Below are 72,089 nucleotides of genomic sequence, written 5' to 3'. Positions count from 1 at the left end.
TGGCTGACAGTAACTTTTACTTTGATATGAATACCTAAAGGAACCACACATCTAACAGAGTATTTGTGCATATGTAAATATGTGCATTAGTACCCCAATCCTTACCACAAACTCAAAGGCAGATATGATGAAAAAAAAAAAAAACAAGGAATTTAAGCTGCCTACATGAAGTTATAACCTAAAACTCGGATAGACTCGAAACTAAGATTCACAGAGGCTACTACTCAAGGCCCCACAGTGAGAAGTGATGGAAAAGAGTTCAAAACCAACAATGTAGGACTTTTCACACCACAGGTTTTCAGCATCCATGCTGGAACCCACCCCTAGCTCACCCTGCCCCCACACGCATACCCTAGAAAACTAAGAATTTACAATACCGAGACTAACGAAGCTCTCCTTATCTCCGTATAGACACACAAACACTTGATGGTAACTCGGGTCACATGCAGAAGGCAGCAGCTCCAGGCCCCTTTGACCCCACCTGCCTGCCGGAGAGCGGAAAGGTCAATATTTTGGCTCACCTGAAATCCATCCTGTTTGGAAAGTTCTGCCTGAGAGGAATGTTGCTGGTGTGTAAGAAAGAAGCAAATTGAGACCCTGCACCACTCCGAGGCTCCCCTTTGCCTTTGCCCTCCCACTCCTGCTGTGTTCATTCCCTTGCTGTGGGCGTCAGTGTCCTCCAGAGTCAGAAGGAATGTGTCAAATAGACTCCCAGGACTAAAAACAAACGACTGTGGCCCATCACCTGTAAGATTCCAGTTTCAACTTTCTTGCTTATGGTCCCACATAAACAGAACAATGACCATTAAGACGGAAGCATGGAGAGGTCCAGGGCGCATTAATGACACTTTTGGCCTAAATGACAGCAGAAACTACTTTTCTTTGCCCAGTGAACACTAATCCTTGTCTTGCAGCTCCCGAATGTGCAGCACAGGGTACTGGCCCTGGGTGCCTCTCCCTGGCCAAATGCTGTGAGCTGGGCCTTTTGTTTTTTGTCAGATCACATATCAAGGTCAGGTGTACCCTGCCAGAAGGGCACACTGTGTGATTGGCAGCCACGATTTTCCCGTTTTTTTTTTTTTTTTTTTTTTTTTTTGTGTGTGTGTGTGTGTGTTTCTCTAGTTCTGCCTGGCAACCAAACCAGGAACGGCTCTGCTTTAGGTAAAGGTAAGCAGTCCTAGGGCACTACAGTGGTTTCTGGATGGACACATTCCTAACAGTTCTTTTGTCCATGAGGAAGAAGACAAGATGTCCAGGCGCCTGCAAGCCTTTTCCTTCCTGCTACCTCGTCCCCTCAGTAGCTGGGCAGTGATAGATGGTCCTAATGCCAGACACGATGCATATGTGTTGTCAAGCCTGGATTAGTTTGTTATTGCTCCTTTAAGTAGGTTAAGCTTTATTAAGCAGGAGAGATTAAGATTACGACTAGACAGTGAACGAAAGAAATGATGGGCTTAATGAGGCTCATGTAGATACCTCAAACAGAAAGATAATAAGTTTTATTGGTATGAAGAAAAGGAAAAGATGACATTTAGGGATGCATAGACCACAGCTTCATCCACTAAAACTTAGTGGAAATGGGCAAGCGCGACACTAATATGCCTTTACCCTCACTTAGGAATCTCTCTCTCTCTCTCTCTCTCTCTCTCTCTCTCTCTCTCTCTGTTTCATCCATTGCTTATTGGTTCTTCAAATTCTTGGGGGTTACAAATTTCAAGATAGTAAAGGCACACTTTCCTTCCAAGACCAGATGGTATGATTGCAGGCCGACATTCTGCTCACAGGTAGGTAGCTGCGAACCAGGACCTAGAAAGAAACAAAAGGCATGGGGACGGCATGGGAAGCCCCAGAGTCACGAGAGCCTTGTTTGAGTCTTCACACTCACTTTTCTTCCCATTTGTCTTCTCCCAGTCTTCACTGGGGCTCTCAGCAGCAGCTCTCACTGCCATACTCCTGAAGAAATCAAGGCACCCCCGGCCAGGCTCACTCCTGGCTGTTGCTCCTGCTCCTCCATCCTTCACACAGCTGCCGCCAGATTGACAGCTCCCAAACCCCAAGCCATTCATGTCATTCCTCTGCTTAAATTCCTTCTCAAGCCACAGAAACTCCACCTTAAGGGGTATCCTCTGTAATAACAGCCACATGTTTTCAAGTCAGGGGTATTCAAATCATCATTGCTTATTGACTGGCAACACACCGAATGTCTATTATTAATGGGACTGGTTAAATAAACCATGGTTCAGCCACGTAATTAGAAAACACGGAACTGTGGGAAAGAATGAGATAGATCTAAGTGAGCTCAATATGCTGATTGGAAAGAGCCTCAGATAGGATGGAGAATTTATACAGCATTCTCTCTCCTGTATGGACAACACAGGACAGAGAGGGGGATGCTTATACAAAGAATGTCTGTGGCTTGGTACAGGAAGTCAGGGCTTGTGATTGCTTCCAGGAGAGAAGACATAAAACCGAAGATCTGAGATGGCTTCCTATCACATGTTCTATATTTTTGAGACCATATGCTAATATTACTTTGGTAATAAGAAACACTGATTAAAAACAAAACAACCCTTTATGTAATGAAGCAATTATCACCATCCAGTGAATGCATTACCTCCTTGCCCCAACTTTCTTTTGATGTCTTCTCCTCTGACTAGGTGCCATTAGCTGACACAAGGCAACAGGAGTGAAATGTGTACGAACACAGGAACACACACACACACACACACACACACACACACACACACACACACACACACACACCTATATGCTGCAGATTGGAGCAGCAGCACATGTTACATAGTTCTCTGAGACTTCCATGGAAGAAAACACATAACTCTTGTGATGATGCTAACTTAACAAGGAACTCTCAACAAACTTAGTTGCTATTGTTATTTTATCAGAAGGCATTTATGCTCTACAAAATAGAAACAAAGAAGGAAAGGAAGAGAAGGAAAGACCCTTTCTCCAATCTCTGCAGCCCACTTACACTATAAGGCTGAACCCACATATCACCCTCCAAGCTCTAAACATTTTGTTTATGCCTATGCGTTGTACTTTTCATATTCTATCATAATTAGCAATATACCAGTCGGCTTCTACCCATCTCTTGCGGGTTGTATGGAGAAAGGACTGACACAAACATCGTTTTCTAGGGTCTCATCTAGTTTTGCACTGATACAGAATTTAGTGTAATAAGAAGAAGAAAAGAAGATTTAGCATGCGTGAAGCAACAGCAGCCAGAGTCCTCTTTGCAGTGAATCTGCTAATGGTTTCCCCACTGTGTGACAAGAGAGGAGCCTTCTGGGAAATGGGGATTAGCATTCTTGCCAAGTCTGCCCCCAAGGTGATCTAAGCGCTTCACACCATTTTGGTTGTCAAGTCTCACTGTTCGCAGCTCATCCTTCTTGGCAGAACACTGGGCCAGCTTTTAGTACTTAGCAGTATAGATTGTGAGCTAATGCTTGGCCGGTGTCTAATTTAAAAGATTGACTGTGCATTAAAAGCCCTAGAAGACTTTTTAAAAGGAGACTCGAGTAAACCATTACAAGAGAAATATCTTGGATTATTATTGTTTTGGATTTGAGTCTCTAATGTCAACGCAACTGTATATTCAGTTGTCCTCAGTGTTCGTGTGGGAAATACCATATTATTCAGAGAGAGAAAACAACTCTGGGGTTTAATTATATGAAAGGAAAAGGTTATTTGGACAGATCTCCCCACAGAAAATGTATCAGCAGTCACCTGGAAACACTTACAAGACTAAGTTTCTTAAGCACCACCCAAGGCCTCCTAACTTAAAATCTCAGGCAGCAAGGAGCCGGTCTACTGTTTCACCAAGTACCCCGTGATTCTTAACCCAACTACACCTTTGTGCTGCTTCTTTAAATTAACAGTCAGGTATTTCAGCTTTGATCAAAAAGAACAACACACTCAAAGGTTTCATAAAATGACAAATTTCATCAAGTGACCAGACGCCTCGCACGAGCTTTTCCATCTGCAGTCATGTTAGGTGTCTTAGACCGTGCTGGGCTTGCAGAGAAATCAAGGGCAGAATGTGGTTTGGACAACAACAGAGAGAAGAAAAGTGGTTGATGAGTGATTGATTCTCTTTCTTCTTAGGTTGCACACGGAGTTTGTCCTGTCTAATTAAAGCAACACTTCCCTAGGCTCCAGGCTTGATTGGGAAAACTAGGCTGCTAGCTTGTCTTGGGGCCCAAATACCATTGAACCAAACAATGAGAACTGAATTAAAATCACATTGTACCCTTGGCATACACTTGCCCTGCACCTTCAAACGCCTCTTTGCTTTGGAGAAGAACTATCTGCCTTTCTAGTCCCTCTTTTCACAAAGCACCTGGCTCAGGGGTGATGCACAAAAGCCGCACGCTCCTCTCACCTGTCCCTCTTCATCCAAGCAGGCAAGGTAACTCAGTCCTGCTTGGGAATCACCATGCTTTTTGAAGGGCTCTACACAGTAAGCGCCGTTGTCCTGCAAGCTACAGTCTACAGAGAGAAGAGCAATTGTCCCATGGTAGTATCTCGGTTTGGGCCCACTTCCCCTTTCATGGGTAAATGACCTTAACTACACAAACCATTTCTCTTCACACATCCAGTTTGCTTATCTACAAAACTGGAATAAGAGTTTCCACTTGAGCCTTTTACAAATACGTATTTTTTTAAAAATCATTTGGATTGTACATAGTAGTTAATAATGTATTATTAGTCTAACTGTGACCGGGTATTTATTGATTTCTACTATATAGTATAAATGCACTCTGTTGCTAAAGAAATACTATAGAGTATTTCTTCTACTTACATACTATAAGAGAGTAATGTAGATCTATGCTACTGTCTATGGCCCTTCTCAACAAGATGAAAACTGAAACATACAAATGGCAGTGATATCATTTAGATTTTGCAGATTGCATCACAGTCAGTATGTAATCAATTGCTAGAGTCTAACTATTACTAAGAAATTTAAGAAGAACAATAAAGGAAGAAATCATGCAGAGACCAGAGAAGCAATTTGCTAAGAAATCGTTGAATATTACCGGGACACTTGAGAAAGACTGCCTCTATTCATTCAACAGATGTCTGATTGTCAACTAAAACCATTCACTCTTTGGGGCTCTTGGGGTAGCCACAAGCAAGACAGAAAATATTCCTCTTCTTAGGGAGCCTATGCTTTTTGGCAGGGGGAAAAGAGGATAAATTCATATTGAAACATATCTCAGTTAGTTTGGGATGAGTCCTATGGAGAAAAGAAAATCAGGGTAAGATATTAGAGAGATGGTTATTTTAAAAATTGTGAGTCAAGAAAGGCCTTGCTCAATACCCAGTGTTCACCAGAGTCCCAGATGAGTTCAGAGTGTGAAGCAGAAAGAGAACAGAGGGACATCTCCGGGGCCACAAACGGAAGGCCAGTTGTTGGTCTTCAAGATGCTGAGAATATCAGCAGCTGGAGCTCTGTGAGAATGAGAGGCCGGTGCAGGAAATGGGCAGGTGGTTGGCACTTTGGGTAGGTCACACTAGACTCTGGCCAGCCAAAGAGATGTTTTCCTATAAGCTGTGTTGTCCGCTGACTGCAGGATTTGGCACAAAAATGTCAAATGACTCCCTTTGCAATGATCACATATGGATAAAAGATTGAAACCAAACAGAGGGGAAGAAAAAAAAAAAGCATAAGAACTAGAAAACTAATGCATTAGTTAAAGAGAGGTGACAATGACCTGAGGTGTCAAAGACCAGAAAGATAAGTTTGAATGCATTCATTTAGAGAGAGAAAGACAGACAGACAGAGACAGGGAGACAGAGAGAGACTCTCACAGGGAGAAATGATGAATCTAAGGAGATAATAGATGGTACAAAGATGGTAAAGAGGATAAAGAAATGAATAACAATAGATGAAAATGAGAAAATTGAGACAAAGATTGGGAGTGTGAAGAATAGACTCAGGAGCCCAAACAGTACAATGTGCGTCTCAAGACTACCGTGCGCTCTCTTCACGCCTATGCAGGCAATTTTCCCTTCCCAGGGTGGTTTTCTCATTCACAAAATGAGAACAACGTCTATATGATAGTGAGACTCACATCAGGAAACAAGCCAGGATGGTTCCCAACACAATGCAGGTACTTCCAAAACATGTTTTCTTGCCCTGTGCCCCTCAAGTGAACTTAAACATTCTTTCCTACTGCAACTTTTAACAGGAAGAAATGTCTAAATTCCATTATTTAAAAACATGTATGACTTAGTCACGGAGGCTTTTTCTCCAGTGGATCAAAGCATTAACATTTTGGCTTTGCTAATTATTGTACTGTCCAATAAGTCAAAGAGAGTTCTAAGAACGGACCTCGAGTTATGGCCAAAAGGGAGGAGCTGTGTGTTGCGGTCTGATTACCTTCAGGGAAATCCACGTGCCAAACTCTGTTGACCAGATGGCCCAGACTTGGGTCCAGCGTAACTGTGAGGTGTCAGGAGGCCTTCTGTGGGGTGATTTTGATTGTCTGGGACACTGTATAGGGGGAGGCAGGCTTTAAGGTAATCAAAGCATAAACTGTATAGAGCTTTATGGATTAAGGTCACAGCCCCCTCAATGAACGCATAATGCCCTAAACATGATTCTCATTTGCTGATCCAAAAGGAGAAAAGGAGCAACAGAAGGGAGACGACTGTTACTTCCATTGTGCTGCGCTAAGTGACTCTGGGACTCACTGCGATTTCCCATTAGGGCCCCCCTTTCACTATTGCTTCCCATACGCACCATGGAGGGAAATTGAAGTTTTCCAAAAATCAGAATGACTCCATTAAGTGGCTGCTGGTGAAATGTTGGGTGGGAATCTCTGGGTATGGTTATGGGCTGTGGCTCAAGGCTGGGCTTTTATAGTGCTGGAAGCACTTTAGGAAAGATCAGACACACTGGGTACTGATACACGCCATTTAGTTCTCAGGGAACAGTACATCAGAGCACAAGGAAAGCTTCTAAGAGGAGCTTCTTACGAGAGAGAAGGGTGCATTTCCTCTTTCCTTGAGTCTGGAAACATAAGTTTAAGTCCTAGATGGTGCTCAACTGTGTTCTCAAAGCCATGACTTTAACCAACATACTTTCTATACGTCATTAGGGATGGATGTACAACAAAAGTCTCTGAATGCCAGAGTTTGCTATAGGTCTTCAACCCAGAAACTGAAGGACAAATGGCAAGAAGCGTGCGTCCTGTCTTGTCCGACCTCTTCACTCTTATGCCTTGCATTACCACGTCTCATTGCCCAGATGAATCAGGTATCTTGATAACTTTGCTCCGCTCACCATTACGCTCTATGTCTCTTTTTATGTGTTCTTTTCTAGAACACATATGAATTATGTTACTATTTTCTCATAGGTGATAAGTTTTACATCTCTTAACAGATGCATGGTGTATTAAAACCTAACCCTGAGATTAACCTTTCTTTTGTTCTGTAGAGCCCCAGTCTTACCAGTACAGTTTCTTTATTCAAACACTTCTGGAAATACTAAGGGTAGAATAAAATTCAGATTTTCAGGTATGAAACAAATTCATAAAAATAAAATCTTCCTCTGTGCTAACATTTCAACCATCTTTGTATTGTTTTAATATTTCTGCCAAGGCCATCTATGGACTACTAGAATTTCATGCATCAAACAAATGTTTCTGAATGTTATGCTTACACATAACAGGATAATAGTATTTTTCCTTAAGAACCTTAACATATAATATAGACTAATTAAGTTGGGTTTTTAGGAGAAAAGCTGCCAAGTGAGAAGCCATAAAGTTAGGAAACATACATTCACCTTGCAAAAAAAGAATCTTTTTATTTCTTTGAATTCTCATTTGAATATGATGACTTAGTTGTAAGAATGTAGATCTGAGGAAACATGGTTGACTTGAGGAATGGAACCCTGGGCAGCATCCAGGAGAGATACTCTTGGCATTCCCCTTTGAGAGACAGAGTTGGTACTAACCAAAAGACAGGAATGACAAAGAGACTAGAGCCTTCTGGCAAAGAAGAAGCCAACATCTCAGCATCCAAAGACACAAAGACTGGCCCTGAGTGACTCTGACTAAGCCTCTCAAAGGGAGAGAGGCCATGTGATATGGCCACAATGACAAACACCGTGACAGCAAAAGGGCCTGAGTCCTCACAGTGGGAATTACACCTCATAAAGAGTCTCACTGAAGTCTCCTAGAGGAGTGCAATGACAAAGTACCGAGAAGGCTGGGGAAAAGGACAAAGGTCAACCAGAGCAAGGTCTGGAAGCATCACTGTTTTCAGTGCCAAAATGGATGCAGAGGAGTTGTTCAGTCACTGGACTTTTCCCTCTCACTGACCACTGGTGTTGGCACCCACGACTTGAGGTTCATAGAAATGGAACTTCAGAACATCTTATCGACTTCCACAAACACGTTAATGAGATTAAAATACCAAAGAGTACTGGTATCACATTCAAATAATAGCAGATTTTGCTCATTCGTCTACGTACCCAGAATTGACCAAGTATAATATGTCGAGAGTCCCACTCAGTTTATCATAAAGATAAAAATGTTAAATTTGAAAGTGTTATACATACATGTACATGATGTCGTACATACTTGTGCACAGCAGCGTTTTTAAAAGATGGCTGCGGTGGTGTGCTTATGTACAACATTGAGACTTTCATATTAAAAGCCTAGGTGACTTGCTTTTTTAATGTTCACAGAGAATACAGAGGCGCTTAATGAGACTATTGACTTCACAGGAAAGGAAGGGCTTTTACCTCTTTGCAAACATGCATCCCATTATTGTTGCTAGTCTCCGAGACTATATTAATCTTAGGCTTCTGTCGAATCCGACTTTTTGAAACTCAGGACAAAAAGACAATGTATTGAGGGTGAGAGCAACAATGACGTCAGTAACACAGACACACGAAACTTATAATCTGTAAAAAAAAAAACAAAACAAAACAAAAAAACATTTTAAAAAACCCGAAGAAGGCTAAGATGTCTATGCTGCAATTGTTCAAAGTCCCATATGGGCTGCAACAAAACTCCCACAAGTGAAAGGAAAGATTCATTCAGTTTCTTTTGTGTGTAGAAAACGGTCTTTCCTAGAACTCAGAGAACAGTCAAGTCAACTGGGTCATGATCATCTATTTAAAAAGCTGACCCTTATTTATAACCCACTGTCAATGTTACAAGGTAAAATATGGTGGGAGTGGGGGGCACACACTTCTTTTTTTTTTTTTTTTTTTTTCCGAGACAGGGTTTCTCTGGGTAGCTTTGGAGCCTATCCTGGCACTCGCTCTGGAGACCAGGCTGGCCTCGAACTCAGAGAGATCCACATGCCTCTGCCTCCTGAGTGCTGGGATTAAAGGTGTACACCACCAACGCCCGGCTGTTTTGTTTTGTTTTGGTTGGCACACACCTCTAATCCTAGTACTTAGGAGATGGGTCCGGGAGGATTGGGAATTCAAAGCCAGCATAGCCTACCTAGCAAGTTTGAGGCCCAGCTGAGCTACCTGAGACCCTGTCTCAATAAGCCAAACCCAAACCAACAAACACACATACAAAGAAACAGTATGTAGTTTTAAATCATTTTCCTTGAGAAAGAGAGCCTTATTTTTTTTTTACCAATTGTATAATTTGAAGATTTATAGTCACACCCTCAAAGCACATTACTAATTGCATTAACAAAAGTTCAATGTAAAAAACACCACAACTCTGCTGCTGTCAGCTTACAAAAAAAAAAAAAGAAATTCCCTAGTGGACCAAAACTGAATTCTTAGCAGTTATCCAGAACATTGTTAGCGCTGGGAGTTCATACAAAGAGACTTAACTGACTATTATACCCAATGTACTAAAGACAGTTTAGGAATTAAAGAGTGTGGCCATGGAAAACCCATATTAATATTTAACTTCTACATGCAAAGAACTTGGTTAGTAACCATCTAGTCTACTAAAAAAAAATCTGCAAACACAAAATGATAGACACCGCTACAAAGCAATCCTGACAAGGCCACCAGCTTGCTATTGTGAAATATTGCCAGAAACACCTCTTGGTCACAGGGCCTTTCCATAGGATTGGGGGATGCTTGGCTGTAATCCAACAATTAGAGCTCTCAAGAAATGTCCACAAATTAGGTCTTGGACCTCAGTAAAGCTTTCGTTTTCAGGATTCATATACTTTCCCTCCCTCCCTACCCACTGGTTAAGTATGCATGACCAAGAGTCTCAAGCCTTATACAGAGGCTGGCCTACAAGGGGTTTACCACCTTCTCATCAGGATTTGGAAGTAAAAAAAAAAAAAGCGACTCTCTTATTAAGGTTAAGACAACAACTGTTGCCAGCGCATAACGTCCCAAGACATAGATATAAAGACTTCTTTTCTGATAAGATGCATATGTATGTCGATTGACGGGAAAGTGAGAACCAGTGAAATATGGACCCGAGGGTGAGGGGGAGCAAGTTTGATGCTCAGTTATATTCACTTTTACCTTCACGTAAAAGGAAAGTATGTCCTGAAGTGAAGGCAGGAGGCTAGCCAGAGAAGCATGATTGGAGAAATCACCCGACATTATCAAAAGACAGGAGTGTGTGTGTACGCGTGTAAGTGCATACATGCCCATGGCTGGATTGTGTGTGCGTGTGTGCAAGCTCGTGTGTGCATGTCAGTTATACATGTCCATGCGTGTGGAGCCCAGAGAAGAACATCAGATGTACTGCTGCTGACTGTCAACGTCATAGAACCGGAAATTTCCTTGGAGACAAATTTCGAAACACAACTGTGGAAGTTATTTCCTTTAGTTTCTAGGTATCTGGAGGCAGGATTATCTTGATCAGTTAGGTCAGCGGAGGTGGAAGGACCCACCTTTATGGCTGGCAACACGATTCTTTGGGCGTGGAGGTGGAAGGACCCACCTTTATGGCTGGCAACACGATTCTTTGGGCGTGGGTCCTGGACTGTATAAAAAGGGGAAAACTTGCTCTTCGACAGTGTTCATCACTCCGTGCTTCCTCGCGTGACTAGCTCCCTCAAGCTGCTGACTACAGACAGCCTCACTAGGATGGACCATACTCCCGGGGGCTGTGAATCAAAACCAAACCTTCTCCCCTTAAGCGCAGGTCAGGATAGTTCACGACAGCAACAGTTATCAGGTTATTAAAATTACTTTTAAAATAATTAAGACATGCTCTATCAGTTTCTCCCCTATCTCCTTGAAACAGGGTCTCCCTGAACCTGGAGCCAGGCTGGGGGCCAGGAAGCCCCGGCAAACCTTCTTTATCCAGCGTCCCTCCCTCCCTAGAGCACTGTGGTTACAGGTGTACACAAGGTCATACTACGAGTGCCAGCATCTAGACTCGGGTACTCAAGTTTGCAAGAAGCACTTTTTTTCTGGTTTTTCGAGACAGGGTTTCTCTGTGTAGCTTTGGAGCCTATCGTGGCACTCACCCTGGAGACCAGGCTGGCCTCGAACTCACAGAGATCCACCTGCCTCTGCCTCCCGAGTGCTGGGATTAAAGGAGTGTGCCACCAACGCCCGCTTCGGCAACACATATACTAAAATTGGAACAGAGAGCATTAGCATGGCCCCTGCGCAAGAAGCCCCTTTACCCAGAGTCATTTCTCTCAGCTGACTGCTATCGTTTATTAGATACACTATCATCTATTTTGCATGAAACTTAAACAAGCACTAATAAAACTAAAAAGCATTTACTATCCAGTGAAGTGATGAGTACAAAACCGTATCAAGGAAAAATATTCTGAAGATATTATTAAGTACTCCTTATACATATTAATTGTTTAATTAGACCTAAAATTAATTACCAATGTCAAAACTAGTTTTGTTTTAGGATTTAAATTATAGCTTTTTTGTTACAGGAAAATAATTTCTAGCGTCTACTCATTTTGGTAGTTTTCTATTGAAATATTTGAATTATCTATTACAGTCTATATGACTGTATATCCCATGTTGGCTCTCTACAAATCTGCTCACTCCACGTCTCGTCTCTCAAGAACACTGCCCAATAACCCTCCTCTATACAACCCCCAGTCTGTTGGAGTCAAGTTGCAGGGCACTGAGTAGCAGCGACCAATGCAGAAAGAGTTCCCTCCTCCAGTGGATTTATAGTCTAGCAGGAATGAAATACTTCAAATGTAATTACAGCAGTGTGGAGAAAGAACAGGGGATACAAAGGGCTAGAGAGAGTTCAGCCAGGAAAGGTAATCTGGCTGGGGGCAGCTAGTCAGTTCCTTTTGGAAGCTAAAAGCAGAGCCACCTGTAAGACCAGCTTTCTGATATTAGAATAAATCACGAAGTCCAAGCCTGTTGCCTCTAGGGCAGATTATTCATGCTTCGTAGACACTCATTTTGAGCCATATATGGTTTTATAAAGACTTAGGTTCAAGGTAACTTCTTTTGTTTTGTTTTGTTTGTTTTTTGAGACAGGGTTTCTCTGTAGCTTTGGAGCCTATCCTGGCACTCGCTCTGGAGACCAGGCTGGCCTCGAACTCACAGAGATCCGCCTGCCTCTGCCTCCTGAGTGCTGGGATTAAAGGCATGCTCCACCAACACCCCGCAGTAACTTTTTTTTTTTTAATCGGGAAATTTCATTTAAAAAGGAAGATTTCAGGCTTTGGGGGAAATGAATAAATTTGGAACCCCAAATGAATATCATCCGCAAGATGAGTAGTTAGTCAGAGCTTCTCCAGTTTATGGCGCGCCCTAGCACTCCCAATCTCCCTCCCACCCTGCACTGAGACTGAGTGGCCAGTCATGTGTCTTCCGGCATGCCTGGTGCTGCTTACCTAACAATGCATTCATTACCCAATCACAACAACAAAACAAAAGGCCTAATGTCCATTTATAAGTGGACATTCAGCTCGCTTCACTCATTGAGACAACTGGAGGCGTTTGAGTCCTTGTGCCCACCATAATGGCATTTTCAGGAAAAGCCATGGTCTCTCGGTTTCCCAATTGAAGGGCATTCTTACAGGAGAGCTACAGTTCAGAACCTGAATGGCATTTCACACACTCCACAGTGCTTCCAAACTCCTTTCTTAATGCATTTAACCTGGCTGACCTTTCAGAAGTAGAAGCTTCTAGCTGGAACTGTCAACCCTTAGCCTGATTCTGTCCCTGGAACAGGATCCCCAAATACTCTCTGCTGGCCTTTGGGGAACGTATGCTGGAGAGGGAACACTAACTGTTTTGGATGCAAGGCATGAAGTAATAAGGAGACCAATAAATGCGTGAAGAACTGTTTACAGGTACATTAACGTCACAGAAAGAAGAATGCTATCTGCAATCCTAGCGCCAGGCTGTTCAGGATCTCACCATCCTCACCCATTTCTCAGCCTCAGTGGTACACTATTGCAGTTGGTAGCAGCCAAGTTTATGAGGTGACAGCCACCATCAGTGATGACGTAGGGACAGAACTGGAACCTCGGATAGCCTACATGACTAAGTCCAAATAAGCTCCATCGAGTCTTTGCAGACTGAAAACATACAGCCCCCTTCTTTGTTTTTTTTCAAAGGCTTGATTTCTGCATCCTCTCGGGAAACAGCAACAGGCAGCCCCCTCCCTGTCTCTCATTAGTCTAGAAAGTGCTTCGCTAGATAATAGCAATTTCTTCTGACTAGCTCTGGTAGCAGCCTTTAAAGCCACTTCATCTTTTTCGGGACATACTTCTTACCTGTCACTTCTGGTTTGTGTTCAGGCAGAACTCAGTCGGCATTCTGGCTCCACTTATCCGTTCTTAGCCAAATGACTTAAACTATCTGAGTTTTTAAAGTCAGTTTCATAAGGCTGTGAGGGTCAAAATTTATCAGCTATAGTATTTAGCATCCTTCTGATCTAGGCCTTTACCTCATTCCCAGCATCCTTGAGTGGTTAGATTTTTTTTTTTTTAAATTAAACATAGAGTGGTTCTTCTCCTTGCTGCATACATTCTGGAAGCATTCAAATGGAACGTTAAACTTTTTGATCCTAACTTGCCCTTCCTCAGCTGGCATTTTATTTCCTTGACAGCAGTTTTAAATAAAAGCAACAAGCAGCGGAATGTCTGGGGCAGATTTCAGACACAGGAGATAAAGTCGTGTGTCTAAACTTGCACTGTATCAGCCGATATCTCACCCTGATCTCCACAGACCACATTCCTCTGGTTTATCCTCACTCCATCGCTTCCATTTCCCCACTGATAAGGGAACAAGCTCTATTCCAGCCAGATCCTGGATCATGGAATGAATTCCTTCCCCCTTTCCAGTGGGTGTCGTTTGTCACCTGGAATAAGGGCTTCAATTGTGAGAAGAAAGCCTTTAATATTGATAGACAACTCCTGGCTATCCACACCAATTTTTTTCCTTGTGCCTGAGCCTATAGCCCAGGTAGCCAGGTGTCAGAGGTAACATTCCTCTGGGAGGAATCAATACCTTCCCTGGTGACCTTTTGTCGGTATCTTGTGACTTTCATTATTTATCTCTGTATACGGAGGAAGGTGAGATTTTTAAGCTTACGGGAGGGGGTGAAAGCCAGTCTGATGCCATTTGGTGTCCAAAAAGTAGACTGAGCACCGACCTTGTTAGTTTTAATTCCCGTCATCCCCAACCCAGAGGACCCTCTGCTGGGGCTAGATGGGTTTCTAGACCCGACTCACACTTTCAGTGGTTTTTTAAAAATATGAGTGATAAAGCTAATATCCAAGTTACACCTCTCTTTTCTCTGCCTTCCCAGCCATACACATTGCAAAACAATCCAGCATGGTTAATACCTTCAGAGCTGACTCTGTGATTTACCACCCACTGGTTCTATGTTATCACGGCCTCATCATTTTTATACATGCATATCATCCACTAACCACCTAATTTAGTTTTGCCTGCCTTTGAATTTTGTAGGAATAGAATGATTTAAGCTTTTCCTTTGGGGACTGCTTACTTATCTCCATATTCTGTTTGTGACATTCGCCAACATTAATAGAAAGGCAAAATTAGTGAGTGTGCTCCGCTGTCTAGTAATCCGTTGCACTACTTTACTATACTGCTAGTGTTTATTCTACAATTGGAAGACATTTGTTTCTCCATAGTCACTTTGCTGCACTTATCCTGGCCTGTGAGACAGCCTATTCTGTTCTTTTCGAATACTCACCTGTAATGTGAGCTTTCTAGCCTGGCTGGTCCCGCTGCCCTTCTCTGCCCCAAAGAAACACACAGATGCTATATATTAGTTACAAAGCTGTTGGCCACTGGCTAAGGCTTCTTATTGGCTAGCTCTGTCTAAATTATTAATCCATTTCTAATAATCTAAGTATTTCCACGTGGTCTCTTACCAGAGAAAGGGTCTGGACCTGTCACTCCGCTTGCTCCCTACATGGTGACTGACTCTGCCTACCTTTCCCAGAATCCTCCACCTCTCTTAGTTCCACCTATCTTTCTTCCCTATTGGCCAACAGTGCTTTATTCATCAACCAATAAGAGAAACATATATACAGAAGGACATCCCCCATCAGTCACCATTATCCTTCTCAATTCTTGCCATTCTTTGAAATACTAATGTTTATCTTAATTAATCAATGAGGTGCTTTAAATAATTAGGGTTAGGAATTTCAAACCAATACGACCCAGTAAGTATAATATATAACAGGAATTTAAACCCAATACTACCCAGTATAATATTAAGTATAGCTCACAGATCTTTTCTTGGATCAACAATGTTGGACCCAAGATAGTTTTCAATTAGCCTTGCTAATGTATGGTTGGCGATAATAGTATTAATTCCTGACATTGCACACTGCTTTGGGATTCTAGAAGTATGAATGCATTTACTCCCACAGCAACACCATGAAATAGACAATTCTATATTTACCTTAATTTTACAGATTAGACAACTGTGGCCACTGGAATTATGGAATATGCCCAAACTCACCTACCTTGTGTATATTAAAGCAGAACAGATTTAAAGAAAAATAACTTAAATATAGAGTCAGCCTCATTATTCAAAGTGGCATCTGGCTATCCTTTCTGGTTACATCACTGCAAAGTCATCTGTAAACTAAAAAGTGTGGAGTGACCCTGGAAAAGCTCCCCTGGGAATCAGCCAGGGAGGAACTTTAACGTTACTAAGGAAAAAGAAAAGCTGCGCTGTAGGTAGAACTCAGTAGAGCTCTTAGCTAGCATACACGAGACCCTACATTTTTATACCTGGTGCTATCCTTACAAAGGAAAACCACGTTTTTATTTTTTTATTATTTTATTTATCTATTTATTTTTGTTTTAACAAACTTTGTATGTCACTGCCTTCAGTGTACAACTCAATGAATTAACCAAAGAGCAGAGTTGTCTTAACGCTGGTATAAACAAAGTGGGAGATGGTCCTATCAGCCCCTCAGAGCTGTGCTGGGTTACCACTTTGGGTACCACATCCCACACACAACCTGGTTTCTAGTCTTCTGTCCTCAAATCTTTATGTTCTGTTTTTTTCCAGAATACAAAGTATTCTGGAATCAATTGTACATTTTGAGCCTGACTTCTTTCATTTACTAAAAAGAATCAGAAGTTAATTCATAATACCTATCAGTCATTCGCTAGTTTTTATTAGTGAATGACACTCCACTGTGAGGCCACTCTGGTTTTTTTATTCCAGGTGTGTGGCACTTGGATTATGTGCAGTTCTTTGCCACTAGGAAAAAAGCTATGACATAGTCTCATGCAGATTTGTTTTGGGATTCTTCATTTCTTTTTTAGAAGGGTAGTAGGTGGGTCTTTCTGTTCTGTCCAAACACTAAGAAAAACAACTTAAGTCATTTACTTAAGGCCATGGTTTCAGGGGAAATGGTGGAATATGGTTCAATATGTTGAAATCACGGCTTCTAGCCGTGTACAGTTTTGTCGGTTGTGGTGGCACACACCAGTAGGATTTGCTGAAGGAGGCAGAGGTAGGAGGATCATGAATTCGAGGCCAGATTGGGCTACACATTTGCTGGGCTGTGGTGGCTCAAACCTTTAAGCCCAGCACTCAGGAGGCAGAGGCAGGCGGATCTCTGTGAGTTTGAGACCAACCTGGTCTACAAGGGCGAGTTCCAGGACAGCCTCCAAAGTACCAGAGAAACCCTGCCTCGAACACCTCCCCCCACAAAAAAAAATAGTTGAAGTCACGTAGTCATAAAAGAAAGAGTAAGAAGGAAGGAGGAAAGAAAAACAGGAAAGAAGCAAGGATTGCTTTCTTCTTGTAAGTCTAGAAGTTTAAACCAGCCATGGTGTATATCACAGTGAATCTCATTCCTTGGGGTTGTGGGGGTGTGTATGTGGGCAAAAAGGTCACATCCTCATGGCCATCCCCTCAGGTACATAGTGAGTTCAAGGCCAGCTGTGGCTACATGAAATCTAGTCTCAAAAAGTCCTAAGACAAAACCAACATATGTTTTTATTTCTTAGTTAATGCCTACATATGGTATGGGATGTGGGGTTGCAATGCAACCATATGCTAAACTTTATATGTAACTGCTAAATTGTTTCCCAACCAACATTAAGCTCCCTCACCAGCCACAAATAAGAGTTCCAGCTGCACCACTGTTTTCTTTGCTTTCTTTTCTATTAAATTTCCTTTAATTAAATGCTTTATAGGAGTTGTCTTTGTCATGGTGTTTTTGCACGGCAAGAGGACACTAAGACAAAAGCCAACACCACAAATTGTCCACTGACCTCCCCGTGTGCAACATCACATTCACATAATAATAATAGCAATAATAAGAACAGTTACTATTATTATTATTATAAATTTTGAGTGGGGTCTGTGCCTTATTTTGACATTTGGGTTAATTATGGTCTGAATCTAAGGTCTTTGTCAAAGGCGACACTCCCAATATTTTCTTGAAGGCTAAAGCTTTTGTTTTGTTTACTAACAGTGTTATTTGCACAGTGAAAATATTTAATATTGATGAATTTTAACCTGCAAATCTGCTCATTTAACAGGAGTGTGTGTGTGTGTGTGTGTGTGTGTGTGTGTGTGTAGTCTAAGCAATTCTGCGCTAACTTTTGGACACAAGGTTTTTCTCATGTTCCAAAACTTTTACACTATGTATCTCCTTGATACATAGTGTAGATGGAGTACCAGACATCTGTGTAGCCATGGAGATAAGCCCAGTCAACCCTGGGGACCAACGAGATGACAGATTTTACAGACAAATCACCTTCATATAGGTTTTTCAGAAGATACGACTTACAGCACACAAAATTCCTCAGTATCAGCTGGAGGCAGCAAACTTGAAATAAGATTTAGGTTTGAATAAGTCTCTTATGGTTTGTTTAACTCAAAAACATCTCTTCATCTACAATATCATATTTCTGTGCTAATAAAATTATTTTGTTCAAACTTTGGCTGTTTGGGAAACTCATAGCTATTTTAATTGAGTAAAATAGTACATTTTTCACATTGTCCAAACACAACTTTATAAATCTCTATTTACATTTGAAATAGTTAACAGATATTTCTCAATCACATACTAAATGGTCTATTAATTCCTTAAATGAAGAAAGTTACTGTGGTTCATAAAACTTTGGGTATTACTGAAGATATCAATCTTTTTTCCAGATGTCCTTTAATATTGATGATGGAATCATATACTCACACTCTCTTGAGAATAACAAAATAGGGCTCAATAAATGATTCAAGTATCTACACTATTAAAATTCATTTGCCCGTTGACCTAAAGTACTCTAAATGCCAAGATAAATGAACTGGAAAATGCCCAATGTTCATCCTCTTTACAGAGGTTCCAAGACTTATGATGAAGTTATTTCTGTAAGTCTAGGACAGACATCAGATCTTTCTATAATATTGAATGCTATGCCATCACTGTACTGAATTTTAAAAGATTAATTTGTATTTTAAGCTATGGCTGTAATTATCCAACTTGACTTAATGAAGATGATGATATATAAAATGTTCAGATATGATTGTTAAACTACCTTTTGCCTCCATGTTTTTCACAAACAGAAAATTACCACAATCTCATCTAAAATCAGATTCATTGTCTTATCATCTTACGGCCTTTTAAAAATCTGCAAAGCAACCATATACTACCCTTTTAAGACCCTTCCTCTAACGTACTCCCTAGAATTAAGGAACCCAACCTGGGTTCTCTCTCTGCCTAATGTTGGCACAAACAGATCATACGGAGGTATTTTCTCAGTTGAAGTTCCCTCCTTTTAGATGGCACTAGCTTGTGTCAAGCTGACATAAAACTAGCCACCACAATCAGAAACGTGACAGAAGTGCCTCATTCTGGTAGACACATAAGAGTTCCAGTTAAGGAAATATTAGCTAGTTTACTTTATTTGATTTAAAATGGGGTTTCTCTGTAGCTTGGGAGCCTGTCCTGGAACTCGCTCTGAGATAAGGCTGGCCTTGAACTCACAGAGATCTGCCTGCCTCTGCTTCCTGACCACTGGAATTAAAGGCGTGCACTACCGCCACCCAGCTTAGCCAGTTTAGTCTACACAAGCCATAAATAAGGATCACATCAGACTCCCATTTCTAAAAGGAAATCTGTAACTAACAGTGAGAACAAGGAAAACAATGAGGATGCTTTGCTTTGGGCTCTGAAGGCGGTCCTTAAGGAAGAACGAAGTCCTACTTTGTGTGTATGGATCAAGATGGTAGGGTCGCCTCTTATCCCTCTAGAACCACAAGCCAGAAATAGCCTCTCCTTCTTTAAATTGCCTTGGCCATGGTGTTTTATCACACCAATAAAAAACAACTAAGAGAGAAGTTGGTACCAGAAAGTGTGACAGACCTAACCCTGTGAGGTTTTTGAAGAATGTAGGTGGCTTTGGAACTTTGGACTAGTGAAGCAGCCCCAGACAATTAAAATGCATTAATATGATTGCCATTTGCTTAAGTCAATCATATCTAAAGTGACCTAACTTCCTTAAATACTCCCCTCAACAAGGCTTAAAAGAAGCCCCCACGTACTACTCAGGGTTGTAGCCACCTTGCCTTTATGTAGGAGGTCAGCCATAGCATCCAAGAATAAAAAATAGACTTTTGGCTTTTGCATTGGATTTAGTATCTTGGTGGTCTCTGGGGGTCCTGACTCTGGGCACAATACAATATATGGCCTCCATGAGTGACAGAATCAACAGTGATGAGAAATTCAGATTTCTGTGGGGATGGGATGAAAGGTAAACTAAAAAGATTTTCTTTGGCTTAACCATTCAGGACTGTTAAGTAAAACAAAATCAACATGTAAAGGTTATACTAAATAATTTTACATTACTGAATGGTAAACATAACTAACTACACTTGGAAGACTATGTAACATTTCTAATCTTTCCTTCTACCTATCTCAAATTTCTAGGAAAGATAAAAATGTGAGATTAAAAAAACCTTTTTTTTGTAACAAAGGCAAAATTTTAACTTTAATAACTTTAGAAAAGCCCACAGTTGCCTCAAATTAATACACAATTTAAAACCAGGGAATGACTTTACTGATTCCTTAAGTTCACATAGGAACCACTCACTTTGAAGTGTATCTTACTATGCCATGCTCCTTCCAGGAGATGGAGACTGGCTGGTGCCATTGCCATGTCCACTCTTTCTTCCTGTTGATACACACCTGAATTAAGGCTATAGCCTATTGCCAAGTTTTGCAGACCCAAAAGCTCATCTGTGGATGGAGCCATTTAAACTTACTTTAAAGACTCATCACAATGGGGTTGCATATTTTTAGAAATGATTTTTCATTTAATACAAAGAAAAATGTTGGCCATTCCCTTGTGTTTATAATAACATTCCAATTTAATCTTCAGTTTAAAAATTCTTTAATTATTACACAACAGCACATTCTGGGTTGCACAACACTCATATTTCTGATACAAAAATATAGTTTTCTACCAGTCTGGGCAGGGGGTCAAGAATCATGAATTCACATTCTTATAGTAATGAATATATGTGTTTGTGGGGGTGGAGTAGGGTGACTTTATTTTATTGTATTTTTTCAGAGCGGGTCTTCTGTAGCAAAGGTTGAACTAGAACTTGCTATAATGTAGCCCAGGCTGCCTTGAATTCCCACTCCCCCGATGATACACAGCAATTAATCACACCACTCCAGTAATGATAAAGGGTTAGAGCTACTGTTCTTAAGTTTTAGCCTGTCATTGATGGGAACCAGTAAACAGGACAGGAAGGAAAAAAAACTAACACAAAACATTGGATTTTTACCACCTTATTACTCAAATATTTTTCTGGTAACAGTAACAGAACTGGTAAGGAACGTGACATTGTATAGGCATTTGAATCTGTTGCAAAAGCTTATTCTTCCTAGTCAGAATATCTTTATTTGCAGATGATACAATAGTATACTTAAGTGACCCTAAAAATTCCATGGGGAATTTGTAGCTGGATACAAAATTAACTCACAAAAATAAGGAGCCTTTCTATATACTGATGACAAATGGACTGAGAAAGAAATCAGGGAAACAATACTTCTCATGATAGCCTCAAATAACAATAAATATGTTGAGGTAACCCAAAACAAGCAAGTTGAAGAGTTGTACCATAAAAACTTCAAGTCTTTGAAGAAAGAAATTGAAGAAGATATCAGAAGATAGAAATATCTCCCATGCTCATGGATCAGTAAGATCAACAAAGTAAAAATGGCCAGATTCAATACAATCCCCTTCAAAATCCAACACAATTCTCTCCAGATCTTGAAAAAACAATTGTAACCTTCATATGGAAATACACAAAATCCAGGAGAGCTAAAACAATTCTGAATAATAAAGAGCTGAGACAAGTATCACTATCCCCAACGTTACGTTGTACTTTAAAAGCTATAGCAATTAAAAAAAAAAAGCGTCATAGTGACAGAAATACAGACAGCACAATCAAGGGACTTGAACTGAAAAATCAGGCATGAACCTACCTATGAATATCTGTGATGGACAACCTTCTGTGTATATGTTTATCTTATTGGTTGTTGAATAAAGAACTGTTGGCCAATAGGAGAGCTAGTTAGGTGGGACTAGGAGTAGAGGAGAATTCTGGGAAATGTAGGAAAGAAGTCTGGTGATCCAGATAGGAAGTGACATAGCGGGCAGATTCAGAATATAAGCAAGGACAAGGAGGAAGTCGTTCTCTTTCTCTTCCTCATCCTCCTGCTCTCTTCTCTACGGAGCTGTCATGTGATCCTGGGAAGAGGGCACCAGCGGAAGGCGTCCTTGGTAAGTCTTATAAAATATATAGATTTATGATAAGAATGAGCTAGCACATAAGAAATCCTAGTCAATTGGCCAGCATCACTGTAAACTAATATAAGACTCTGTGTTATTCTGGGTGCCCACGTGGCAGTGGGGCTCGGGCGGATGGAGTAAAGATTTATCGTAACATATCTGACTTTTGATAAAGAAGCCAGAAATACACACTTGAAAAACGACAGCATCTTCAACAAATGGTGTTTGTCAAGCTGGGTAGCTGCGAGTAGAAAAACACAAATAGATCCATACTTAACATCCTGCACAAAACTTACCTCCATATGGGTCAAACATCTCAACATAAAACCAGCTACACCGAACCTAATATAAAAGAAAGTGGGAAATAGCCTTGAACTCATTGGCACAGGAAGAAACTTCCTAAACAGAATACTTGGAAACACAGGCACCAAGAACAATGTTTTTGCATAGCAAAGGACACTGTCATTTGGACAAAGTGGCAGCCTACAGGAGTTCTTTATACCAACTTAACTAATAGAGGCCTAATGCCCAAAATATATAAAGAACTCAAAAACTAGATATCAAGAAAACAAGTAACCAATGAAGAATGGGCTACGGGTCTAAACAGAGAAACAAATGGTTGAGAAACACTTAATGAAATGCTCAATATCCTTAGCCACCAGGAACACAGAAATCAAAACTACTTTGAAGTTTTATCTCTGTGAGATTGGCTAAGATAATAAAACAAGTGACAGCGCACGCTGGTGAGGGTGTGGAATAAGAGGAACACTCACACACTGCTGGTGGGAGTGCAAACTTTTACATCCACTATGGAAATCAGTGTGGCAGTTCTTTAGGAAGAGGGAAATTGATCTACCTCAAGATCCAGCTATACTGCACGTAGGCATATAGCCAAAGGATGGTTCATCTTACCACAGAGACACTTACTCAACCATGTTCATTTCTGCTCTATAGCCAGGAACTAGAAGCAACCTATGTCTCGCAACCAAAGAATAAAGAAAATGTGGTACACTTATACGATGAAATATTCATCTGCTGTTAAAAACAATGAATCGTGGAAATTTGTAGGTAAATGGATGGAACTAGGAAAATATCAACCTGAGTGAGTTACTCCAGACTCAGACAGACAAACGTGGTATGTGTTTCCCCCCTCTATAGGTGGTGGGACCTGGCTGAGTGAAGCTGACAAATGAAACAGACTAAAGTATCATGCAATAGTCAACTTTATTCAGAGCATCAGATAGTTTATACTCTAAAGGTGAAGAGGCGTCACACTGAGTGAAGTGTACAGCCACGAGGCAAGCTGAAAGTGGCAGGTAAGCCACATGAGGCAGAAATGTTTTTCCATAGAGGAACAGAAACAAGTAACAATAGCCACTTGTAACCAATAATCTGAAGTCAACACACTATCCTATAGACCAGGGAGGAACATGAAAACACATTCCTGGAACTCTCTGTTTTGAAGACAATGAGGATATAAAAGTCTTATCTTATTTTCTTGGAATATTTTCACAAGCATTCAGAAGTCCCCTCACATGACTGCATTCTGGGACTGTGTTCTAACTGTCATGTGATTCACTTACACGTGAATATAAGCTATTAAATCAATGATGAATTCGCCACAATCCATAGAACCACAGAGCTTAGGGATCGAGCAACTAGGTGGACAGATAGATCTCCCTAGGAAAGGCAAATAGATGAGTTAGGAATGGGTGGGGAGGTTGGAATTAGAGGCCCAAGTGGGACACAGAAAGAAAGGGGGGAACAAGAGAGAGAATAGGGAAGAGACAGTTAAAATTAAGGTTGATTTGAGGAACACAGTATGGAAACTAAATACAGTAGCACCTTCCTAAAATAAATACTTATTGAAGGCAATCTAATTGAAATCACCAACTGATAGGGGGGAAAAGGTCATCTCTTTTCACCAATTGAACCTTCCAGTCTCAGGAGTGGGTTGCATCTAATTGAGTTTGACAGCCAAAGGAGTCCCATGGAAAACCCCAATCAACCCAGGCTGCTGCTAACACCATAGATTGCTCTCCACAAAAATGATAGCAAGGGCCTATTGCTGAAGACAACACCTACACAACTAATGAATGTGGAGTTGAGCTGGTGCCTACATAGAGCCTTCACCCCTATGCTCTATTGTCTTTTGTACAGGATGGTACTCAGCATGCTACCAAGAGAGAAATGTATACACAAACAGTTGGATCAACAACGGTGTCCTGCATAGAAAACGGGAGCAACCAATCAACATCTGAGTTAAGGCCCCCCTTCATGACATGAAACCCACATGCAACCTGCTTGGGGGACGAGAACCTGAGAATAGACAGCCCAGGGACCTAGAGTGAAACTAAATACTACTTTTCTGCTAAAGGTATGCAGCAATAAAATGGCTAATGGCTTTCTGCTCTCTCATAGATCTCTGCCTCGCTCAACCATTATCAGTGAAGCTTCCCCTGTAGGACATGAAAACAAATAGAGCCACAGCCAGACATTATGCAAAATGAGAGACCTTGGAACACTCAGCACTAACTGGGATGTTTCCAACAAATCCCTCCCCTCAAGGTGCAGGGAGCCCCATGGCAGAGGTGCAAAGAGAGTAAGAGCCAGAGGGGAGAGAGGACACCAGGAAAGCAAGGCCCTCTAAACACACATCATCAAAGCTCAAGTTAACTCAGAGACGGAGGCAGCACGCACAGAGCCTACAAGTGTGGGCATCAGGCTCTTTGCATATGTTATGGCTTCCAGTTTAGTGTTTCCAAGAGGGTTCTGAGTGTGGGAATGAGTGAGTCTGTTTATTGTGCCTTCTCATGGATGGGCTCTTTTCCTTCTCTTTGCTTGTTTTTTTTTTTTCTTAAAGTTTTTATTTATTTATCATGTATACAACCTTCTGCTTCCATGTATATCTGCACACCAGAAGAGAGCACCAGATCTCGTAACGGATGGTTGTGAGCCACCATGTGGTTGCTAGGAATTGAACTCAGGACCTCTGGAAGAGTAGCCAGTGCTCTTAACCTCTGAGCCATCTCTCCAGCCCCTCTCTTTGCTTGTTTTGTCCAATTTCAATGTGTTAGTTTTTACTTTATCTTGTTTTCTTTTATTGTGATCCCTTAGGAGCCTGTTTATCTTCTAAATGAAGAGACAGAGAGGGAGGGGACTCAGATAGGATAGGGAAGAACTGGGAGTAGAGGGACCACAGGAAACGATGTTAGAACCTATGATGTAAGAAAAAAATCTATTTTCAATGAAAGGAAAAAGTTTATCTTTCTGAATTCTAAGTTCCTATTATTCACTACTAGTAACAATCAACGTGCATAACAGTAGTCTTCAAAGAACTGCGGCCAGCTGGGCGTTGGTGGTGCACGCCTTTAATCCCAGCTCTCAGGAGGGAGAGGCAGGTGGATCACTGTGAGTTCAAGGCCAGCCTAGTCTCCAGAGTGACTGCCAGGATAGGCTCCAAAGCTACAGAGAAACCCTGTCTCGAAAAACCAAAAAAAAAAAAAGGACTGCGGCCAGTAAGTGATGAACATTTTCTTAGGTGATATCATCTACCTAGGCAGGAGGCATATGGTTGTACAGAACTACAGATTTCTCATTCAACATTATTCACACTCTACGCCCCTGATGTGTTAAGTGACTCACTAACAGAGAGGGACTTGTTTTCCTTATGTTAAAATGAGTTCCAATACTGGAGATGGTAGGATGGTCCACAGGTCTGCCACAAGTATAACCTGAGTTTGATCCTTGGGACTACATGGAACAAAAAGACTACAACTCCCACAAGTCGTCCTATGACCACATTCTTGTACACCTGCACACTCATCCACATAAAAAATGTAAATAAATAATTCCAATACTGCCAGGCATGGTGACTCATGTCTGTGACCCCAGCATTTACGATGATGAGGCAAAAGGACTGACCACCAACCATCCAAGGTCAGCCTGGATACAGAATTCCAGGGCAGCACAGGCTTTGCAGTAAGGCACTGCCTTTAAATGGAAAAAAACAAAACAAAACAAAACAAAAAAACCTAAACCAAACCAAAAAAAACATCCCTCTGAAAGTCCCAATATGGAGGTGCTGCTCTAATTAGAAGGGCATGGACACACCTGCCATTCTAGTTACTAGAGTGGCTGTGGTCAGAAGATTACAAGTTTATGGCCAATCTGAGTTACAAGGCCAGTCAGAGGCACATGGGCAACCTAGCATGCATCAGGCAATGGTTTCAATCTTGAGCATTCTAAGGACACCCCCCTCCCAATAAACACACACATACCTCTACTATTCCACCCACCCACCCACCCACCCACCCATCCATCCACCTACCCTTCCATCCACCCGCACAAGTGACACCAATGTGCTGACCTCTAAAAACACAGATAAAGACTGGTTATTAAATGGCTTGTGCTTTCTGCTTTCTTGTTTTAAAAGTAGTGATTTCAAGCTGATTTATCTGGACTCTTTTCAGGTCTCCAACAACAAGCACTTAGGAATAGCTGGCAAAGATGCAAAGTGCAAGCCCGTGGTGGAGAACGAAAAAGGCCCGACTGGTTTATGCAGTTACTTGGTAGGGCAACTGAACAAAGCCACAGCTAAGCAGGTAGCTGCTGCTTTTCTGTGGATCACTTATCACTGAAGCCAAAGGAGGACCTGCATGTTTCAGGAGACTAAACCACAGAACAGCAGTTTTTCTGTCAGATGACTGCTTCTATGTTCCCCAACAACACCTGCTTATGGTGAATAAGAAAACACCCACCAAGTGTCTATGAGTCAACAGGGCAATTGATGTAGAAGTGACACTTAAAAATGTCCCCAATAAATGCACCTCGTTATTTTATTCCTGCAGAACTTCCAGTTTGTAAATCCTGTTGTGATCCTATTATTCCTTATGTCATTTTACCCAATGGCCACATCTATGGCCTTCAATCTCTTCTAGCACTAATCCACATCTCAGAAGTCTACCTTTAGGGAGACACACACACACACACACAGAGAGCTTATTTACCTGGAATGATACCGAAAAGTGGCCAAGCTGCTGTCTGTTCAAAATGTCATCTTCAAAGAATATTACCTCCATCTCTTCATTACAAAAAGATAATGAATCAATCCTGGCATTCCCCCCCTCCCCCCCTCCCCCCAACTCATGAGAATAAATGGAAGGCAGTACAAGAGTCAGTTTTAGAACCAAAATAGGAAATGCATTAATGCTCTTTTGTGCAGATTCTAACAACCAAACAGTTTAACAAATTCAGAAGATGACAAATAGGCAGAACAGAAGAGTGTTTGTGCTCCTTCTCCAGGAAGTTAGTTTTCTGGGGGATCCTTGATCTCACAATTCAAAATGCATCAGAGTAAATTATGCTTAGGAAACAGTTTGACGGTAAGATGTTCTTAAAAGTAATTTTGGTCTCACTGGAAGCTTTAAACAGTTCATTCGGACAGTCTGGCCCTGGCCCCGACTACTTGCTTACTGCTGGTCTTTCCAGGTCAGCTTTACGACTGGCCTGTACTGGTGACTCGATGTGGCTCTCAATGGCTCCCTGTTACTTCCTCTGAGTTTCTTCTCTCAGATCCTTCTGGATATTATTCTTTAACAATTTCAATGATGCCAGACATTAGTGATTCCCAGTAAAAAAGGTACAATGCAAACCAATCAGTGTTATTCTGGAACACCAACCAACAGGAACCAAGAGGGTTACTCCCCAGGGGCCTGTCTCTTCAAAGCAAGCAGGGAAGATCTCGCAAGGTGGCAGCACCCTTTCTGTTCACACATCTACCAGCTGGGAAGCACTACATTGAGCATGCTTGGGGATCAGTAGGAGGCCAAGAAAAACCAGGTATATCCACATACCATCAATCTGGAACCTCAGTAGCTGTGTACACCACCTAGCTCTTTCACTGACACTGGAAGGCTAAGAAACTAACTTTGAAGACCTTCCCACTGTAATTTCCACCATTACCAAGAAAAAGACTAAAAAAGTTAAAAATTTTTATAAAGTATAATGCCAAAAAAAAAACCAAGTCTTCACCCCTGTCCCCCACCCCAACGAAAACAAAACTACAATAAAAAAAACAATAAAACCCACAATAACATCTAAATGATGCCTTCAAATTACTTAGAAGCAGGGCTCTAAGGATATATATTTGACTTTGTAGGCTGGGGGCTGGAGTTTGTACCTTGCATATGCTCAGCAAGCACCTACTTGTCTAGAGCCCTAAGTCTTTTGAAAACCTAGAGGTTCTTTGGCACAGTTCAGGGCTGGCCCTGAGCTTCCTCTGAAGGTCATGCACCTCGAATCTTACTGCTTCAGCCTTCTGAGTATCTGAGATTAAAGCCCAACTATTTACTTACTTATGGGGATGCTTACTTCAGGAACTCAAAGACACAGCCATAGCACTGGATCACACAACAACAACAGGCTAAGTTTTCTGATTAGTACGCTTAGTTTTTAGCTTTAGACCTTCAAATCAACATTTTCCCCCCTTAGAGCCTTCTGAACATTATTCTTTGATTCAACAATTTACTGAAGCTGAATATACACCAGATATTAGGGATTCACAGGGAAAAAAAAAAAAGGGTTACCACTGAAACAAATCAGTGCTATCCTGGAACAAAACACTAGAAACAGCTTGACTGCAGGTACAATAATACATCAGACAGCCTGCAACAGTTTTGCCAGCAGGAAATCGTCCTTGACGTCAGAATTGAGGTCCAGAGAAAAGGTCAAATGCAAATTAGAAGTACAAGCATGGGTAGTGAGGCTGTAGAGGGTCAAAACTCATTCCCAGAGGCGCAGCACAACAACAGAGCAATGCTTCTGTTAGGCAAGTTAGTACCAATTCGCAGGGTCTCAGTTTAGGGACACAATGACTAGTATGTACTTAGGACACAAACAGAGGTAAGCAGGACAATTTAAAACGCTTTTCTTAATCAACGGCCATCAAACTATCGAGGCTTATGGCTGGCATAAAATGGCGCTTTGGGGACTACCCAGTCTTTGGTCTAGAAAAATAAACTGGGGAGTTACCCAAGCTACAATATTCACAGAAGTAACTGGTTATAGCTTGGACAAGGAAGGGAGCAGCGTATATTCAGCACACAACATACAAAGTTTAAACAGCACAGTGTCACATTCCATTTTTGTGAAGTTTTTAGAGACATAGACCAGATCAGAACTATTGAGATGACCTAATGTTAGTTCTGTACCTTAAGTAGGAGATACACAAATCTGCACATATTAAAAAGAATCACTTATGTATATTGTGCCCATAACAATACCCTGCTTTGTACTGTCCTACAGTACCCTGGGAAACTGGGTTTACACCCAGACCTCTCTGTACTGCTTTAGGCACTTCCTGGGAATATACACTTGTTTGAAATAAGGTTAACAAAGCACACTTTCACACAAGGAAATTCAAGCAAGATAAAAATCAATCACAGCCAATTTTATTCAAATTGTCCAAAATTTATAGCAAATGTCAATTGTTTCTAAAAATGTATGGCACCCTTTATATATAATGGTTACTGTGTCTTTAATTACTTTCTTTTTCTTCTTTTCTTTATAATTCTTTAGTAGAAGCCAGAATCTTGGGTTGCCCAGTTGGGAGCCTGAAATACACACACAGAGAAACCAACAAGATGAAATTAAATCTGAAAATGCTAACAGAGAAGGAAATAGTACAAATATGTTATCACTGGTGTAACTTTTGGCCATTGATGAAGCCCAACAACAATCAGTCACCAACATGGGAACAAAGTCAACAAATTCATTCTATGTCAACAGGACAAAGCAAACAAGAAAGAAAGAGATTATCACATAAAACACTTCCCAGGCTCCGTTCTACTGGACGTGGCTGGAAAATGCAATTGTAAGCTCACTCTAATTTAACCTAGCCATCCGGTCTCAGTTCAGCAGAATCCCTCAACACTCTGTTACCAACATTTTCTACCCTCAGTTGTATGCACTCAGAGTGTAAGAATTAAAGACACTCACAAGGCCACCCACTTTCCTTGAACTTAGTCTATAATTTCAGAAAAAAGATAAAACTGATGTGAAGTCAGCACAGAAAGCAGTATTCTCAACAGATCTATGGCTTCAGCATTGGAAAGAGAGCACATGCAAGCTATCACCTACAGGATCAAGATGATGTGCTGAGGGCCCCGGGAGGCAAGTTAACCAAATCACAGAAGAAGAGTAAAGAAAAACCCACTTAATCAGGAACATTGGTTTTTTTCCGTTTCTTTATCTAATGAGTTTAATACAGCTAAGACAAAATTTGTTTCAGTTTAGTAATTTCTTCAAGAAAATGTTCGTAAGCATAAAAGGAAATACAAAATGAGAGCTAACCAATACTGCTATGTTCCCAAAGTTCATGTAACAGTTGATGCATTATGCTAAATGCCAAAGAGAATGTAAAATGTTTGCTTCTTACCTCTGACCTACTGTTCTGATTAAGCTTCTTTTCGATATTCATGGCCAACATTTGGCTTCTAAAAGAAAGACTTTTTGTCTTTTCAATCACTTGCTGATAGGGTGAGACTGCATTGTTGCCCATAACCACATGACCCTAAAATGAAAGAGAAATTATTCTAGGAAAGTCAATGATGGGCACAAAGTGTCATGAAATCATGAGCACAGCACAATATCCCAAGCCTGCTGCACACTGCTATTCAGTGTACGGAGATGCTAACATTTACCCAGCAAGGAAACACAGGAGGCGGTGCCACCTTCAAAGATTGGTCACCCAACTATTTTTGGTGTGGCACATGACACCAGAAACAAGGTGGCACAGAACCATGTCAGAGCTACAGCCCTGGGCCTGGCACAGTTCTAGGCCTCCATCCTGGCTTTACTTTTGTATTTTGAGAAAGTATTATGTTAATTTGCCCAGGATGGCCTTGAACTTGCAATCTTCCTGCCTCAAAGCCCAAAGTAGGGGCGATTACAGGCCTGCTTCACCAGGCTCAGCCTAACACAGCTTCCTAGACAAGTGGTGTGTTGTTGGGCAAGCCTGTAATCCCAGCCTCATGCAGACAGTGATTCCAGGGCAGCCTCAGCTTCACAGTGAGACCCTGGTCTCAAACAAGGTATACAGAATAAAATTTCTAATTAAAACCTCCCAGGGTAATGAAAGCAGCCAGCAACTGTTACACAGCAGTACCGTAGCTACTGTAATACTCACTAGTTTCGAGTCAATCTTGGCGTCCAACCTTGCATTCCTAATCAAATTCACAATCCATCTTTCAGCTTCTTCTGGAGTCATATTCAGTTTATCTGCTAACATACTAATGAGAGACATCAAAGCTTAGATTTGTACAGTGTTTGACACACTGTGTACAGACTTCAGATACTTCTTACATACTTGACCATGAACTAAATACACCACTCCTGGATAGGCCTGTATATTATATATTCCCGTCCTAACTGGACTGCAAAGATCCTTGACAAAAAGGACCACATCCCCCATTAGAAAACTTGTGTTTTTTTACAACATGTTATACTTGCATGCTCTTAAACAGCTATCAAAGGAAGGGTTTTCTGAAACTGAATGATGAGATAAAGCACACCCACTGCAAGCAGCCAATGCTTGAGACTATTTGACGTTTGTGAGAAAACTCTGGGGGATTCCATTCTGCAAACAGCAGACACCACTGACAACAGGAGACACGATCAAACACCTCCAGCTGACAAAAACTACACGCACTTGTGATGACAGGGACATCCTGTGCTTGCACGCATGAGTATGCACACACTGTTAACTGCTCTTTGTCTTCACCTGGAAATACACTGTTCAGTATTTAATATAATCACTGATTTGCTGTAGAGAACTAAGTATTTTCAACAAGACTGGAAGGCAACTATGTTCCCCACTACACCACCAGCATAGCACTCCTCAAAACAATTGGTCCCGGAAGTATTACGGACAGAAACTCAGGATCTCAGGTGGAGATAAGGCTTCCACCCAAATGTAACCAATTCAATTAATCAAAATTCCTTTTAGGAAAGTGTATACAATCTATCACACCCTGTTTCATACGCTTAAATACAATGAATTAACAAAATTTTGTTCAAAATGTAAAAAATAAGTTAGTCTATCAATTAGCTGTCTACAACAAGAAAAGGTTTGATAAGTTCAATACATCTGAGCTATAATTCTACCCCGGTTTTTACTTTTTGAGCCAGGTCTTTTTCAGTTCAGCCACGGTTCTCTCTCTCTTCCAGCCCTAGGTCACAGCTTTACCCATTACAAGGCACTGTTTTCCAAAAGGGGGACACTCCCAAAATTTTTCTTTCCTGTGTCTCCAGTTAACCCGTTCTGTTTCCACTCATGTCAATTTCACCCCCTTTGTACTGAGTAACCAAGTATTTGAAGCTGTTACTTAAATAAAGAGCATGTCTTTAAAACACATGCAATTTCACTCAGCATAATGAGTCAATTTGCTTAAAACTGGATTGGCAGACAGTCAATCTTCTCTACACCCTTCTACTTTTTATTTTTGGGAGCAGAATTTTGGTGTTTAGCTCTGGCTGATCTCAAACTTTCAGTAAGCCCCCTGCACTGCCCACCCCACCCAAGGGCTGAGATTACTGGCACATGTCACAACATCTGCCCATAGTCTGCCGTTTAAAAGCAGAGAACCTAGTTTTCTGTCAGTAATTGTCTAGTTGACATTACTAAAATTTAAATTATAATAAAAACTATTTATAGTCTATGAAGTAAAATAAACTAAAACAGCTAATAACCATGGTTATTGGACTACTCTGTGTCACCTCTATCTAAATGGAAGTCCCTCAATTACTTTTTAAATTATAGCATCCAATCAAAAGTGCCTTACCTACTCCTCTCATCGTGAAAAGCACTATTCTCCAGCAGCCGTACTGAATGTGCCTCGCACACTCCCAACTCTAGGGTCTTTGCACAGGCTATCCCTTCACCACCCGTCCCTCTCTGAAGTTACTTGTCCCTTACATGGTTCTCAAACAGAAAAGGTTCTGGGAAATCTTCCAAAGGACATGGGCTTTGTGAGACACCTAGCTTAGTGTGCACCCGGGACGGAGTGCCATGCAGATCACAAAGGAGCCAACTAATACCTAACTGTCTGATTCCTCTTCTAGCCGTGTTTGATGCAGGCTCCATTACTAGGTTTCTAGTTATTACCCTAATAATCTGTATCTTGAGCCCTTAATCTACTTTACGTAGTTGTTTAGCCTTAAGACCCAACAAGCAGTTTATTTCCCAGCTCTTTTCAAAGCTCTCCATACAAAAAGCATAAGCATTGGAACTTAATCACCAAGTCACGGCCTCCTCCAATTTAACTACAATCTAAGTTTTCAGCTTCCCCTTATTCTCCCTCTTGAATACCATACGGCAGCTTTAGCAAACCGACTCTCTCCCTTCCCTCTCTCATTCAATCAACTATGAACTGGCTTTGACGCTTGTGACAAAGATCAACTCTGAACATTTAAGCTGAGGAGCTAGGGAGTAGGTAGTTAACCAATCCCCAAACACATCAACTACAATAATAATAATAATAATAATAATAATAATAATAATAATAATAATAACAACAACAACAATAACAACAATAATAATAATACCACCACCACCACCACCACCACCACCACCAAAACCCTAGTGATCCAACAGGATTTAACAACCTTAAACCAATTCCGGCCTGGACAGTTGACCTATGGAAACACCTGATTTCAGATTTTAAAAGACTGAAAATTACACTCTACACAGCAACTCTGAACTTTCTTTCAATTCACATTCTACCACGACTTAACTGGGTCTTTATTGATTCCACATTGATTATCCATCAAGTCATCAATACTGGGTCTTGAGTATGGCCTCATTTTCTTCTCTGGTCATTCTACTCATCTTAGCACTGATTTGGAGTCCAGCATTTCACTCGTGATATTAATACAACTCTTTCCCCCCCAAATTTTAGTTGACCAGCTCATTTTCCTTCAAATATTGTTGACTAAAGGGTTAAGATATGGGAACTTGTCTCTGGTCTGGTTTTCACTGAAGACTATAGCCAATACATCCAAAGAAAAGGCCTGTATAACTGTAAGAGTATGCTATGAGAACTAACTGAAGAAATCTGCTAAGAAACTATGGTTAACGGTCAGGGTAGGAAAACACAGACAGCTCAGAAACATTAACTGATGAATGTGACAACTGAAATATAGAACCTTATATTAAAGCCAACACTGAAAGAGTGGAATGGCCTTTGAAACTACCCATGGCAACAACTATTTCTCTCTACTATCAAAAAATGTGATTTGAAGTATAAATTCTTATGAGGTAATACAAACTTAAAGGGAAGGTTAAGATCTAATTTTACGTAATAAATGAAGTACACTGACTTCACAATGCTAAAATGCAAGGATAGTTGAAAATACCCAAATTAATCGCCCAAGGGAACCGTATCAGTGTATGAGCCAACATGTTTATCACATGATTTCACAATATTACTTCCATTCTCGTTTTTATCTACTGTTGGAAACTAGTCCAAGAATTATTTTACAAAAGCCTTAAATTTCAGACACACACACACACACACACACATCTAATGAACTATTAAACTGTACTAAATTAAACTCCACCATACTATTTTTTCATAATTTGTTAACTAGGTTTGTAAGATAATGCAAGTCTGCAGGAATACATACAATCTTAACATGCACTTACTTCTTAAAGACATGACTTCCATATGGACTTAGATCCATTTACTTACGAAGTATATTAATAGTGAGTGTTTTGAATCACAAGTATAGTTATTCAATAAACAATGAACTGGATAAAGTTATTGTATTCTGAAACTGAAATATGTCCTTTCGAAGGCAAACGAGGCTAGAGACACATACTTTCCCTATCCCAAGAGGGAGGGAGGGAAGGAAGTTATGAATGAAGCATGGAAGGAAGGAGAGACGGACGGACATGAACATATATTAGAGGTAGAAACAGGCCAGCATGAACCAGAGCATTCAATACTGTGGCATTCAGCAGAAAGGCTAGTTTCAGGCACAAAGAGTTTAGGGCTGACTGAAGCTTCATCTGAATCACTTCTCTAGACCTTCCCAGAGACTGTATGTGCTCATGGATTCTTCCTAGTCACTCTACCTTGTTCTTCAAGTGTCTATTGTGACAGCTGAGGTGACAATGGCTCCACAGGCTCACATACTTGGATGTTTGGTTCCTAGAAGGTAGACTCTTTAGGAAGGACTAGGAGGTCTTGCTGGCCTTGTCACAAGGAGTGGGCTTTGAGGTTTCAAAAGTCCCACACCAGTCCCAGCCTGGCTCTCTGCCTCCTGCCTATAGACAAGATGGAAGCTTCCAGCTACTGCTCAAGCACGATGCCCGCATGCCTGCCTGCACCACACTCCCCATCAGGATGGCCATGGACTCACCCTCTGAAGCTGTATGTAAGCAAGTCCCAACTAAATGCTTTCTTTTATAAATTTTCATAGTTATGGTGTGTCTACACAGCAATAGAAAAGCAAAAGTAAGGACACCTATCAACATACATACTTCTGAACCTGCCTGTGCACTTGGTATCTGCTTCCTCCTCCATACTCAAGTTCTCTGAGGAAAGTCACTCTCAACCCCTAGGGTCCAGCTAACACTTGCGATCTTTGAAAAGCTATATTGTTAGTTATGCTTTGACCCAGAAGGTGTTAGTTACATTTTCATTCAGAAGGTTTGGGTGAAGCAAGAAAAATCAATTCAACTGAAGCTGCTTTATACCTTCTTCTTGAGATGACTTCGATATGTAAGGGTTTTAAAATACCTCTAGATCAGAGAACACATTGCAAATTGTGTTCTGCGCATTGTTTAAAGACAAAGGCTAGTTCTGTTGATCATTTTCATGGATTCTGTCACTGGAGTCTGAATTAAGCGATCTAATGCATCTGTAAAATCCTAATATAAATACTTTACATTACTTTCAGCTGCTGCTATTCTGATCCAGTAAAATAGCTTTAAAAACATGAAAAGGTTCACTAAATTCAATATACTAAAGACAGTGGTCACCAGGTGTTGGTGGTGCATGCCTTTAATCCCAGCACTCGGGAGGCAGAGGCAGGCGGATCTCTGTGAGTTCGAGGCCAGCCTGGTCTCCAGATCGGGCGCCAGGATAGGCTCCAAAGCTACACAGAGAAACCCTGTCTCGAAAAACCAAAAAAAAAAAAAAAAAAAAAAAAAAAAGACACTGGTCTATCACTTAATTACTCAAAGGAGATGTATTTTGCATGGCTAAAAAATGATTCTGGCCTATCACCTCTAAAGAGATGTGACGGGATCTGAGTATTTGAGTTCTGACTATGATGTGAGACAGCCGACCCTCAAGGCAGAGCTGACAGCCCTGCCATCCATCTCATCTGCGTGTGGTGAACACAACTAAGGATTGTGCGATACATAATTAAAAACTGACATGGATCTCATGTTTACTCTTCAGCTCAACTAGTATTCTAAACAATTTATATAAAGATTATTTCTAAGAATATAAACTGTTCACAACAAACAATTCATAGTGAGAACGGTACAGTGTAGGCTTTCCAGCCTAAGCCGGATAACACAGGGTGATCTAGGCAGCAGCTGGATGATAGAAAACCATAAGGCTTCCAGTTAAGTACAAGGGGCGCACAGAGTAAAATTTCTAGCAGTCTTGGGGTTCCAAAGAAACGCCAGGAAAAATGTGTAACAAAACAGCATACACACGAGTGACAGAAGGCCAAACTGCTCCCGTGCAGACCTCTGAAAGCCCTGGTTCTACAACTAAAAATGCATGTCACGCTGCAAGTGCCCCAGGACGAACAATGAAGACATAAAACACATCCTCCACCACTACAGGAACGTCTACGTTCTTTGACACTCATCTACTGTAAAGACAAAACTTTTCTACAGCTGAGCAGTATTAGATTAACAGATTTTTCTAAGAGTTCTTGCAGCTCAAAACATTTAATATCTGAAAACATCATACCAACCTGAATATGCCTGAACTCATCTACTGTTTTGAAGAAAAATAATTCACATCTACATATTCCTTAAATTGCTCATTTTTTTGTACTTTTAATCTGCTAAGGCTGGCACAAAAAAAGTTTAAACAACCTCAAGTAAATGCAACACGAGGACTAGAGGACCCCAGGCCTTTGGAATGCCTCTAGAAATTTAGTTTAAGATTCTTTACAGTCTAGCAGAAAAGAAAAGTGATCCAAGAAAAAGTACAATGTGTATCAGACAAATGGGAAAACTCTGTGCACAGGTCAGTCAGTGGTCAGGGCTTGCCTAACAATTACAAGGTCCTAGTTGGATCCCAGCAGTAGAAAAAAGCAAGCCAAGCAACCCACATAAAACCATAAACATTCAGAGACAGTCCTAGTCTGTTATTACCACCAGGCTACACATGAACACAGTAAACTCAATTCTAAGAAACAAAATAATAAACTCAAATAGCAATTTGTAAATGTAAAGAGCTAGAATTATTACAAATTCCTTGTCCATGATACCTCAGAAGCAAAATACAAAGAAGCCTTATGACATAAAATGTTCGGAATACATACATTCACTACAAAGATTTGTACTAAATTTGCTATAAACAAAGGAGCAGTTAAAGCAGTTCTAGTCAAACATACGTGCAAACAAAACAAATCAATCCCAAACACAAGACAACAAACACAGCCTATGAGGGAATGGAGAAAACTATGAATGGATACCAAAATACTAAGCATTTCTGTCTCACAGAGAAGCCCAAACTACAAATCTTCAAAACAATATAGTTCAGGTATCTACTGTCAGTCAGTCCGTAAGTGATGGGCCTGCCTTTTTAATCATACATCAATTGTATACTAAGACTAGGAAGAAAACCAATTTTAAAAAGCATGTCTGCAAACTACAACAAAGTCCTAATCCCAGTAAGAAAGGCCCAGTGATCACACTATACTACCAACTCTACACAACCACTTCAAGGACATCCCACTAAAATTAGGCAAGTATGGATAGATCTCCTACCAAAAACAAATGGCATTAAGAAACAAAATTTGGTTTACACAAAATTCCTCAGAGGCAAACATTAAAAGTACTAAGTTCTTATGTTTTATATTTGACTTCATCTCTGGCCAAAGTGCACTCATAATTTTAAAAGCCTAATATATGAAATTAGTTTCTAATAGGTCATGTTCATTTCACAATTTTCCCAATTATTTTCTCACACAACAGAGAAACTTTCAACTAAAATTCACCACAAGCTTTCCATGTTTCAACATTTTAGGATGTCACAGGAGCTTACTATATGAGAATTCAAATATGTAATTAAATAAACAAACTTAATTAACAGAAATTATTACCAAATGTAGTGGTCTTACAACAAAATTTCCCATTTACTAAGGGCTAACTCATCTGACCTACTGCTGAAAACCATCTTAAATATCCCCTCATCTCGGTACACTAGTCACTCTTTAAAAAGGTAACTCAAAGTTTACACCTTCAACTTGTCACTTGCAGAAATCATATTCTACCACACAAAGACTAAAGAGTTCTCAAAATTCAAACATTAAAAATTTCACGTTAGTAGCAAATTTTCTTTTTCTTCTAAAAGCAAAGATAAATAAAAATGGAATGAACTGAAATTTTGTTACATGTAACATTATAATAAATGGCGATTTCCAGAGACTATAAAGGTAGATAATATATATCCAATCTGAGTATTCTTACTTAATGCTGATACACTGGTGGATACGACAAAAAGTTTCAAATATGAAGAGACGGGCATTTTCAATGAAGTCCTCAAGACAAGCCACCAAGAAGAAGTCATTCACAAGCACCTATATACATAAAATATATTTAAAAATTAATGACACTGACAACTCTTTTTAAAAACTTGACTCACTTTGCCTACTTTACTGCTCTATTCACTATAATCTATCTAAAAAATCCTATAGCATAGCACTTTCCAGAATATTGCTCATGTTCAAGTCCTTAATTATTTAAACAAGTAGTTAAAGAATGATGGAAGAAAACCTCCAAGAAGCCTTAGTGGCTCCTTGATGATTTGAAATAACAGAGCAACTTCCTGTCATGCTTTGTTTTGTCCAACATGCTCTAGCTACTTAAAGGAAGGAACGGACTAAGGACATGAACTTTCTGCAACGCAAGACAAATAGAACAGTGCAAGGCATGGCTCCTATTTCAAAGACAGTAAGTAATAACTAAAAGTGATTATTTCAACAGCAATGTGTAACTTTCACATAGTTCTAAGCATACAAATTATCAAGCTAGATTTTAGTTTTCTATGTTGACTAATACTCAGAAACTACCACAATATATATTTACATTTTTCCTTAGAGAAACAAGATCCTAGTTAAATTGGATACTTTTCCCCAAAATTTGATTTTAAAAGATGAAACTAGATGAGCATGGTGTTGAACACCTACAAGCCCAGCACTCAACAAACTAAGGGACAAAGATCAAGGGCCTAAGGCCAGCTTAAGATAGATAGCAAACTGTGTATTCACCCAATCTCACTCAACCCTAAAATATGTTGTGAATATGAACTAATCACTTAAGTAACTAGATGTGGCAAAGTCCTGGAGATGGCTCAGCGGGTGAGGCACGGCATGTACGCCTAAGAGCCATGTTAGAACCCTGGAACCAGGCAATGCGGAAATGACAAAACAGACCCCACCCACCAAGTTGTCTTCTGTCTTCCCCATGCCTGCCCACAACATTACAAAGGGAAAGCTCTCAGAAAATGAAACAAAACACACACAAAACAGCAGCAGGGTGATGGTGCAGGCCTTTAATGCCAACACTTGGGAGGCAGAGGCAGGTGGATGGATCTCTGAGTCCCCTGACAGTTTGGTCTATGTATCAAGTTCCAGACTGTCTCTGAAATAACTTTATTGTCAACCAAAAACAATAGAAAAGATTAAGTATAAAATTCATAACTACAATGGTTGAGTATTTTAGGAAGTGTTCAATACAATCACTTAAAAATTCTAAAAGTAACTCCAAACATAAGAGTTAAAGCTGTGATACATATGGACTCGTGAACCAGATGAGAAAAACAAAGATTCACAGAGACCAAGATGCATTCAAAACAGCTGCTGCTTTAACTTTCCTAAGCAAAGGAGGCAATGCTAACTACACGACGTCCTTCTACCAATAATCTGCCATTTAGCTTCCTCCTATTTCAGCTACTTCATTATCACGTCTAGAAACTGAAGAATGTAAGCTGCTTAGTAAAATTCATACTTACGGATTCACATTCCCTCAGCTTTTTCTGAGCCCCATCAAAGTCAAAGTTAACATACAAGCATTCAACAAATTCTGTAATTGGGTCTTTGTATGTGTAAGACTCCTGCAAAATCAAGTCAAATGTCCAGTTAGGTCTCGCTGAGCACTGTTAAGCACACTGCCTATAAAGCACACCCATCTCCTAGTCCTCTTATCATGAATTCACAGCCAATAATCCAATGTCATCTTCTCAAAGTACCTGTAACACAGTAAATTTGTAGTATTGTCCAAATCAAAGTCTCTAAACTCTCACCTTAGAATTATTCCAACAGTTTTCAAATCTAATAGTCTCCTTTAGTCAATGAACAATGGAGAATTTTTCCAGCTATGAAGATATAATAACTCTGCTGTAACAATCACTGCTTTGTATCAATGCATTTTTAAGTTAAAGAGATTCCTTGGGCTGTGTGTGTTTGTTTTTCTGAGCAGTTCAATTTGAAATCAACCAGCAGTGGCTCTGTCCACCTGATGGACGGCTGCTCTATAGTCTATAAAAAGGTCCCCACTGTGCTGTGCAGTGACAACTCTCCCAGCCACCCCTGTGAGCTCCAGCAAGCTGAGTCTTAAGAAGGCACAATCACTCACTCATGTCACATATGTCATGTAAATACTGGGAATGTACAAAGTAAAGGCTCAGGGCTCGGCTCTCTTCTAACTTCCCTTCCACGCCACATGCTTTCACCTAAGACCCCAGAGTCTGACTTTAGAAGAGTACACTTGACGTTTTAGTGCTTCACGGTGCTGAGTTTTACCTGTTGAATAACTTTCACCAGATCTTTCAGAACTTGCCGGCGTTTCCGCACATCTTTGTTTGTTATGACAGCAGTGGTCAAATAGCGAAGAATATGTGGACACATTGTCTGGATTGCGTTAAGGTACCTAAGGTCCAAATACAACAGTTACTTGATAGTCACTAAACTCCCACAACTTTCAATGTATATAATTCAGTGTGAATTAAAGGAAACATCTGACTACATTGTTTAGCCAAATATTACAAACATTTAAGAATAACTATTACAAGGGAATAGACACGTATAAAATAAGCAGAATCCACTTAACAGGATGGGAATCTCATCACTATTGCCAAATGCCAGTGAGCTGGAAGCCTCACTGAAGAATCTAAGTATGTTGCTACTATTGCGGAACAGATACACTATTAGATACATTATCACTTTACTCCAATAGCTGGAAATAGTGATGACTTTCCCTCTGCATGGAACAAAAGAGTGAAACTTTGTATGTGCAAGTGGAGGAAACTGGGCTCTTACACAAATTAAATAATTTTGCTGATTCTAAGAGTAAAACAATGAGGACATTATTACATCCATTATGGCTTGGATTCCATCTGCAGCAGTGGCAATCATGGAAACCAGGAATAAATTGAGGTCTCAGTTTATGGGGTCTCAGCTCTGATTTACCAAATCCTGCTACTATTGACTGAAGACAACCCTCTAACTCACTGCATTTCTCCTGAACAATTTGCTTATACAGATCCAATGTGTGGTACCCGAATACTTTCCTCAGGCACGTATGATGCTGAGTTCAGAATTATCTGTCTGTAAGTTATTTCTCAAAGGTATACATTCAAGTTCTAAAGAATCGATCCAGGCCCCCTCTACATAGCTGACTCCATAGAAATTGTTCTAACTTCTCAGAAGATGAACTTCCAGGCAGCTTTTTAATATTTTAACTTCCATGCTCTCCTAGACTATGGCATGTGCACATACACACATACATCACTGCATTACAGATTCCTATCAACTCCTTCGGGACTTTAGAATTTAGTAACACCTGCCCTCTCCTAAATGCCCCAGATTAAGATGAGGTGAAACAACAGCACCCTAAGGAACCCAGCTTCTAGGCCGAGAACCCTATGTAGCAGCTGAGAACTGCATCTTCACAAGCCCGGCCCGGGGTCCAGCGGCCTGGTGCGATGCCCATGTCAAACAATAGTTTGTGCGACATTCTGTCTTGTATCAGGTTTGAAGTGGATCTCTTCAGTTAAGCATTTGTGGAAGATGCTAAAAATTTATCTAAAATTTATCAGATGAGGCTACACTGGTTTTCTTTTAATTTCTGTCACTACACAGTGTTTTCACATCCTGGTCAGCCACAACCTTGCGATAATGTGAATACAGGTATTCACAGAAACTGACAAGAAGAGTTGTGAAGAACCAGGAGTACACAGGTACTTACTTAAAGAGAAGTCAAATTTCTAGAACAGTTTACTGACAAAACACAAGATAGAGCATTTGAGAGTTCATGTTTTAAAAGTACAAATAATAAGACAAGTGGAATTCCTTCACTGGGGATAAGACTGGGTTCAAATTCAGAAGTGCTTATGAAAACTGACTGCAAATGAGCTGGGCATGACAGTGCACACCACTGGGCAGTGGGATGCACAGAACCAGGTGTTCAAGCTGCCCTTAGGCAATAAACAAGTTCTAGGGCAGGGTAAGCTCAACGAGACCATCTTGAAAAAAAAAAAAAAGAAAATTTTTTTTTTAATTTATCACACATTTAAAAATGTTTACTGGTTTATGCTGGCCTATGGTAAGATTTTCAAATATTTAATATTTAGTCATTTGGGGGAGAGTTTGCAATGTCAGGGTTCAAATGCAGGGTCTTACAAAAGCTATGCAAAGCCGTAGCTCTACCACTAAGCTACAACCCCAATTCTTCTGTGTAGTGTCTAAGAATACCTTTTCATTTCAGACACTTTAACCACTGGTATCAATTGACAAGCATATGGGAGCACTTTATTGCTGACATAATCAATTAAACTGTCTTGATTCCACTTCTTTGCATGCGACTACATTATCGATTCATCACTTCCAATTGAGTGGAGTGGAATGAAGTTAGAAATACGGGACTTTAGAATTTAGAAATATGTGCCTGCAATGAGGTCTGTGACGGTCTAGAACGGCAATGTGAGTCTGAAGGGGACTTGTGACTCTACATGAAAGCACTCTTTGACTTTGAAATCCCAGACTGAAAATGGGACTGCAGAAGTGAATCTCCACGTCATGCAGTGTGAGACGACAGGAGCCCAAGGGCAGCTATAGCTCAAGTGATACCAAGTGCCCAGAACCATCTCCTCAGCAGCCACTCTAGTTCCAAACAAGGTCACTTGTTCTGGGGTTTGTGTCTTTGGCTGCTAAAACAAAACAAACAAACAAAAAACAAAACAAAAAAAAACAACCCAATCCCTGCTGGTAAATGATTTTTCTAACTTGGCTAACGAAGCAACTAACTAATCAGAAAATTCATCCATGTACTTATATCCATACATGTATCCTTACATCTGGAAGAGTAAATTTGTGGTCTGCATCTGTGACTTGAAGGATAATCAAGTTTTAGGCAAACTTGCGGCCCATAGAGAATCTCAGTAACATAGTGAAAACTTTAAAAAGGCAAATAAAAAATAAAATGAAAACCAAACTTCTGGCCAACAAAAGAATGGTACAGTTCACAAATTCACAAAGCAATGCGTGCATTTCTTATTGACTCAAGATAAGCCAAAAGCTGGACAGGGCAAGTTGATACAAAAAGAACTCTTCCGGGGTGTAACACCCACCCCTCCTTCCTTCCTTTCCAGGAATTAGCAGAGGTCTTTCCTTATTCCTAACCCTTGAATATACAGTCACCCCTCAGTATCAACAGGGGATTGGTTCCAAAATGTCATTACATGTCAAAATCTATGGATGCCAAAGTCCCTTATAAAATTATGGAGTACAGTCTGCATATACTCCTGCATAATTTAAATGATCTCTAATTACTTATAATACATAACATACAAATTTTCTGTTTGTAATTACTGCTGTATTATTTGAGGATACTTACAAGAATAAAGTATCTGTATATATTTGGTAAAGATGTATTTTTTTTTTCTCAGTTGGCTACATACATGTAACCCACAGAACTAGAGGTAAGAACTAGAAGTAGAGCAAGGTAACAGAGGCCCCCGTAACAATGCAAATTCTGATTTAATCCTTTAGATGAGCCCTGAGTCTACATGGTATCTATACTGTTGGTTTAGAGATCATACTTTAACAAGAATTCCCAAGGAAGGGCCTAGAACACATGTTATCAAACAAGAGTTACTTGTGAGCTTTTCAATTAACAAGCATGTGTGCATACACACACCACAATCAAAACACTGGCAAGTGACAAATTGAAATATCAGGACATTTCAGACAATCAAAACCTACAATTAAACAGTGATGTAACTTACTGTGGTTGGTAAAGGAAGAGATCAATAATATTATCACGGCCTTTTGGATGGTTGAAAAACACAAACAGAGACCAATGAATGAGCCATGTTCGCTGCTGAAGAGACTGGAGCGGAGAACTCACAGACTGAAGGAGTAAGAAATGCACACACAGGAAATATTACTATGTGAAGAACATAACCAATCTCTAGACCTAGACTGTATTCTAAGGCCTGTCCTAGCCAGGCATGATGGTCAAGGTCTGACTCATCTTTCCTCACCATCTTTGATGTTTCCCAAATTATTACCCTGTTAGAATCATTTCAGAAGACACTGTAAAAACAAGGACAGGAGGAACCAGTCCTTAAATAGTGGATAGGAGGGTGACATTAACTGTGGGTAAACTGTCACCTTCAGCAACAGCTTTCTACAGCAGGAAGGACCCACAAGAGCAGTGTCGTTTTCACTGGCATAGAAAACAGGTGAACAGCTGTAGCAGAACTGAAGGGCTAAATCCTTCGAACAGTCAAACCACGTGTGTCAGTTTCCAAGGTTAAATGAGTCCAGCTAATCAACTGTGATTTTTCAGTCCAATCAAAACAAAACAAAAGAAAAAACCCAAAGAAGGATTTTTCTCCTTAAGAGTACAGTGTTGTCCCATGTCAGAAAACATGACAAGTACATAGAAATTTCACAGAATCAATCCAGAACACGTGACTCACATTGTTGTCTATGGTCTCTTTTAACCGAGTCAGGTCTTCCATGGCTGCATCCCAATTCTGCATCAAGATTTCAGAGGCCAGTTTTCCCCAGAGTGAGCTTAGTGCATTTCTATCTGTTGCTGGAACCTATTGAACAATCAGTTATAGTCTCAATACTGTGCAGCAAGAACCAACTCACATTTTATATATAACACATCCATCCGCCCCACCTAAAGACATATCTAAGCACACACCTCTATCTCAAACCACTTATTTCCAAGGCCTTATTGAAGCACAACAGTAAACTGCTATTATTATCAGGTCTTTGTTGAAAAGTAAGGGGTGATTTTAAGCCAGAAAACAGGAACATTACTTTACCGTAACCTAATTCAGATAATACATATGCAATCAAATTTCAGACACCTGCGATTACTTTACAAACTATATCAGACTCAAAGGAAGCCAATACCAGTAAACAGAAGGTATGAGAAATCACAATATGATAAACACATACTAAAAACATTTCCAAAGAAAGCTATTCCAGCACTAGGAAGGCTGAGGCTGGAGGATCACATGTTTGAGGCCAGCCTAGACCACGACTCAAGAAAGCAAATAATAGCCAGGGGTGTTGGCGCACGCCTTTAATCCCAGGACTCGGCAAACAGAGGCAGGCAGATCTCTGTGAGTTCGAGGCCAGCCTGGTCTACAGAGCGAGTTCTAGGTCAGGGTCCATAGCTACTGAGAAATTCTGTGTCGAAAAAACAAAAACAAAACAAAAGCAAATAATTCAAAATATGACAGAAAAGAAAGTGTAAAATGCATGCCTACTGGTTTATAAGTTACTGAGGCTGCAAATAAGCACCAAACTACTGATAAAAACTGCTAACACAATATTCCCTTACAACACAGCAATGGGAACCCATAAAGTGAGTACGAACTTATCCGGTAAAACAGCAACAGCAAGGGAGGCTCCTGAGGAGAAATAACATATTCCTGCACCCCAAGAGGAAACTCTGAATTCACATTTCTCCACAGCTTTTACACAACAGAAATAACGGGTACCATGAATTAAATACAACTATCTAGTGTCATCAGAAAGCCTGCCATGTGCTCAGCTCTGCCGCAGCTACCACAAACAGCAGAGCCCCGGGTGCTTCAGTCTCCACAGCCACAACACAGGGACGAAAGAGAAGCCCTCTCAGGTGCTTCGAAGCTTAAACACGACAACGATACAATCTACGAACTCAGGAAGCATGAGGTTATCAAAGTGGAAAATTTATAGCACTCTGACGTAATTTTATTATCATTTTCAGTAGTTTTCTCAAATATTCTGGAAAACATTCAGTAAGCTCTCAGAGCAGTCAACAGAAACAACATATGTAAATTAAATTTTGAAACATGATCAAGAAGCCACTTGTTCCAATTTTTATCATGAAGCAAACCTGCAGTACGATCCATATGTAAATATGCACACTTGTTAATGAATAAAAACTGGAAGTAACCCCCGCGTTTATGAAGAGAGTAAAGCTGAACAGGGTGAAGGACGGGCACAGGGTAGAATACTACTGAGCAGGAAGAATTCTGATAGCTACTGTAACGTGATCTCAAAACCTTGCTGAAAAAGAGCAGCCAGACACAAACATACATATTTGATCATTCCACATGGAAGTTTAAAAGAAACAAAGCCATTCTGAGGGCACACAAAGCAGATTAATACTGTTCAGGCCTAGGAACTGAGTATATTACAATCAAGACACAGACATAGGCTTTGGGTTAGAAACGGCTCCGTGGTCAAGGGCACTTGTTCTAATGGAGGCCCCAGGCTCCAGTCCCAAGACCCACCTTGTGGCTCTCAGCCACCTGTAACTTTAGCTCCTTGAGATCTGATGCCCCCGTTTTTTGTTTTGTTTTTTGTTCTGAGGGCACCAGGCATTCACAAGATGCACAGATATTTAGACAAACACTCACACATGGAATTTTTTTTGAAAATTCAAAAATATCTTTTATGTTAACTGATGACAAGGGAAATACATGTCAAATTCATTGGAATTTAAAAACCAACTTATATAAAGTTCTGTAAAATTGCTTCAATTATACGATGATGAAAACATTTCACCAAGGAGCTAGCGATAGTTCAGTGAGTAGGCTCCAGCTGTGCATGTCAGGATTCTAGCACCCACTGCCCAGAACCACAGTGCCAGCAGCAGGGAGAGGAGATATGCTGGGGTCTGTCAGTCTCGTTCTAGGTAGAGCTAGAGACTGTCACAAAGGGAAAACGCAAGGAGTGATAGGGGACAGACAACATTACTTTAGCTTTCAAATGTATGTACCAAACCCAAGTGCATACACCCACCCTAGCCCAGCCCACACCTGACCCACCCTCCATCAACTGACAGGACAGCAGGCACAGCAGAGCCAGAGCTGTGAGTCACCACGCCCCAAGCTGCCTGGGCATCATGGAAAGCACTTTTAAATGGACGGATATGCCACTGACTGTTAATGTCAACACGGTTTCAATTCTAACTAGGAGGAGAAAAAAACAAAACCAAAAAACTACAAAACAGTAAGAAATGGTTCTAGTATTTTAAATCATTCTTACTTTCAGTAGTTGCTTAATGGTCATATTTTAGAGGTAAACAAAAGGCACCGAAGTGAAGACAAGCCTTTACTAAGAATTCACTAAAACTTTCAAAACAAAAACATTAAAAAATTTTTACTAACTCTCCTGATCTCATTTTAATTAACACACTTTTGAAGCATAATGCAAAGAAGTTTCACATGCAAAGGGTGCATTAAGCATATTCTAAAAGCCACCAAGTCTTTTTAGAATAAATCTGGGGTCACACAGCTTTACTTTAAAAACATTGACCTACAATAGGTCATTTGGAGAGTCAAATTCTAATCTCAGCCCATAGCCACAATAGCTCTTTCAGAGCTTATGTTTCCTTAACCATATTCAAGAGGAACCACCAGAAAAGAAATCTACAAATAAAAAAGCCTAATGCAAAAGAAATAACTAAATTAAAACGTGTCACACCAAATCCAAAGCAAGGCTTCTTTATTTTCACTACTTAACTTTTAAATAAATCTAAGATTTTTAATGACAGTACGTAAATCAACAAAATATAATTAACATCTATTCTTCCTTTGCACTAGGTAACAATATGCCGAGAAAACAGCTTCTACCCAGTTCGACTCTTTTATGGTATGAAATGAAACAAGAAAATTCTACATAAATTCTAAGAAACGCAATTTCCATTTGCTGCTCTTTATTATTTGAATTCCAACATAAGATTTCTCAGGAATAATGCAAAGGCATATATGTTTTTAAAGACAGAGTAATGTGTCATAACTTGTAAAGCATTAAATCTCCCAGTTATAAAGTATACACCTATTAATTATAGAAATTTTGAGGCTAATTACTAAGCCACGCTCCATAAACATGACACTCATAGGACTGAAATGTGTGTGTGGTGGGATAAAAGCTTTTTGTGTAACTTCAGCAAGTTTTGTTACCCCCAAAAGGTTCCTGTGCACCGCGCTGGCTCAACTCCATGTCATTACAGTTGGCTCTTCATAGCAAGCCGCTTTCAAGCGTGGATATACTAGAAGAGTTTCAATATCTGGATTTCCAGCGGTTACCTTAAGTTTCCATGTCTTAGGAAAATGGCACGTTCACTCACTGACCAGCAACAATAAATTTACTGTGCTGGAACTCTAACATGACACTAAATCTTCATTCTCAAAATTCACTCCCAGAAGCAACAAATGATATGAATAACCGGCTCTTTTCATGTACCTGTAACCATACCAGGCTTCTGGTTTTACAATCCTAGCTTAAGCTGTTTATATTCTCAGAGTAATCAACTTTTGCTCTCTTAAATCCCTGGTAACACTCAAGGTAAGAGCGATGGAATTTTTTGATAAGTCACTTCAAGTTTAACATCAATGATTACCTTCAGTGCACTTGCAAGCTAATCACAGCTTCTCCGTAAATGAACTCATTGACACAATGAGAGAAAGAAGCATAACGCTTTAAATCAAGCTGGAAAGAAAGTGAAAATGTGTTTCCTTGAAGGAAGGATGGTGGGTAGGCGGCTCATCAACATTTCCCTGCACAATTTAGTGTAGGAGGCATTGGATAAATAACAATGATCTTCCTCCTTTGAACCACCCCAAACAGGAAACCTGAATTTCAATGAAGGCACCACAGACCACATGGTCCAAGTGTGTTCTCTGTGATATACGAAGCTAAAACAAAAGAAAGCCACAGAAAATAAAGCAATCTAAGATTGGAAGACAGAAGTGCCTGTCTTAAGCAGGACTCTCTCTAATTTCCAGTGTAACTTGAGAAACCACAGGCTTTGGTACTTGCCCATTAATCCATAGTGAGTAACAAATTATAACTTCCTTGATAAATGGTTAGATAAGAGGAGCATTTGGATTCCTTTAGAAAGCACCTGTTACTGCAATGAGTTTTATTATTAGGCTTCACACAAGGATCCCTCTGCAAAAGCACCCAATCTAGGAAGTGACCCAGCAAACTACAAGGCCACTTAGCAACACTGTCCAAGCTTTTCCACACCTCCTCCAAGTAATGAAGCAATCACTAACCTTTACTTTCTATCAGTGGAAATACCAGTAAATAAAAATTAGGTCAATATTAAAGTATAAAATTAAAAAAACACAAGATTATAGTTGTTCAGAACAAGGAAGAGATAGGTACATTTATTAAACCTGTGTCATTCACTCTGCTTATTGTACCATAATAAATCCACTACAGGACGGAATTCTGCTAATACTAAAATTCACACAACTCTAAGTTAACAGTTTCCTATTATTAGACTTCAAGGTCAAATGAAAGCTCCCCGCACACTTGCTTTGAAACCACATCTATTATTATTGCATGCTCACTCATGGGTGCAGGCTGCCGTAGAATCAGTGTGGGGGTCAGAGGACAACTCTGTAGAGTGGTTCTCTCTATCCACCTGACAGATTCTGGGGCTCACACTCGGGTCTCCAGGTTTGTACTCCAAGAATGCCTGCCTGCCTTCCAATCCATCTCGGCAGCCTGCCCTCCCTCCAACCTCCAAATCCGAGGCACTAATAAGCTTTTCTCTTTGGTTTTTGTTGTGAAGGATCTTTTCATTTTCTTTCATTCTTTTGTTTTTAACTTAAACTGTGTTTCTCCTCTGCCAATGACTATCTTAAAATGTAACAGGCAGATTGATTTTTTTTTTCTTTTTTTCTTTTGAGGAACCAGGAAAAGTTCTGGAAGCAAAGGGTAAAGGGGAAAGAAAAACTTAAGAGGTACTTACCAAAACCCTGAAGAAATAAAGATACTCTGCGGCTCCAGAGTAATTCCCACACTCATACTGGAATTTTGCGTATCTGTACAGTGTATCTAAATACTCTTGCCTAAACTGGGGGGAGAAAAAGGTTCCATAGTTAAGTTTTAAAATTCCATTCATTTAACTCTTTTAGATGAACAATCGCTACCAATAAACCCTAGTCAGAGATTGTATGTATGTATGTATGTATGTATGTATGTATGTATGTATGTATGTATGCATGCATGAAATTGTCAAAATCTAGTGCAAGTCTACTAAGTTGCCTAAGCTAGTCAACTACTGGGCCAGCACATGGTCACCTACCTCCAACACAAGTAACACATGCAATAAAATTCTCTTCTGAAAGTTGCCTCAAATTTACACGAACTTTTAGCATCAGTAATAATAACAAAATAAAACTGAAGAAATCAAAGAGTTAAGACTAAAACAACAACAAACTACTAAATATTCTATAGCAAACCACAGAGTATAATGTGGTGATCAGTAATCTAACATAATAATTATAATTTATACAAGTGCATTCTAGGGCATGATAGCGCATGCCTTTAATCCCAGCATTTTGGAGGCAGAGGCAGGCAGATCTCTGAGTTCAAGGTCAGCCTGGTCTACAGCATGGGCTCCAGGACAGCCAGAGGTACACAGAGAAACCGTGTCTTGAAAACAACAAAGCAAACAAACAACAGTCATTCCTCAGGCTAACGGAAGAGAAACCAAAGACATCAGTAAGAACAGTAAGATTAACATGTGAGTTTGTGAATGAAGATCATGAAAATGTCAAGAGCTACTGCACTCTCTAAGGCAGTCACAATGCTCTCCTACTATGCAAAGAAAGCATTTTTAATTCAACTCTAGTTCAGTCTTTACTCTTAAAGCTACTCAGAAAAAGAATCCCGAGTTCAACACGGTGGCAAGTGCAAGTAATCCTAGACCCAGAAAACAGAAGCAGGAGGCTCAACGAAATTTGGGGATAGTCTGGCCTACATAGCAAGACCCTGCCTCAGGCAGGAAGAGAGAAAATAAAGAGTTACTATTATATGATGAGCCACATAAGGCAAACACTGAGAGGATGTTATCAAGAGGATTATAAACAAAAATTTCCCATCATCACCAATGCTTACAAAACTATTAAAAACATACCAATTGTTATTTATTAAATTAATATAAGTATTATATTCTTATGGCAAACTATGAATTTGTGTACAGCATTAATCTCTAAAGACCTTTTTTAAAAAAATGACCATTTTTTTAATATTTAAAAAATATACTTACCCCATGCTTGTCTGCTAGGTAGTCAAATAACATCCGACCATCCCTTAATATAGGAAAAAGTGAGCATTATTATGGTTTATAGTCTGCAGAACACAAAATGTGCAGCTCTAACTTCTAAGTTATCATCTAACAAGTCACTTTAAACCTCTTAATACTTAAACAGAAACACAATAGTCCATGTCAAATGTTGATATAAGAATAAACACAAACTTAAATTTTACTTTCAGATTTCTTAAGCTCTGACTGAAGATCAAATTTGGATGGTACCTATGTCACAAACTTCCACAATTATTAGTCATATCACGCTGCTAAATAGCCCAACCTAACCTTTCTTCAATTAGTTCTGCATTAACTGCAGATCCAGACAGACCAGTAAAAGACGAGTGTAACAGGGAGCCCACTCAAGAACGAATCAAAAGTCAACGCTTATCTTCACATCTTCAAAACAAAAGTGTTTTCTCGGGCTTCACCACGTGTGGGAATGTGCTGTGGCCTGTGGCACACTTTGGGAGTTCTTGACAGCATTAAATTACTGAATACCAAGTGTACAAAATTCCAACTTTCACTGTCCTCTGGCTCACTTTCTGATCGAGTACAAGAAAAACACTATATGATCAACAAAGACTTAATGAGACTGATAGAAAAATACCATTATTAAGTCTATTAGATGACAAATTTCTAACAGTTGAGTCCTTCGTTTGCTCTCAGCTAAGTTCCTGCCTTAGTCTACTACTTTTCCAGCGCTGTGATGACACATGCTGAAGCAACGCAGCCCGTGGAGGAAAGGGTTCACCTGGCTTAAACTTCCCAACCCGTCACAGAGGAGAGAGTCAGGGCAGGAATTCAAGGCAGCAACCTAGAGGCCCAACTGGCTTGCTCAGTTTGCTTTCTTTTACAACTCAGGAGAACCTGCCCAGGGGTAACACTGCCCCGCCCCACCCCCAGAAAAATCACTAATCTAGAAAATGCCCCACAAATATGGCTACAGGCCAATCTGATGGAGGCGATTCCTCAACTGAAGTTCCCTTTCCCAGATGAGTCAAGCTTGTGCCAAGTTAACAACTGATCAGCAGTGCCCATTCCATTATGGAAGGCACTGTCTGTCTACTCTGTGGTGAACACATTACACACGAGTTCTACTCTTCATTTCATTGTCTCCAATCTTTCCTTTGGATATTTATTTTAATTATGTGCACATGTGTCTATATGTGTGCGGATCGGGCACATGTCTGGAGGTGCCTACAGAGGCCAGAGGCACAGCCCCCGGAGCTGGACTTACCCGCCGCAGTTGAGTCACCAGAACTGGGGCTGGAAACTAAGGCCCGGCCCTCGGCAGCAGGACATGCTCCTTACTCTTAAGCCATCTCTCTAGTTCCCATTCCCAATCTTCACATGCCTAGTACATCCTAAAATGTCTGTTCTCGCCTAACATCTGGATTACGTCAACCTTCACTCCCTGCATACTGACGTGAGGCCTCAACAGCTAGAATTACTTTGTACTCTTACAAGTGAACTAACAGTGGAGATGCACGCGCATTAAAGGAGCTTTCTCTTTGACCACAGCTTTTACCTGTGCATTTGTAAGTATCTCCACACATGCGTGCAGTGTGAAGAGGCAGGGCACACAGCATATTACAGCATGTCAGAAGAACTGTAATGTGTGCAGGGTTTCTAACACTATCAGGTTACACAAAATCACTTACAAATTTGGTTAGATCATGTGTTCTAGAATCCAACAGCACGGCAAAGTCACTAAGAATTTCTCAAGTGAATGCACTGGTAGCTAAGACATATTACAGCAATAACGTTCAGGTTTAGTACATTTTACTTTGAAATACTTGTAATAACTCCAAAGGCTTCAAAGTGTTAAGCAAGGTTAAGGCAACATGCCTCATTTGGAAAGCAGACAAGAAAGTGTTTCTAGCAGAAAGAAAATTAGAAATAAATAATCTTAGCTGGGATGAGTACAGACACTGAAAGATGTAAGAGAGTGTAAGTGCTAAGTGAGCTCAGGGTTCTCCCTCAGAAAGCAACCCAAGCACTCTAGGCCCCCAGCAGGAGCAGGGCTTTCTCCCTAACACTGAGCTGGCTGACTCTAGGAAGGAGTTCGGGAAAGGCAGGTCCTGAGCACAACAAGCTTAGCATCCTGACCTCTACACTTGCCCTCCAGTGTGAGGCTCAAAGTCTCCAGACAGTACCAAATGCCCCCTAAGAAGGGCCAGGGCACACTCAACTGTCAGGGCACGCTAAGGCATCAACAACTGGTTTAAAAAGTTTCTTTAAAAAATTTAGTATTGGGGCTGGAGAAGTGGCTCGGCTGCTAAGGGCACCTATTGCTCTCGCAGAGGACCTGTGCTCAATTCCCAGTCTACTGGGGGCTCACAACCACCTTCCCTCCAGTTCCCAGGGGTCTTACCCCTCTTCGGACCCACCCCCAAGCACACTAGGCATATACTCACACACACACACTTGCAGACAAAGCACTGTACACACAAGAAAATAAGTTACAATTAACACTTATTGTTATGAAATACCCGCCCCTTAAAAAATAAAGACAAATGAAGCCGGGCGTTGGTGGCACACGCCTTTAATCCCAGCACTCGGGAGGCAGAGGCAGGCGGATCTCTGTGAGTTCGAGGCCAGCCTGGTCTCCAGAGCGAGTGCCAGGATAGGCTCCAAAGCTACACAGAGAAACCCTGTCTCGAAAAACAAAACAAAACAAAACAAAACAAAAGACAAATGGAAACAAACAAACAAGGCACTCACTTAGATCGTGAACTTTTACTACAGGGACCTAGTTTCACCTGTATATGAATCCAGGAAGAGAACTTCTAGGATTCAAGTTCACAGATTACCTGGTTGACTGCATCTGCCTTGTAGTTTCTGGGTCTTCAAACATCTTCACAATTGGTTCCGTTTCTGCCTGGAGCTGTTTCAGTTGTGCAACAACTGTGGTTCTTTTTTCTCTCAAAGCTAGTGAGAAACACGAGTAAGAGAACGTTACCCACCACTCCACGAGACTGTCTAGAGAAATTAGTTTCTCTTAATTCCAACCACACACTTAGTTATCCCTTCATTCACACGCCAGGAACCACCAACTCAACACCTTCACGCTAGAACAAAGGCAACACACTAATGGCTTTACATGTTATTACTAGGTGGAATGGAATTTAATCTAGTCAAGAATCTTTTTTAATATCAACAAGCTGTAATTCCACAACCCTAACTTTACAGATCCCGTTTACTATACTATCCCCAGAATAAAGAGAAAACTCACACATAACCTGCATCTCAGATTAATTCTCAGAGACTAGCAGTCATTAGAGTTGTGGTGGCATGCGTTTGTACTTCTCGACACTTAGGAAGCTGTGATAAAGAGGACAATCTCGGGGCTGGAGACACAGCTCTGCGGGTAAGAGCACTCGTTCCTCTTGCAGAGGATCTCAGTTTGATCCCCAGCAGCCACATGGCAGCTCACAACCATCTCTTAGTACAGTCACAGGGGACGTGAAGCTCTCTTTAGATCTTCTGGGATACCAGGCACACACATGGTGTACCAACATACAAGCAGTCAAACATCATACACATAAAATTTAAAAAAAGACCCTTCACTCCCATCACGAACTAAATTTAAATAGTTACTGCCTATAAACTAAAGAAAGTTATATTGACTTTAACAATGTCTTCATTCTATAGTGCTCTTCCTACAGCAGTGTTTTCTTCTCCACACCCGGATACTTGTTTTATTCCAAATTTTACTTTATTTATAATTATTTTCAGTATGAATGATGGGGATTATCGGTGTGAGTGCAGGGTTGGTTCTCTTATTGTGGGTTCTGGGGAGCAAACTGAGGTCAGGGGGCATTTGCAGCAAATGCTTTCCCATAGGAGCCACCTGTCTGGCCCAACATGAACTCACTGCCCCCCCCCCAGCATTTCTCTATAAACCTCTGCTCAAGACACATTCAAAACCAAAAGCAAAACAGCTACCAAGTTCATGCACAAAAAAAAAAAAAAAATGAGAACCTGCTATCAAAATCTGAAAAACAGCAATTTTAAACAAGAGCTCTTTGCTGTCCAGAATTCCTTACACGTACAGAAGAGGGGGCAGGAGCAATAGTATTTCCTATGCTTTCTTTCTTTCTTTCTTTCTTTCTTTCTTTCTTTTCTTTCTTTTTCTTTTTTTTTTTTTTTTTGAGGCAGAGCTCTGGCAGGCTTAGAACTTGCTGTGTAGATCAGGGTGTCTTCAAGTTCAGAGACTCACCTGCCTGTGCCTCTAGGCCCTATGCTGCTGGGATCAGACACCAAGCCCAGCCCGTATTTCCGGTATTTAAGGAACCATTTTTCTGTTCTTTCTTCCTTAAGAACTGTCTACAGTATTCTCCTCGTAGCTCTCCAACACCACTACAGGGCCTCAGGAGTTTCTGATCAAATAGGTCTGGGTCATGGACCAAAATCTGCATTCTGAAGGAATTCCCCCCAGGTAAGCTGATGATGTGCGGATATACAGAACTGCAGCATTCTCAGAAAACTGTAGGCTGTCAGCCTGTGGCGTAAGTACCACGACGCACACTATGGTCTCAACTGTTAGATCACTATGTTTAAAGTAGACTCGCATCTTTCACTAGGAGAAAACACATCTTGCAACCTGTCTACATGTTTTCACCCAATGGCTGTAAGGACAGCTGACTTTAGCTACAGCTGTCATATATCATAAAACTTTACATACACTTTAGCTACATGATGTGCTTTATTTCTAACCATAAAACTTACCATGAGGGATGTCATCCGAATAAAGGTTTTTGTAGACGTCCATAGCGAAGTCCACCATGTTGGTATCACTAAGAAGATCCAATTTTCCTTGTAATAATTCTTTTTCATTATATATCTGTAAGAGAAAAACTACTTTTAACCAGTATATTTAAGTCCTTCTGTTTATTGAGAAACATACTTCAGGAAACACTATTTAAAAGGTGTGTGTGTGTGTGTGTGTGTGTGTGTGTGTGTGTGTCTGTGTGTCTGTGTAAGGGCTGCTGAGTTGGTTCAGCATATCTTGGGGGGCTGGTGATAAGCAAGTCAGGAGAGCAGCATTCAATCCCTGAAAATTACATACAGATGAGGAAAAGTTGACTTCAGAGTTATCTGTCCCCTGACCTTTGACCTAGAGGTGTGTGTTATGGCAGCCAATCCACTGAGTTTCCCCCCTTACCTCCACTGCCTAGTTTTTAGAAAAGCATCACAGGGCTAGAGATACAGGTCGGTAGTAGAGCACTGGCTTAGGGTACCTAAGGCCTAAGGCCTCCCAGTACACACACACACACACACAGTCATTTTTTGTAAAAAGAAAAGCAACCAATATAGTAAGCACTCAATTTACACAACATATTACCTACCCAAAGATTTGAAAAGGAATGTCATTCTCAATTACTCCCGATCAATGATTGTTTTATCAAGCAACCTTTTATGCTTTCTGAAGAAGTTATGCAATATACAAGAGTACTTATACCTTCTCCTCTGCAAAGCAAGTATCCCTGCCTCCTCCACACCCAGGTAACTAGGAACAGGCTCTTAAACATTTTAGATTCTAGCTTCCCTTTGCGCCCACAAGCCTCGCACCTCTCCTTGATGTGGCCACACCTTTACATTTTTCTCTTTTAATAGCTGCGATCATTCATGTGCTTCTCCACCTGTACCTCTAAAATTAAACCACCACCAATTTTCTAAGTCCGCCTTATACCAGGTTTTTGATTTGCAGAGTGCTTGGGAAACATTGTATTAACTCACAGGGAATAAACACATAATACAGACTCACATAAATATAAAGGCCACTGAGAACATGTAAGAAATCTGAGATACTCAGCCACCTCGGAGAGATATTTAGACTTATGTTTTGAGTCTAGGAAGAGTCCACAACAGTGTACCACAGAATCCAAAGTGAATGTGCCACATTACATATGAAACTCCACTAACAAAAGAAGAAATGACAGATAATCCAAGAGCAAGGGCAATGGCTAGAACATCTTAACCGTCACTTAAGGAGATACAAGGACACGAGCCACATGAGAAGATCTCAACTTCATTAATTGGAAGGGAAGGAAGTGCATATAAAAACTACGATAAAAACAAAGAAAAAGGTCGAGTCGGGGGAAGAATAGAAGAAAACAAGAATGGAGATACCATAATAGAGGGAGACATTTTAGGTTTACAGAGAAATCAGGCACCAGGGAAATGTCTGGAGAGCTACAAAGATGACACCAGCTAACAATCTAAGCAACAGAGGAGAGGCTACCTTAAATGCCCTTCCCTGATAATGAGATTGATGACTGACTTAGATGCCATCCTATAGCCTTCATCCAGCAGCTGGTGGAAGTAGAAGCAGACACCCACAACTAATCACTGAACTGAACTGGAATCCAGATGCAGAGAAGGACGAGTGAAGAGCAAAGGGGTCCAGACCAGGCTGGTGAAACCCACAGAAACAGGTGACCTGAACAACGGGGAGCTCTTGGTCCCCAGACTGATAGCTGGGAAACCAGCATGGGACTGACTGATCCAGACCCCAGGAACATGGGTTTCAGAGAGGAAACCTCAGAATTCTATGGGACCTCCTGTAGTAGTTCAGTACTTATCCCTAGCATAGGTGTGGACTTTGGGAGCCCAGTCCACATAGAGGAATACTCCCTGAGCCAAGACACACGGGGGTGGGCCTAGGCCCTGTCCCAAAGGATATTACAGACTCTGATGACCCCCCCCATGGAAGGCCTCATCCTCCCTGAGGAGCAGAAAGGATATGTGATAGGTAGGTTTGTAGTTGGGGGTGGGGGGTGGTAGGGGAGGAGGGGAGGGAGAGGGATTGAGATGTAAAACAATCTTGTTTCTAATTCAAAAGCAAGCAAACAAACAAAAAAAACAGACAAAACAGAAAACCTAACAGTATCAGTGCTAATAATGGCAAGGCAGCCTGGCTAAAATATTCACACCCTATTGGCAAGAATACAAGCACTTCACACTTTTATCTCCTGAAGTCACAGACTCTGTGAAACACCTAAAACAAAAGCACATCTATTTAAGTTTATTTCTAAGAATGTTCATAGCACACAAGCTGTTCCATGTTATAATAAATGAATAAACAGATACAACACAACAAATTAGCCACCAGCACTGAAAATCAACGATTGGTGTCGTCAGAAAGATGACATAGAAATCTATTGACAAAGCCAGGGGTACTGGTATGCACTCATGGTCCCAGCTCTCAGGAGAAGAAACAGAGTTGGAGTCTAGGTCAGCCTGGGCTACACAGGGAAACCCAGCTTCTAAAAACAGAACTTGGACTATGGATCACAGTGGTCAGCTTGCCTGTCACACTAAGAGATTGGGTTCAGACCCTAGCCCTAAGCAAACATACATGCCTGATGCTGAATTTCATATACATGCGTGCGTGTGTTCATGTATGTATGTACACACACACTCACACCTATGTATAAAATTCGGGCTTGGTGTATAGTCTTGTAAATCCAGCCCTTGGGAAACTGACAGGCAGGTAAGGAGTTCAAGACCATCCTGGGTCACCCAGCAAGATCCAACTTCAAAAGAAAAACAGAAACCAAAACAGGTCAATAAACCCATCCTGTGAAAGGTGCTTACATTGAGAGGTGTGATAAATGAGAAGCAGCTTAAAAAAAATACCTGAAGTGCAGAGGAATTAAGACAGGGCAAGGATCCTAACCCATGTCCAAATGCAGAGCCCAGGGTTCTGGCCCTGGAAACATCTGTCCTGACACTACACCTAAGACCAAACAGTGTGATGCAAAGCACATTTAACTAATTGTTCAATGACTATCAAAGCCTTTATGCAGAACTCTTTCATGTGCTGAGAACACAAGATTTTCTCTTCTGGAGCCTATCTGTGTCAATACAGACACATATCACTAACCCTGACTCTGTCCTCTTGTTCAAGGCACAAAGCACATCCTCAAAGTCCTCTCGGTCCACTGAAGGTCACAGAAAAAAAATTAATTTTAACAGCCCTTGGCCAATACTTGTGCAATATGTACCACTTTAACTTACAGACAAAAGTTAAGTTTCTCAATGGTGAGATGTCATAGTTTTGGGTTGGATTTTTCACAATTCCAAGTTCCAATATTTAGTAACTGCTAAGTAGACACTCCAATATCTGCCTTCCTCTTGATGAACTAAGGCCATTTTAATTTAACTACATCCTCACAGAAGTCAGTTTCCACTGAGTCTCAGTTATAGCCTTGCCTTACCAATAAACAAACCTACACTTACAGCTCTCCCTGTCTGCCTCAAAAATATGAATGCATAAAGAACACACAAAAAATATGAAGTTCGGGCAGTTTCAAAATTATCTCTGCTACATTAAAAAAAAGTGAGGGATTTCAGTATCTATTTCTCGAGTACCTTTGCCAAAGGACTCCCATTTACCCAGAAAACAAAACACACTCACACACAACTTTTTATTTAATCTCTAGTCTACAGACTACAAAACTTCAAAGCAAAAATAAATAAATAAATAAAGCTATCAAGCTCAAGTTTCACCTGTTAAGACATTTTTCAGCACTGAACTTTGCTGCTGCCTCTTACCAGCAGTTTTAGAGTAGTCTACACATAGTTGCAAAATTCCTTAGAATATAAAGATGAAACAAGCCGGGCGTTGGTGGCGCACGCCTTTAATCCCAGCACTCGGGAGGCAGAGGCAGGTGGATCTCTGTGAGTTCGAGGCCAGCCTGGTCTCCAGAGCGAGTGCCAGGATAGGCTCCAAAGCTACACAGAGAAACCCTGTCTCGAAAAACCAAAATAAGAAAAAAAAAGATGACACATGCCATATAAACCATCTGGAAGCTTATAAATGCCATCAAAAGTTTTATCAGACTTTCAAATAAAAAAAAAGATTGCTGCTGAACACCAAACCACTTGTCCCCCAATCTCCAGTCCCGTGTCCAGAAACAGAATCCATCTACTTTTTTCTGGACAAAAATCCAAGCCTTACCTTATAGCCGTAGCTTTCCTCGCTTTAGTTAGCAAAATGCATCAATTTCCTCATAAAGTCAATATAGCTAAACCTAACATTTCTTTTATTTTTCACATATTTTTCTATTTAAAGGCAAGCTTCTTTTATTTTTCATATATTTTTCATTTAAATTAGAAGCAAGCTTCTTTTACGTGTCAATCCCAGTTCCCTCTCCCTCCCCTGCCCTCCAGGGAGGGTGAGGCCTTCCACGGGGCATCTTCACAGTCTGTCATAAAGCTTGCTAACCCAGCATTTCTTTCCAGCACCCCCGGAGTCCTAAAGCCTGGAACAATGCATCAAGATGATGAACTCCCAGCAGAACTGCATACTTGGGTGAGCACGAACGCCTCCATCACGTGACGTTAAAAAAATAATAATAAATGAAAATAAATAAATAAGTAAATCAATCAATTCCGTGGAGCCCACGACTCCACGGAAACGACACTGCCCGACACTACTTCATTTATTTCTTTTTTTTTTAAAGCGTGCACACAGCGGATCCCCAAACCCCAGCCGAGGCAACGCCGCTCCCGGGGCGAGCGCACCGGCCTGGACGAGCAGGGGCGCGGCGGGCCCCGCAGGCTCCACCGCGGCCCGGGCGTCCCCGGAGCCCCGCCGGCTGTCACCTCGGTCCCCCGGCCCGCCCGCCGAGCCCCAAGCCAGCGCCCTGCGGCCCCGGGAGCGCTGCGAACGAGCGGGCGAGCGAGCGAGCGGACGAGCGGGCGAGCCTCCACCCCGGCCCGGGCCCAGGCCGGCTTCCGGCTCGCACGTGCGCCGTCCCCGCCGCCTCCTGCGCGGCTCCCGCGGCGCCCCCGGCCCCCCGCCCGCCCCCGGCCTCACCTCCTTCACCGAGAGGAACTCGAGCAGCGGGAAGACCAGGTGGCGGTCCAGGAAGTGCGCGATGCGGGTGGTCAGGTCGTACTCGGCCATCTTGCCGGGCGCCGCCGAGCGCGAGCGCGATCCGGACCCGGGCGGAAGACGGACGGAGATCGCACTGCGCATGTGCCGTGGCCCCGGCCGCGCCTGCGCGCCGCCGTCCCGCCCCGCCCTCCCGCTCCAGCCACGCCTTCTGGGCGGGGCTCAAGCCTTGAGCAGAACGTCAGCGGCTTGCAAAGTCTGGAGCGCTCACCCTCCTGCTGCACCATTGAGTTCTTGGTGGATTTTTCTTTTCTTTTCTTTTCTTTTCTTTTCTTTTCTTTTCTTTTCTTCTCTTTTCTTTTCTCCTCTTCACTTTTCTTTTCTTCTCTTTTCTTTTCTCCTCTTTTCTTTTCTTTCCTTCTCTTTTGTTTTCTCTTTTCTCTTCTTTCCTTCTCTTTTCTTTCCTCTTCTTTTCTTTCCTTGTCTTTTCTTTTCTCCTTTTCTCTCCTTTTCTTTTCTTTCCTTCTCTTTTGTTTTCTCCTTTCTTTCCTTTCCTTTTCTTTTCTTTTCTTTCCTTCTCTTGTTTTCTCCTCTTTTCTTTTCTTTCCTTCTCTTTTCTTTTCTTTCCTTCTCTTTTCTTTTCTCCTCTTCACTTTTCTTTTCTCCTCTTTTCTTTTCTTTCCTTCTCTTTTGTTTTCTCTTTTCTCTTCTTTCCTTCTCTTTTCTTTCCTTGTCTTTTCTTTTCTCCTTTTCTCTCCTTCTCTTTTCTTTTCTTTCCTTCTCTTTTGTTTTCGCCTTTCTTTCCTTTCCTTTTCTTTTCTTTCCTTCTCTTTTGTTTTCTCCTCTTTTCTTTTCTTTCCTTCTCTTTTCTTTTCTTTCCTTCCCTTCCCTTCTCTTCTCTTCTCTTCTCTTTTTGGCGGGGGCGGGGAGGAAAGCAGGAGTTTGGTTTTACACGTAAACCTGCTCACTGGAGGATGTCTGAGAGGACTGACTGACGGTTGTCTGTCAGGTCACAGTGCGCATCTGTTGCTGGAACCCAGGCAGAGAGCAGAACTGCAGATGGACAGGAAGGCTCGCTGACTCACTGGTGGAGCTGGAAACCAGGGAGCTGCAGCAATCCAGCTGTCTGTCAGAGCGTTGGAAAGAGGCCCTGGAGGTTGCATCTGCTTGGTACCTCGCCTTAACGGAAGGGGGTGGAATTCTGATCAGGCAAAGAAATCATAGCACTAGATAATATATGTGGTGGCTATCCGTGGTGGACAAACCCCCGGGGGCATCTGTGAGGGGTATTTGTTAATTAAATTATTGGAAGCGTGAAGGCCCGCCTGAAATCCCCATGGAGCTCAGGTGACCACCTTTAATCCCGGCCACGCCTATGGTGGCAGCTTTTGCTCTTGGCCACTTTGCCATCACCGTCCCTGGCAAGTTCATTCCTTCACTGGTACTGGAGTTACTTCTGGATTCCGGCCTGTGCTGAAGACCACCTGAGACATCCAGCCCTGAGAACTCAACAACTCCAGAGTTCTTGGACTTTCCATTGGGAGACAGCCATTGTTGGAATAGAACATAACCTGTTGAAAGACTCCAGACCCCTAAGGGCCTCAGGATCCTGAGGAGCCCCCGAGACTCAGAAACCAGACCAAGAGCTGCAAAAGCAAGAGGGTTTATTGACCGAATGCGCATTCGGTGTCAGCAATATCGGGAAAGCTGCACACCCCAGCATGGGGTGTAAGCTCCTTATATAGCAAAAAACTGCACATCAGCATACAGGCAAGGGGCACAAAGTGATTGGTTACAAAGTATGATCTCATGTTAGAGTGGTCACCCAGGTGTGACCTGCTTTTCTACAAAGGAAAAACCACAGAATGTACCCTCGAAAGTCCCCTGATGTCTGTTGGCCAGGTGTGGCCCAAGAAGGATTGTTTGTCTGCCCTCGGGTTGGGGCCAACTACCTTGTCCTGGGCCAAGGCCTGTGGGAAACTTTTTCTCTCAGCAAACTAAAATCTTTCACTGTAAGCCAGTCTAATAAATCCTGTACACACACACACACACACACACACACACACACACACACACACACACACTCATTCTGCCAGGGCTGTCTTTCCAGATAACCCTGACTAAAGCAATATAGATGGTAGAGAGAAGAGAAAGTGTTGTCCTAAGACCCAAAGGAGGGGAGGGATCCAAGAAGCACTTAATTCAATGTCATAGGTCTGATCCTTCACGTTGATAAATAAAGTCTATGTTCACATTTAAATTAGTTACAACAGTTTATTTTATTTACTTATGCTGTTCGCAATAATTTTCTACCGTTCCTTATTTGACTATTCATAGTGAACTCAAAAGATGAGTGGAGAAAGATTACAGCGACAGACGTAAACATATTTTGAGGACCTTAGCATGAATAAAAAGTGAGTAGTGGATAGATCACAGGGAGTGCCTTTTAAACCATGTGGTTTGGACGCTAATAGTACTGAGTACAACGCTGATGTAAATAGCTAATGCAGGACTAGAAGAATATGGTGAGAAGCGGACTGGACTATGAGAAGAGCAGAGAGTACCAATCAGGCTGATGCCCGGTGGAAATTATCAATGACATTCTGCAGATGGAGAAAGCTCGGCTGATTGCGAGTGCTGGATCTGATGACAGACACACAGACACAGAAGAGAGAATCGCACGTGGTTCAGGAACAGCTCACACACCAGAGAAACACACAGGCAGGAAAATGAAAGAATCACCCTGACAACAAGAGCTTGGGAACTTAACTAAAGACTGCTGTCTATAGGAGAGAATGTTCCAGGGTTAAAAAAAAAAAAGGCAAGGGCCAAATATTTATTAATAGTTGTGAATAATTTGAGATTTCGCTTAAGTTCTGGGGAGTCTTGGAGCACCTTTGAATATGAAAGAGAATAGTGCTGTATTTCAGGAAGGTTAATTCTGACAGTTGTGTGATGAGTGGGTTGGATGACTGATGTATGTGGACAGCCTATGGAGGCCTTCAAAGCCAGGCTGGGAAACTTTGATTTGACCAGATCAGAGACAAGAACCACTTAGTGAGTTCTTAAATTAAAAAAGACATGAAGACAGTGATACTCTGTCCCTTAAAATTAAACTGGAGTTGATTTATAAACTGGATTGAAGTGGTTACACAGGAACTCTGTTGATTGTTGTGCCTGGCCTTTCCCCTGGAAATTTCCTTGTTGAGTAGTCTTTTTGATTTCTCTTCTTTTTTTGTAAAAGGGAGGTTTATATTTTCAAATATGGAAAATCTAACTTTATTGATGTAGTCTATTCCCACTGTTTTCTTTACTTTTTTTTTAAAAAAAGAATTATTTTGTTGGGCATTGGTGGTGCACGTCGTTAATTCCAGCACTCGGGAGGCAGAGACAGGCGGATCTCTGTGAGTTCGAGGCCAGTCTGGTCTCCAGATCCAGTGCCAGGATAGGCTCCAAAGCTACACAGAGAAACCCTGTCTCAAAAAACAAAAAAAAAAAAAAAAAAAAAAAAAAAAAAAGAAAGAAAGAAAGAAATCTTTTTATCTTACATCCTAATCCCAGTTCCCTCTCCCTTCCCTCACTCCCATCTACTCCTCAGAGAGGGTGAGGCCTCCCATGGGGAGTCAACAAAATCTGTCATATCTAGTTGAGGCAGGACCACCTCCCGCCCCCCCCCATATCTATGCTGAGTGAGGTATCCTTTCATAGGGAATGGACTCCAAAAGCCAATCCACACACTAGGGATAAATCCTGGTCCCACTGCCACAAAGTGGCCCCACAAAGTGTCCCTGATGTTTTCATAAAAGAAGTATTACAGAGAAAGCTCAGAAAGAGCCTCATCTGTTTCGCTCTGGTGTAAAGCTTGATTCTTAGAAATCTATCAGATGTTCAATGGATGTTCCCCAGTGAATGGTCAACACACTGAGCTCACGAGAAACAAAGCAAGAAAACTAATTCTAGAGCCCAAGGAATAGTTTCAAAGGGGTGGTGATTACGATTACACAAAGCATAAACCAATGACAACATCGTGTGTGGACGCCCTTGTACACAGTGTCCTGAGGGTTTGGCAGAGGGAAGTAACTCACTGACTGAGAAAGTAACCTTCAAGAGGAAGTGAACATTTGACTACCTCGACCTAAACAGATAGGTGTTTAGGAGGCACCCAGATTTGAGAAGAGGCACGGTTTTCATAGAGACTTTGAGAAACTCTTAACGCTAGGAGGACCGTGCATCTTCTTCCCACCAGCAAGACACAAATCTAGATCCGGGCGTTATGGACAAATTGTCCTAAGCCCATGGACTATGCTGGCGAATGGAGTTCTATGCTGCAGGATAATTATTTACTTATTGTATTTCTGCGGATGGAACTCAGGGCCCAGCACGTGACAGGCATGTGCTTTATCACTGAATTACATCCCCAAGTTGTGGAGTTTTGAGACAGGATTTTGCTATGAAGTCTAGGCTGGTTTCCATTTTGAGATCCTTCTGCCTCAGTCTCCCGTGTGTAGACGGGTGTCACCATGTTGGGTCAGACATTGTTTTTCTGTTGGATCTCTTGACTTCCTTCTTTGACATGTCCTCTTTTGTCCCCTTTGAGACTCTGATCATGTTTATTTAGACCACCGCAATGTTCTTCCAAACGTCTCTCAGTTTGGCCTGTCTACCACCATGTCTGAATGGTTGCCAAATTCATGTGTTAGAAACTTGACCACTGATGTGGCAGTTTTCAGAGGTTGGACTTGATAAGCCAGTGAACAGAGGCAGGACCCTGGTGAATTGGTCACTTAATGCAACTGTCACAAGAATATGTCCCTTATAAAATGATAGTTTTAACTCCCTTTAGCTCACTTTTACCCTCTTTATCTTTCTACATTTACCGTAACAATGGCATAAAGGCATTCATCAAAGTCCAGCCCCTTGATTGGACTCTCAGCCTTCTGAACCAGGAACAAATCAATTTCGGTTTCACTCTACGATACTGCGTTAGAGTATCACAAACCGGATCCGGCCAATTATTTGAATGAGATACAACCATGCTATGTGATGAATTATGCTCTCTCCTGTTGTGGAATATTATTTTAACAAGGCAAAGTTGTGTTGCTTTGGTTTATGTTGCAGAGTGTTACTTTGACTGTGTGCTACTCTGTTTATGCTGCATTTGTTTGATTGTGAAAAAAAAAAAAAAAAACCTTTGCCTGGCTAAGGCTCCTGATTGGTCTAATAAAAAGCTGAACAGCCAATAGCTAGGCAGGAGAAAGGATAGGCGGGCTGGCAGACAGAGCGGAAAAAAAAGGAGGAGAAATCTTGGCTAAAGAAGAGAAGGAAAAAGGAGAGAGTAAGGGACATGCACGGGGCAAGGACAGATGCCAGCCAGCAGACATAGAGAAGCAGCGAAAGTAAGATATACAGAAGAAAGAAAGGTAATAAGCCCCGAGGCAAAAGGTAGAATAAGAGAAACAGGTTAATTTAAGTTAAAATAGCTAGCAAGAAATGTGCCTAAGCTGGGACAAGCATCCAAAACTCATAAGTCTCTGTGTCATCAGTTGGGAGCTGGTTGGTGGCCCAAAACAAAAGGCCAGGTACAGTCTCCAGGTAGATAGGCTAATGTCTCAGAACCTAGTGCCTCAGAATGTGACTTGAGGAAATAATTAAGTTAAAACCAGGTTATTGGAGTGGGCTGTGATCCACTTTTGGTAGAGTCCACATAAAAACCAGAGATTAGGGCACAAATATGAGCAGAGGAAAGATGTTGTAGAGACACACATATGAGCAGAGGAGGGAAGCTTCAGAAAAAAGTGTCTCTAACCTCTTGATATTGGACATTTAGCCTTCATGATTGTAGACAGAAGAAATGCCTGTTAGGTAAGCCAAACCACACAGTCTGTGGTGATTTGTTATGGCAACCTAACGAAACTAATGCATATGCACGTCCTGTTTTGTATACACTTTAACATTCTTAATACACTGTCTGAAGACTCTCTCTCTCTCCAGAATCTTATTCCCCTTCAACAACCATTTCTGCTCAAGCTTCCAATATCATTTTTTTTCATTAAAACTTCCAAGAGTAAAATAGTCTCTCTGTCTCTTCTCATCACCTTCCCCAGTTCTGTGGTTTTTATTTTTTTTTATTTTTTATGTTTTTGGTTTTTTTGAGACAGGGTTTCCCTGTGGCTTTGGAGGCTGTCCTGCAACTAGCTCTTGTAGACCAGGCTGGTCTCGAACTCACAGGGATCTACCTGCCTCTGCCTCTGCCTCTGCCTCCTGAGTGCTGGGATTAAAGGTGTGTGCCACCCCTGCTTGACCCAGTTCTGTGTTTTTGCATGTGCAAAATAGACCAGAAATAATCCCCACTGCTACTCTCTTTTAAAAACAAAGTTTTATTTCAGAGCCTGTGAAATAAATGTTATAGCTTGTACAGAGCTTATTGAGCTATTGTGGGAAATTGGAAGACAATGTTTTGAGTGGTATAGAATGATGGAGGCCTGGCTTGTGATGTTTTGGAGGGACACCTGAGAGTCCTTCAAAAACTATCAGGGTCATTCATGTGATAGTTTAAGAATCTGTGACTTCTGACTATCTGGGGGATCAAGGATGAACTGTGATTAACAAGAGACTGGCATTACTGAAGTGAAACCGTTGTTTTAGGGGGACAACTGTTGTTGGCTAGATTGGTATGAGAAATGAGTTGTGATTAGGAGACCAGCATCACTGAGGTTAAATCTTCTGGGAGTATGACCTCAGGATTAGTGGGACAAGCTTCATCTTAGGCTAGTAGACGAACTTCCTGTAAGAATTGCCCACATGGTTCTGGTGCTGGTACCGTGAAAGCTATAAGACTGAATGGGAAACAGAGAACAGCTCAGGCTTGGTACTGTGAGAAGCCAGGAGATGCCGTTGGTTAAGTCAAGGCACAGTTTCAATGACCACCACATGATTGAAGGGTCAAGAGAAAAATCTAAGGCTTGGCACCACATGGCTGGGTTGGGGTTCCTAAACAGAATAGGAGGCCATTGGTGAACGTATAGCAAAAGGAACTGCTGGCTTATTAGAGGTCCCAGTTTTGTGGGATGACCATGAAGGACAGCAGCAGCTGTGGAGTAGAACCTGCCTAAGCCTGCAAGATGAGCTGTTTATATTGCAAATGTCAGAGATGGAGAAATGGAGTTATCCTTGGAGTTGAGAAGATGAATTCCAGATGCTGTCCAGTGAACGAAAGGATTTGATTCCTAACGGATGTTGGTTTGCTTTAGTTTGGTTCTAACTGTGCTCCTGGCTTGGTTCTAACTATCCTCTTGGCATAGGATGTATTTAACTTGTTTTTGATTTTACAGGAGCCTACAGCTGAGAGACTTTAGACAGCTAAAGAGACATTGAGGATGTGGATGTCTAAAGGGTTGAGAAATCTAAAAGATTGAGGAACTTTGAAAGTTCTACTATGCTTCATACTGTGTTAACACAGATCATGGGGATGAACAAGAAAGGAAAGATTATAGTTTACTATGATGTGTTGTGTGTAAGAAATGTGATGGGAGTTAGTGTCTTTTGTAACTTGACACAAGATAGGGTTACCTGGGAAGAGGGAACCTTAATGGAGAAAATGCCACCATCAGATTGTCCTGGAAGCATGTCTGAAGAGTATTTCCTTGAGTGATGATTCAGGTGGGAGATAGCAGCCTACTGTGGGCCATGCTAATCCCAGTCAAATAGTTCTGAGATGTGTAAGAAAACAGACCCCAACCAGTAAACAGCATTCCTCTATGGTCTCTGCTTCAGTTTCTGACTCTAGATTCTGTCCTTGAGTTCCTGCCCTGATTCTCTTCATGGTGGACTCTAAGTCACGAATATGAAATTCGTTCCTCCCTAATATTATTTTGTCATGACTTTATCACAGAAACAGGAAGAAATTAAGACAGACTATAAGACATGATATCTTTCTATTGCTGTGATCACAGCAACTCATAAAACATTTCATTGGGCTGACTTATGGTTTCAGAGGTTTAGTCCATCATGTAGGACGACATGGCGTTGGAGAAGGAACAGAGTTCTACATCTCAATCCACAGACAACAGGAAGTAGACTGTGTCACTGGGCATAGCTTGAGCATAGGAGACCTCAAAGGCACCCCCCCACCGTGACACAATTCCTGCAACAAGGCCACACTCACTCCAACAAAGCCACACCTCTCAGCAATGCCACTCCCTATGAGCTTATGGGGGACAATTGCATTCAAACTATCACACTTGACAAACAAAAATATGACAACTATCTGATACTATAGTTCTAATTCCTATCTCAGTACCTTGTGCATAACAAATAATAAATGTTCTAGAAAAGAACGAATGTTTATAAAGACCAAGTATCCAGAACTATGTGGTCTTAAAAGGAAATCTGTATTTGGTATTCTCTAATGAATATGTACTGTGGACATGATTTGAACAATCAGAATGCTAGCGATCAACGTCTCTTTTATGTATTTCTAAATAGCAACGATGCTCCCTTAATCTGACTACCCTTTTATGTACAATCTGAAGTGCCTATTGCGTTTTGGTACATCTGCCTTCTTCAGTTATATTTTCATTTCATTTTGTCAATGCATTTTTGGTTCTTAATCACTGTGGGATTCATAGAGTAAAACCTACTGAAATACTTTTTCCCTGAAAAAGAATTCACAACAGGGCTGAAGAACAGATATATAAAGCAGGAATTGCACTGTAGAATATATAAGGCACAATATCAATGAGAATGCATTTTTACACATTGATCTGATTAGAATGAAAGCATACACACGGCTAACATGTATGTTTTATTGTTTGCTTCTTATGGAAAAGCACTCGCTGTTTCTTGTATTATCTTTGGAAGATGACTTTTTCTTGACCTCATTCTCCTGCTCCAGAGGGACCTTTTTGAACTCCCCATGTACTGATTACACCCAAGGCCTGTGTGAGAATTTCCAGAAGCCTCCCTCAGTCCCGCTGTCATCTTCACTGAAGGTTCACACTGAGGAAAGGCGCCTTTGGCGGATTTTTACCCATTCTCTTCACTAATCACCTCATACATAGCTGGAATTGACAGCTAATTGCCCCCAGGTTCTGTGGCCCTCTAGTATGTCACTAGAAGGACCTAAAGAAATGGAGCTGTCACTGTTCTTCCTCATCTGTTCCCAACTGTAGCACTTGGGATATAACTACTCAATTATTTGGGAGGAAAGGAGCAATCCACAGTCCTTTGGAGTATCTCAGAGGAATCTCAGATTTGTGATGAGTCTATAAGATGTGATCATCTAAATGAACAACTAATCAATTCAGAATACTTCTTTATCTGTTAAGTATTTCTGTTTCTCAGTGTCTTTTATAAAACCATTCCAGGTCTGTGTTACCTATCTCGACAGATTCCAATAGTACAAATAAATACTGCCTGCCTGACCACTATGATAGATTAGCTTATGAATGGCCCAAATACGGTGCTACTGGAGCTAATGTATTTAATTCTCGTAGGCCAGGAATGAAGTGTTCCATGTGGAGGTTATAAAGAACACGGAGGTTTGATGGTATTGCCAAAGGCGAACAACATATTACAGCAAAAGGAGTTAACCACACGAGGCTCTATGCAGGCTAGAGAAGTCTTCCTTGACTTGCCTATTCAGGGAGGCGTCTCTCTGCTTCCTAACATGTAGCTTTGTTGGTTTGGTTCCTGGGTTTGGTTCAAGGCTATGCTTGGTTGTTAACTTGGCTACACCTGGAATCAAGTAAAACCCAAGCAACTGTGAGGAATTTTCACGATGAGATCGGCTGGGTCACACCTTCTGGTGGCCGTCTATACAAAAGGACACTGAACAAGGGAGCTTTTGCCTGGTTGCCTTCACTTTTGCTGGCAAGTTCATCCAACCTGTTACTGAAGTAGCTCTCTAGGAGTCCTCTGGGACTCCAGCATCAGACTGAGACTGATGAGACATTCAGTCTATAGACTGAACAACTATTGGGTGTTTGGCCTTCCTATTATGGGAGACAGCCATAGTTGTAGTATCTGGAGCACAGCCCATGAGACATTTTCCTAAATCCCCTTTAGACATGGAAATATGCATTTTGTCAGTTCTGTTCCCTTAGAGAAACCTGAGTGATACAGTAACTCTGCAAAGATAGGTTTTCAAC

General features: G+C 41.2%; 1 protein-coding gene across 1 annotated transcript; it reads right to left on the bottom strand.

Annotated features, from left to right (window-relative positions):
• Window positions 1-29,771: 29,771 nt before the first annotated feature.
• On the bottom strand, window positions 29,772-62,081 carry Eif3e (eukaryotic translation initiation factor 3 subunit E). The gene is made up of 13 exons (XM_027431449.2): window positions 61,924-62,081; window positions 56,826-56,940; window positions 54,908-55,025; window positions 52,053-52,095; window positions 50,751-50,855; window positions 45,454-45,579; window positions 44,755-44,879; window positions 41,273-41,399; window positions 40,483-40,584; window positions 38,940-39,049; window positions 31,404-31,506; window positions 30,654-30,788; window positions 29,772-29,829 (listed from the first exon to the last, which is right to left on the bottom strand). The coding sequence occupies exons 1-13, from the start codon at window positions 62,011-62,013 to the stop codon at window positions 29,791-29,793; spliced, it is 1,338 nt and encodes a 445-aa protein (XP_027287250.1). The 5' UTR covers window positions 62,014-62,081; the 3' UTR covers window positions 29,772-29,790.
• Between the last annotated feature and the right edge of the window lie 10,008 nt (window positions 62,082-72,089).

The sequence above is a fragment of the Cricetulus griseus genome, chromosome 10 (genome assembly GCF_003668045.3).
Source record: "Cricetulus griseus strain 17A/GY chromosome 10, alternate assembly CriGri-PICRH-1.0, whole genome shotgun sequence".
Lineage (NCBI taxonomy): Eukaryota > Metazoa > Chordata > Mammalia > Rodentia > Cricetidae > Cricetulus > Cricetulus griseus.
Note: the sequence above shows the minus strand (reverse complement) of the source record. Positions and strands in the feature narration are given on the sequence as shown.

Excerpts from the sequence above, each read along its gene's own strand:
- Eif3e (XM_027431449.2), bottom strand. The coding sequence starts at position 62,013 with ATGGCCGAGTACGACCTGACCACCCGCATCGCGCACTTCCTGGACCGC. Across the intron at positions 56,941-61,923 it reads AGTTCCTCTCGGTGAAGGAG|ATATATAATGAAAAAGAATT; the intron begins GTGAGGCCGGGG and ends TTTCTCTTACAG. Across the intron at positions 55,026-56,825 it reads TTCGGATGACATCCCTCATG|CTTTGAGAGAAAAAAGAACC; the intron begins GTAAGTTTTATG and ends GTTTCTCACTAG.